The 72,089-nt window shown below is 43.4% G+C and overlaps 2 protein-coding genes across 4 annotated transcripts in view; one reads left to right on the top strand and one right to left on the bottom strand.

Moving 5' to 3' along the window:
* Nucleotides 1-13,330, top strand: part of LOC113405011 (calcium/calmodulin-dependent 3',5'-cyclic nucleotide phosphodiesterase 1C-like) — a 423,587-nt gene extending 410,257 nt beyond the window's left edge. Inside the window, exons 18-19 of one of the 3 annotated variants that reach the window (XM_026663542.1) lie at nucleotides 11,906-11,971; nucleotides 13,247-13,330. In XM_026663542.1, coding sequence (XP_026519327.1) covers nucleotides 11,906-11,971; nucleotides 13,247-13,260 — 80 coding nt within the window. In that variant the 3' untranslated portion in view covers nucleotides 13,261-13,330. Of the gene's footprint in view, nucleotides 1-1,847; nucleotides 2,138-11,905; nucleotides 12,027-13,246 lie in introns of those variants that run through there. The other 2 variants (XM_026663544.1, XM_026663543.1) reach the window with 2 other exon arrangements.
* A 26,679-nt stretch (nucleotides 13,331-40,009) lies between these two features.
* On the bottom strand, nucleotides 40,010-63,903 carry LOC113409520 (protein phosphatase 1 regulatory subunit 17-like). The gene is made up of 5 exons (XM_026663536.1): nucleotides 63,878-63,903; nucleotides 54,993-55,095; nucleotides 52,874-53,026; nucleotides 52,217-52,378; nucleotides 40,010-40,999 (listed from the first exon to the last, which is right to left on the bottom strand). Exons 2-5 carry the CDS (start codon nucleotides 55,072-55,074, stop codon nucleotides 40,920-40,922), a joined length of 477 nt encoding a protein of 158 aa, XP_026519321.1. The 5' UTR covers nucleotides 55,075-55,095; nucleotides 63,878-63,903; the 3' UTR covers nucleotides 40,010-40,919.
* Nucleotides 63,904-72,089: the final 8,186 nt, after the last annotated feature.

Here is a 72,089-nt window from a genome sequence, read left to right as displayed (position 1 = left end):
AATCTGTGGGCAGTCAGCAGTGATTGTACAGCATTGTGTTCTATGTATTCGGCAGATACAATATTATTCACCTTAGATGTAGTTAAGAAATCAGACCTATGCTGCAAACCCCACCCTCCTTGCCCAAATGAAAAACTATCTTCTTTATGGAGACAAACTGGACTGGCTTCAGAACATGGCAGAAAGAGATTTGTGACATAGAGTCGCTTCTGAGGCATGCAGAGAATTATAAATCAAATCAGCGCTACTTGAGATGGGTTTGGTTGGGTAGCATGAACTATCCAACCCCGCAGCAGCAACTAGTTGATATGAGTGGGTGCTAGAACATGGGTGGCTAAGCAGAGGTGCCAAAGATATTCATGGGAACCTAAATGTTTCAGAACCGGTTTGACCCCTTTCTAATCAAAGTACAATTTTCAAGTTTGATAACTTTTCAGGAGAACTGCTGGGGGGAGGAGGGGTTGTTTGCTCTGGATACAGTGTTTTCTTTTTCCTGGAAATAATGAAAAATGCTCCTTGATTTAGCAGAGCGTCTTCCTTGTGGAATTCTATTCAGGGTGAAGATTTGTCTGTGGATATTAGTGAAGTCAATGGAGTTACTGTGTCAGGGATGAATGTAGTCCAATATACTTTACTTTTGAATCTTGGAGATATTATTTGCCAAGCTAGCTATTCTGTCGCTTTTAACTGATCATCTGGGATCTCTGAGATAGCGAGAACAGACAAAGCCACAAATTTTACTATTGAAGACAAATATTAAATTCAAATTTTAAACGGATCTTTGCTTATAGCAAAATACCCTGGAGTACCAATGTATATTTTATCTTTGCCTTGAAAGAACAAGTCTTAAAGGACTTGTTCGTGTGTGTTTTACTTGCCATAAGTTCACAGCACAATAGGTACCACTGCTATTGTGTCATGAATAAAGTCAATGTTAACTAGATCCTGATACTGGAAGGTTTTATTTCTCTTCCATTTGCAAACTAGTGATTTCAGTAACATCTTCTTTGGATCTATCTTCATTTGGGCATAAATGTCATGCTGATAAACCCTGATTGACCCAGTTATAATGTGAGTAAGGACAAAACAAGCTTAACCACCCAGCTCTGACAACACCCCATAATCGTTATGTTCATTGCCTTTGCTTTTCGTGGTCTGTGTATCTTGACCAGAGACTGCAAATATACTGTACTATGTGGTGCTGTGAGCAAATATCTCCTAGAGATTTGAACGTGACCACCAAACTCACTCTCACTTGTGATCTGAGCTAATACTTTAAATCCACTATGTCAGACTGGCTTTCCATTTACTGTGAATTCACAAAGTACATGAACTTTATGTGGTTATGCACTGAGCTGCCTTACTACTTGTGACAGAGCCATTTAGAAGAGAGGATCTGTTTTTCGTTTGGAGAGTGTTCTTTTCTTTACCCAAAATACAAGTACAGTGTTGCCCATTTTAGTGTCAAAGAGATGCTGAAATGGCTGGGAAGCAAGGGTGGGTGGAGTGCCCTGTACCAAAAAGACTAATATGACCTACCTGTCAAAACACACTAAGCTCTTGAGCTGATCCCACTGAAACCAGTGTTTAAACTTCCATTGGTTAAGGCAGGAAGACAATTGGGTCTGCTTGTGTAGGAAAGGGTGTTACTTTCAAACCAAGTGCGCAAGAGGGTTTAGCTATTGTGCAGTTTATGGTCTTTGTGAGATTACACAAAGCCATGATATCTGGAAGGAATGAGCATGTCTAAACTGATACCTTTTTTCCCTCCTTTCCCAGCTTTACAATCCCTTGACATGGGGGGGAAAAGGCAGCATTGACACGTTTCTTTTTCTTTTTTTTTCCAGATACAGAAGAGTAAAAAAAAAAAAAATTAAAAAAAGAGACTGCAAATTTCTTTCATCATTTTAGCTGAGCTTCTTCATTCCTCTCCTCCTCCTCCTTCCGCAAAGACCAGTTTCTGGGGAAGGCGTTACACAGCTTTCAAAACAATCCTCCTCCCACTGGCTACTTCACAGTTAATGACTCTGGGGTTTGGGTGTTTTTTTCCTTCACTTTTTTCCCCGTGTGTGTGTGTGTGGTTTCTTTTTTAAAATTCTCTGGGGGTTTTTGTTAACAAAATAATTCCACTTTCTGGACAGGCAAAGCAAATAAACGAGGATCCTCCTCAGAAGCCATTGCTTCCCTATGTTAGAGCCCTAGCTTGTGAAAGAGACGCTAAGGTGGTGAATAAGAAAAATGGGAATGTGTGGAAAGGGGCTTGAAATTCCTGCATTTGCACTATTGTTTCCATCTGCTAGGCAGAGAATTTGATACCAGTTTTAGCATCAGTTCAGAGGATTTTGTTCATGAAGGTGGTGAATTGTTAAATTCATAAACTTCTCACTAGGACTTAGTACTGTTACACAGCTTTTCCAGCACTCTGATATTGATTTTTGGTTTTTTTTTATTTATCCTGTGGGCAAATTCAATTAATCTTTGTGCACTTTTCTTATTTTGTTTTAGTAATGACTCACAACTAGGCTGTTTGCTCAGGGCTGTTGCCCACTAAAGCTCCGAGGAATGTACTTTTTGTGTTGTCTTCCATAACTAGTAATTACAATTAATGATATATTTCTCACATCTGTTTCTTAGATACCTGTAACCACTCTTTACCTGACCTAGAAGTACTGAGAGAAGGCGGGCATTAGGAAGTCAGATGGATCAATTCCTCCTTTCATCTTAGTGTGACATTTCGTTTATCACTGATTGAATGGATGGGTCAAAGGAAAAGAAAAATATAAGTTTTTAATATAAATAAGTTGGAAAAATATAAGCAGACAAAGAAAGATTGGAAAAAAAACTATGATCTAGGTACACCACTGGAGTGAAGTAGGCCCATAAACTTTAAAGGTGAAATGTTCAAAACTAACTAACTCAGGCCCTGATTCAGGAAAGTGTTGCTGTTCATTAAACACGTGCTTAAATGCTGTCCTGGATTAGAGCCCCAAGATGGATCCAGTTCAATATAACTTGATTTCACCTGTTCATGTGAAATTCAACACACACACACTCACACAGTTGGTTTTTCATAGTTCGTTTTATCCAGTGTATAGTTTTGCCCTGTTGTTCACATATATAGTTTACTATGAGTTAGACTGCTTTCATGCTACTCTAGAGAATGTGGAAAACATTGGCCTCAGAAGGAAAATAAACTCCATCTGTATTCCATTTCTATGTTCAAAGCACAAAACTTTGTTCTACCACCAGCCTATATTAGATAGAAGACTCACAGCTTCTGTTCAAAATGCGTATGAACAGGGATGAGCATGTTTAAGATGGCAGTAGGAAATAGTGCCATACTTGTATTAGCCTCACCTAACACTAGCAGCAGTAGGGCTCGTCCAAGTTCAGATTTTGAACATGAACATCCCATAGCTCAGGAATGTTTGTATCCAGGATTTTGGTTCAACCCACTCAGATTCACATCTGAGTTTTTACTTCAGACACCAAAGTTTGAGTTTGTTCAGATACAGGGATTTAGTTGGGGTCCGTCTCATGCTTAGTAAAATATTTTCCCTTGGAAGAAATATAAAAATAACTGCTGTTAGCATACATATAGCATTCTCCAGCTGTCTTCTCTATATTGGTTCCTTTAAAGAAAGTAAAGGAACATACAATATTCTAATTCCTTAGAACTGCTTCTGTGACTGCGCCACACTCAGAACCCCCATCAGCTTCAATGGAAGTTCCACACACCTAGCAGCTATAGAATTTGGCCCATAGGCCCAGATCCACAAAGGTACTAAAGCTCCTACCTTTCATTAAAATCAATGGAAGCTAGCAGCCTAAATAGCTTTGTGGATCGGTGTCTTTGTCTTTATCAAATTCATTAAAGAGACATTGACAAGATATAAATAATACTGCATTGCTGACTCAGTCCTTACTCCTACTGGGGTTTAACTTGAATACAGTCTGAGCCAGCACATTTTTTTTTTTAGATGATCCCTACCTAGTTTACAGTGACTAAAAATTCCTTAGACTATTAAAACTGAAATAATTTTAAAAATCAAATTGATCTTCAGCTCTTTGTGATGTATTTTTGACAACACACTGCTTTGACAGTGAAACGAGACTACGGTGAGCCATTTCTTGGTTCTCATGCACTAGCACTTTGGTGCAACTTCAGGCTGGAGTGAACAGTGAGAGTGACAAACTACCCAGGGAAATGATAGATTCTCCATTTCTTGAGGTTTTGAGATGAAAACTGGATGCCTTTCTGAAAGATATGCTTTAGCCATACACAAGTTATTGGACTCAATGTACAGATAACTGAGTGAAACTGAATGGCCTGTGATAAACAGGAGGTCAGACTAGATGTTCTAATGGTCCCTTATGGCCTTATAATCTATGAATATACCGCAGTGGTATATTAACATTTAAAAATATTTTTGACATTTAAAAAAAAGTCGTGAAATCATTTCTAGAAGACTCTGTGGCCTTTCTAAAAACAAAAAAACTGAAATGTAGATGTTGAGAGACTGCAAAGAGAGTGGTGTAGATGGAAGAGTCTACCTCTGTGGTTCTCTTTGCAGGTTCAGGTCCTAAACTACTACACTTGATGGTATCTCTCAAATTAACCATCTCACTGAACTGCTCAATAGTATTGTGCTAGTGCTTTGAGAACCAAGAAATTATATCTCCCAGGTGAACTAGACAGCAGTCACGGTGTGCTTATATAACAAATTTGCAGTACTGTCTCTTATTTTATTTCACAAAACTTGTCTGTGAGTGCATGAAACTGAATGAATGGCTCTTTACACAATTCAGTTCAATTAAATACATTTCCTCAGTGTGTAAAACACAATGAAAAATATCTGTTCTTAATTCTTTACCTTCCATTCAGCTTCTCCCTTTGTGTGAGGGAAACAAAGCTGTAGATGCCTTACTATCTGCTTGTCTATTAGAAGAGACAAAGAGTAAGCTACACATACTAAAAATATGAGGCCCATGCTGCAGGCCTGATTCACTTCTGTGGGAGTCACATGCATGTAAGCACAACCATGGGTGATGGGGATTTTACAGATTGAGACCTGGATTTGGAAGTCAACCTGTGTACTAAAATGACACACTTCAGCCCTTAGGATGAGAGTGCTGGTCAAATCTCTCACAAAGTACCACCTTGCTGGATGACCAGACCAAAAACTGTCTCCTAATCTGTGAAAACGAATCCAGGCACCTTACATCCTATAAGTAGGGAGAGATTTCCTTGGTGCCCCGCTAACTTGTCCGTATTTAGACTTTTCAAAGTAACTGGTCTTCAGAGAACAGGCGTAGCTCCGTTAACATAAATAAATGGTGCCTGTGCTTCTATCTAACAAAGGCCCAAGCTGCCCTTAAGGAGTGTCAGCAGATTTTATTGTCAATTTACAATTTACTTACATTTTTTAAAGTTTAAATGTTCCCAATTCTGTACTCCGATAATGATTTAGTTGATGAGAAAACTGGACGTGTCTCTGACAACGTGCAAAGATAATTAGGAGTAGGCAGGGTCAGTTGTCAAAACAAAACGATTTTGATGCATCATTTAAAAGCACATGGTCGAAGGCTTATATCCACTACTTGACCAGCTTTAAACATGAACTGCACAGCTTCTCAACAAGGGCGTGAGCTCAGGTTTTCTGTTTTTCCTTATAAATAATGCCTTTTGGTATTAATGACATTATCCACAATCACAAGAGAAACATAGATACCTGACTCTAGGGCTTCTAAAAACTCTTGCAATTTCAGATTTAAAAATATTTTAGTCGTCACAATTTCAACACTCTCTCTTTAAATAAAGATGCATTGTTTTACATTGGCATTTTACATTTAGGCACTAGGGTTGTTCTGTACTATAGCAGGGGAAACCCAGAACCTTGAACTTAGGTCCTGGTAGGTAAATAAAGAAGACCTTTTTAATTGTTCTGTTTTCAATACCCATTGATTTGTAGCTGGGAGTGAATTTTCAAAGGGGCCTCATTACAGCCTCTTTTGTGCTTGTGAAAAAAACGGACATGCAATTTTTGAAAAAGGCCACCTGAACATACAAACACTAGAATTTAAACATGCAGAGCTGCTTTGTGCTCAGCTTGTGTGCAAATGAGGTTTGGAATGGGTAGATTTTATTATTTGTGCGTATAATTGATCATGCTCAAATTCTGTATGCAGAAACTTGCAAAGACTTTACATTTTAGCTCATGGAGTGTACACACAAAATCTATAACTGATTTTGGATCTGCTTTTTAATTAAAAAAAATCGGTATAACTTAAACATTGATAGAAACTGAATGAGAAAGTTCCTGCCCATCTAAGGGCCACAGCCTCAACTGGGGAATATCTGTGCATCTTCATGGACTGAGGAAATTTCCCTAAATAGCTAATTATTTGGCCCTGTTCTCATCACACTTGTACCAGTTTCATACTGGTATAACTCCTCTGACTTCAGTGGTGTTTCTCCTGATTATCACCAATGTATGAATGACAGGAGTGTGAAGTCCATTTATTTATTTATTTTATCCACCGCTTCATCATCAAATAAGCAAACACAAAACAATGGCCCTCTATTTTCCATCTGCGTACCCAATACCAGTCCCTTAGCTGTGCATGTGAGATTTCTGAATATTGAAGCTTAAATATGGTAAGAGACTTTACAAGCTGAAGATAGAAAACTGTGTTAATACCTGCAGCAGCGTGGAAGAGGGGGCCCAAATGAGAAAACTTGATAGGAAAAGCATACTTTACTTCCAGACTTCTCAGGCTCCAATCCTCCTCCCAGTGAAGTCAATGATACTTTGTCCATTTATTTCAATTAATATTCCTCATCATGGGCTCAGATCAAGTGCAGTGTCAATTTAATATCTGAAACATATTCTCTCAGGGGATGAGTATCCTGTTCTCGCAGGGAGATGGGTTTGGTGATCAGATAGGTCTTTTCCATCTCTGATCTCTGTGGTCCAAGCTAAAAGCAAATCGTTTGACCACCATTGATCACATTATTTGTCATTAAAACAGAAAAGCAGGCACTTTGTTTCAGGTTTCTCAGATTTTTTACTCTTCCTTCCCAGCATGTTGTTTTTTTCTTTTTCTGAGCAAATATAGTGTAAGATTTCTCACTGGCAACAAAGCAGAACTGTGACTCTCTCTTCATCCTCTGTCTCACACACAAGTACACAAAACCATGACCGTACACACGTACAGGCTCCACAATACACTATTGGCACTTTGTATTCCTTTTATTTCATTAGCGTGTGTGTATAAGGCCTGTTGTGTATTCATCTTTGCCCGGTTCTAGAAGCCATCCTGTGATAGGAGGATGTGTATATGTAATCTCATCATCTTTGCTGGATGATTGTAGGAGTGAGTATATAAAACAATCAATTATGGCCATAGGTGTTGTGTAGTGATAAATCCTAGTGGCAGAGTGAGCATTTTCCTTTTCTTCTGGCTTGGATGATATTTTTATACAATTTTATATACAATTTTTTTAAATATTTGCTATTTTTATTTGTAGGGTTCTGATTGGGTTTTACCAGAACTTCTGGTCGTCCGCAGGCCCAGATTCTCCCATTAAGATTTCTCTTCCCTTTCCCCCCCGTAGACAAAAGCCATTGCATTTGCAACATCAGCTTAGAGCAAAAAATAAAATAAAACAACACCTTGGGCCCAAACATGTCATCAGTTGCACAGAAACTGATGGAAGTTGCACACAAGCTCCGTTCAGTTCCACTAGCATCCCCATTGGGAACTGGAATCAAAGTGTAAATGAGAACATGTATACAGCATGCTAAATGCTGGGTGATTCAATCTGAAGCCCCCCTATATAATGGTAGTGGTGTCCTCCTTCAGTGTGGAGGGATTTGCTCCCTCCACAATGGATTTAAATAATACTGTAATCAGTCTTTGTTCCTATGATGCTACTTGTGAAGCAGCTTAGATCAGTAGGAAGTTACAGCAGAGGCACAAAGTAGTACACTGACTACCTTCGGCAGGAAGGAAGTCTGTAAATTACCAGTTTACCTGTAAGACTAGATTTCACTGCTCTCAAATTACATTTGTAGCAATGGGTCCTGATGAATCTAGAGAACGTTCAACTTGTTTTGAAGGGGGGGGAAAGGGGGAAATTAACCAAAATGCAAGGATTCAAGATTGTAAAATAATCTTTTCTCAGCTGACGTTGTGCAGGGAGTCCTATATATATAAAGCTGAACATACACTTTAGACTATCTTTATATTAGCAGAAATTATAATGGAGATGTCTTGTTGAACTGAAGTAATATAAGTAGTATACACCTGTAATCCAGAGCCTTTTTCAAGCAGGCAGGAGGCAGGTTGCTATATGTGTTTTGCATCAGGCAATTAGAAAACAAATCAAAATCCATTTTAAAGCAACAGTTAAACACAAGTTTGTTGGAGAAAAACCTCTTTGCTTTGTTCAGACTTTACAATAAATAAATATTGTTTTAAATTCTTCTCAGCAGAGTTGAGAACACTTGCCATTACATGGGCACAATTCCTTTCAGTTTTGCATTTTTTGTTAAGTTCCTTATTTGAAAGAAGAGGCTTGTAGTCTCTAAATGTATAAAACACTTTTCCAGCATTCCAGTTTTTCTGTAAATGAGTACATGTATGTCCATCCTATTACCAAATAAAGTCAATGAGGTCTCCACTCCATTTGAATTTGAATGGGGGAAGGGGTGGTTTGTTCAGTCACTTTTTATATCTGCCACAAACATGGAGCTCTGCACTGTCTCTTTGCAGAATAACAAAAATCAACATTGGTGTACTACTTTTCATGTTGAAAGCACTGTATGGACATTAACTACTTACTCATCAGAATCCCTATGAGAAAGATGGGTAGGTAGTACAGGCCCCATTTTACAGCTAGGGAAACAGACAGAATGTAGAGGTAACTTGCCCAAGGCCACATACATGAGTTGGTGTCAGATTTGGGATTAGAATTTAGGAGTTCTTGACAGCTAACCTGTCCCATTCCGCCAGGCAACACTGTCTTTCAGAAGTGTGTGTGGGTCTTTCTCTTTAAACAATATTTTGTGTCAAGGTCAGAACTATATATTTGTATGTGCATCTATATAGTGTGAGTTTATCTATTTTATATACACTATGTTAGAGATGGGCCTGAACTCTGGATTATTACAGATGACCCCCCCCCCCCAAATTTTTGAGACATTTGGATCCTATTCCAGAGTCAAATTTTATGATGGGGCTTAAACCAAAAAGCAGGCTCAGGGGCAATCCAGATTTAGATCCCAGGTTTCCCACACATCTACCTGCCAGTTTGTCTCTACTCATGTCTGCATTCCAATAACAAAACATTTTGTTTCAAATAACAATTCTGTTTACTGAGTAACATCCGAGTGCCGTCTTCATCCTTGATTATACGTAGGGTTGCCGGGTGTGTGGTTTTTGACCGGAACGCCCGGTCGAAAAGGGACACTTGCAGCTCTGGTAGCACTGCTGACTGGGTTGCTAAAAGTCCAGGCAGCAGCACAGCGGGGCTAAGGCAGGCTCCCTGCCTGCTCTGGCTCCGTGCGGCACCTGGAGGCAGCCGGCATGTCTGGCTCCTAGGCACAGGGGCAGCCACGGGGAGTCTGTGCGCTGTCCCAACCCCAAGTGCTGGCTCCGCAGCTCCCATTGGCTGGGAACCATGGGAGCTGCAGGGGTGGCATCTCCGGGCATGGGCAGCGCGCAGAGCTCCCTGGTCACCCGAGCTAGACATGCTGGCTGCTTCCAGGAGCCACCTGAGGTAAGTGCGGCCTATCTGGAGCCCACACCCTAGATGCCCTCCCATGCCCCTATCCCTGGCCCCAGGTCGGAACCCCCTCTTGCACCCTAAATCCCTTCTGGAGCCCGTATCTTGCACCCCAACCCCCTGCCCCAGCCCTGAGTCCCCTTCTGCACCCCAAACCCCTCATCCCCAGCTCCCACCCCAGAGCCCACACCTCCAGGCAGAGCCCTCACCGCCTCCTGAACCCCACATTTCTGGCCCCACCCCAGAGCATGCACTCCCAGCTGGAGCCCTCACCACATCCCGCATCCCCACCCCTTGCCCCAGCCCAGTGAGGGTGGGGGAGAGTGAGTGACGGAGGGAGGGGGGATGAAGTGAGTGGGGGGTGGGGCCTTGGAGAAGGGGCGAGCAGGGCAGCGGGAGGGGCAAGTGTGTTTGGTTTTGTGCAATTAGAATGTTGGCAACCCTAGTTACACGCGTTTTATGTTTAAATGGGAAAGTAAATGAATAGATTTCACAGTAATTCACTCTCCTCTCTGCAAGCAGATAAATCCCTTGTTCATGAGATTTATTGAAGATTAAGGGGAAACTTTTGAGAGATCCCCTTGTTACAATATTAGAGCGCATCATAGCATTACATATGCACTGTTTGTTTATTTAAGTTTGAACACATAAAACACCTATTGCAAGGGTTTAATCTGCTTTGACAGATTATTTAAATTACAGTCCATAAAGAAGCCTCAACCAGAAACAGCACAGCAGACTCCTCCAGAACCCACGAAAATGTCACACCCCACATAATGATCAACTACTCTCAAATGCCTGCTTAAAGAGAAAATTTTGAAATATAGCCTGAAAGTCATCAAAATTGGGCTATTTCAGACCAATGGAGTGTGAATTCCAAAATCAAGGGGCCCACACAGAGAAAGCCCTGCGAGTAGTTCACTGGCTACGAAAGGAATCAAGCTCAACTGTGTCTGTTGATATCAGTTGTGTCAGGTGCTGTACTGGGAAAGAAGTAATCGCTCAGCCTGGCAGGCCCCAAGCCCTTTGAAGCTTTTTAGCTTAAAACCATCCCCTTTCACTCCACCTGGAAATCCGGTGCCAATCTCTGAGCACTGGACTCCTCTGTTCATATAGTGCTTACACATCCATAAACTCCAGCTACGAATACAACTCCATTTACTCACGGTGGGCCAGGTTCTGATACCCTCACCAGGACTATTTGTGACATGAGTAAGGGGCAGAGTCTCAATCAGAGAATGTGGCTACTTTTTTTTTTTTCTTTCTTTTAGTCCCCATTCTGAAGATCTTGTCAGCCTTTCTCTTTTTAATAAAATGAGACTCATGATCATCAGTGTTGGAGAGAGACTTCAGCCATTTCTCCTTAATGGGGGATATATAGTTCATGACTGTCCACTAAGAGGTTGTGGGGCTTTTCGCTTCTTATTTTTAATAAGGTCAACATGTCTCTCAAGCACATGGTCATTCTTATTGATTTTCATAAGGGCACAATAGGTATCAATTGGTCTTCTTAAATTCTGGTAGTTCATTGCTTTTGTCAGCCTCTCAGCACTTTGCCTAAACTCCTTCAGGTAGAGAGGAAACCAGCCCACAAGTTTTGGTAGCTGTTGTGATCCAGGGCTTTGGCTGACCCATTATAGAGGCCAGCTGTGAACTTCAGATCCAAATACAAAGCTGCCAGGTGTTTAGATCTGGTGATTTGGGGGCTGATCTCCACTTGCAATATTTTAGATTCCCTTCTTTGGAATAAATGTATAATGGAATGAATATTCAAAAACTGGTCAAAATATGGAGGAAAATGCCACCAACAAAATCATTTATCACTCTCCCCATGTTCTGCCAAAAAAGTTGAATAGAAGCAAGTGAAGAGGTATTCGATGTTGGCTCCTCTAAAATCAAAAGGGCCAAAGAAGGCTGCTCAAACAGAGGAAAGTAGCCTGGTTTTGTAAGGAAGTTAGCTCCACCCACGTTACTAACGCTGCTAAGGACAAGTTGAGAAGACATGACAGAAAGGAGCTGACACTATCGAGTGGCAGTGATAGTATAAAAAGCATTTGCACAGAGGCAGGCCTGCAGCTCACCCGTCACTTCTGAGACAATTCTTTCTTTTTAAAGGTTCAAAGCGACATTCAAACGAGGCACCAGGCTCAGGTTCCACGACAAGCCGCCTTACGTTGCCAGGTCAGTAGGTACCTCCATGCCAGAATGTGTTTGTATCATGTACAGCCACACAAATAGGTAATCAGGAGGGTTTTTAATCTTTTCAAACAGTAATTCCACCAAGAATTAAGTCCTACCCACCAAGGTCACAGTTAACTCAAAAATTCACTCCTGTTTTGAGACTTCGATTGGATGGACCCTGTGTTAACTTAAAAAAAAAAAAAAAAGCTTACGTTTTGTGGACTGCTGAATGTGGTAAGAAAAACGGGCTTCGTTCTTGTCACCCACATAGAGGAGTAGAAGAGAAGTAATATGTTTGTTCGATGAATCACAGGGCAGCTGTTTTTCAGTTCTCTCTCCCCCCAAGTCCCTGCTCTCTTTGCTATGTCAGCGATACCATCCTCCAGAGGCCCTTTATCTCTTTATCTTTATCCCATTGTCTCACACAATTTCACTCAGAAGGAGGGAGGGCAATAAGGGAAAGCAGTATGAAATGGTGACTCAGAATGACTCAGCATGGAGGGGTAGTAAGGACATACACCTTTGGATGACATTGGATGAGAGCACAGGTAAGTCCATGTTGAATCACCTGGGGTGTGGCTAAAAAAAAAAAAAAGAGAACCCAAGGAAAGCAGTTCACTTCTGATTTGGAAAGGCATTGAAGAATTAGTGACTACATTCATTTTTTGAGGACTACCTGGGATATAAATGCAGGTATCCAAGGTACAATACAGCTCTGCATATGGACATCAATATGCAATAGCACATCACTGCGTGACTGACATCTTCTTGCTAGCCGTGGCATGAGATAATTTCACGTCAAAATAACAGCACAGTCAGCAAAATTTTCTTCAAGGTACAACCCAGTGTAAGCTGTACAGATCACTGGCTGTAACTCAGTAAAACAATGGAGAGATACTTGAAAATGTTAATTTTCTCAGATGAAGCAGCATACTCTTTGACGCCTCATGCACAACTGTGTCCTCTAATAAATATGGACCATCACTGAAAGTAAAACATAAGAAACTGGTCACATCACTTCTCTGAAGACCTTTGTTACGAACGTTGCCTGAAGCCATTCCTAAATAGAAGGTACAGTACAGTAAACACCATACAATCATTCTCTTAATGTATTGAATGCCTCGTTATTGGCTGAAGTAGTTAATAGGTATTGTAGCATTAGCTGTAGATTTTGCCTGCTCCCACTTCTTTCACACCCTTGCCCTGGGTGCTATAATTTTGTAACAATGTGTGTACGTTTATATTGACATTGTTATATGTGTGCTCCTGTTTCAGATGACTTTGGATAGGACTGCCTTGAAGATTACTATCATAATAAAAACCTACTAGCGCCGATATTTGGAGACATTTTCTGGAAAGGCATGTAATTTTTTTTTAAAGGGTGGTTAATGTATAAGTTAAACATTTATGGACAGCAGAGGAGGAATTTGTTCCTAGATTGCTTTTAATATGTTGTTTGCACTCTTGCACTATTCCCCTGATAATACACTTGTTTTAACAAGCAATGTTTACAGACTGCTTTTCGTCCATGTTGTCCATGACATTTTTGTTGCTGTAATAAGCTAGTGAGCACTTGCACATAATAGGTGTTGCCTGCCTACTTGCACATGATATTTGCTCTCAGAATGTAGGTAATTACAACAGGGTAGTTAAAAAAAGGAGGGAGTACAGTGCAGAGGATCAGGCACTGGAGAGTGTTACACAAGATATAAATTCTCTTCCCTTCTCTGCTATCAACTCTCTGGGTGACCTTGGGCAAGTCACTTCACTGCTCTGTGCCTCAGTTTCCCCCCTCCATACAATGGGGGATAATAATGCTTACTCAAGGTTAAGTGCTTTGAGAGCTATGAAAAGAGCTATATTAAACAGAAGTGGTAGAATTCAAATACATAAATGCTGAGGGAATATGTTAATATACCTCTAGTATAGCACATACTGCTGTATTTGTCTTGTACTGTTGATACATAAGGTTAGTATACATAGCAGCAAAAATGTGTGTATTGCAGCAGCTGTCCATTCCCCGCAGTGCTAACGGAGCAGATTTTCAGGCTGTTCCTTTGAGTGTACTGACCAATTAACATTTCCATTGTTTTTCCTATCGTTAGGTCACCTGACTTGAACACCAGCAATCCTGAACATCCCCCTTTAGGAGTGAGGGCACCGAGGGCTCTATCTATGTACCTTACAGCAGGAGAACACTTCAGACTGTCTTACTGTAGTTTAGCTGATCCATACAATGTAAACCTGGTGCCTATTCAGTCTTTGCTCTGTCACATTGTGTATTGTTAACCATCTCATAATGGACTGTACAAAGAAGGCTTCTGAGTGGTACTTAAATAAATAACTGGCTGTGTTTTCTCTCTCTTTATTAAGACTTTCCCACATCAGTGTATGTTTTGGCATTGACTTAATAGATTTTCTGAATGTGCATGTATCATAATGTACCATTGTATTTGTACACGCCATTGTAGAGTTCACATAGAAATGTTTATAGTTTGGTACAGGGCATGAATCAGTTATTCATACCCACAAACTTGTGATATATTGATGGGAAAAGTTAAGTGTAATATTTATGTAGCCCTGTGGGGTATATAGCTTTGTAACAATTCTGATTTGCTATTTATGTACTGCACTATTAAGTTTATAGGCATCTGCTCTTTGTTGGAGGCAGCTGTGCTCCATTAAGAAGCAGGAGGGGACACCCCCATCTCCACCTACATGCATCATGTTCTCTACTGGAGAACTTTAGTTTTGTTGTTTGTTCTATTTAACCAGGAAAGCCCCTCACTTTCTCAGAGCTATTTGTCATTATACAGTTCTCACCATGACTACTTTTCTTTATTTTTTTCCATACACAAAGAGCAACTGTCCAATTTCATTTCAAATGATTTTATTGCAGATTAAGGGAAAACAGCAAAGCAAGAAAGAACAAATGTAAAGTCTCCATGAGAGAGCACAGTATATGCATCGCCTCTGTGGCAGGATGCATGTGAATTGAACTTGAAGGGTGTGGTTGTGAGTAATGCTCAGAGCTGACCTATTTCTGTTCCCAGTGAAGTCAATGACAAATCTTTCATTGACTTCAGTAGGAGTAGAGTTTCACCCATGCACTAGCACCTCCTGCTGGGCATTTTGGGAATTAGCTCAGTCCCAGAGGGCGCGCCCTCAGGTGGTGGTAGCTCTCCCATCCTCTTCTCCACCTGCAGACCCATTTGAGCTCCTTTCTCTCGGCATCTGCTTCGTGGCACAGCCATCCGGGCGTGTCACAATCAGGTTTCTCCCCCTTCTGGGAGACTCCTCCAATAAGAGCCCAGACACTCCTCACAGTGGCTTGGCAGTCCACAGCCAGGCCACACCTTCAAAATCTGGTGGGGGGCAGGCCCAGGGACCCTGCAAACAGCAGCTTCCTGCTGCCTCTTCCTTCCAGCTGACTGTCTCTAGTCCCTGGGCCACTTCCCCACAGCCTCAGTGCCTTCTGCTCCTGCCTCTGGCTCCAGCTACTTTGCCCTCTCCCCAGGGCCTCGAGCCCATAAGTTCTGGCAGCCTGTCAGGAGCTCTCCCTAGCTCCCAGCTAGCACCTGCCCTTCCCCAGGTGCTGGTCTCGCTGTAGCCCTCTAGGAATCCAGTCTTCTCCCTAGGGCTCCCTGCAGCAGACCAAGTGGCTCGGGTCCAGCTTCCTTTTATAGGAGCAGGCGGGGCCCTAATTGGCTGTTTCCCCTGCAGCCACTGCTTTGGCTGCCTGATGCTCAGCCTCTCTATGCTGGTTTTAACCCTCTGAGGGCCAGTGTGGGGCAGGCGCCCCATCACAGCATCGGTGTGCACACATCTGTTCTATGCACAGAGAATGATATTGTTCATGCCCTAGGGAGCTTACAATTTAAATAGACAGGTAGCACAAGTCCACTGGTAGACCCCAAAGGTTGTATTTTCACTTCTATTGATGTGACTTAGTTTGTGAGTTTCCCAGGAGACATCAAGGATATCTAACCCTGCATACAGTGCTGTATATAGCAGCAGCATAATAATGGTAATAATTAGGCATCTATTATTTGAGTACAACATCCTTTTGCCAAAGGGACATTTCTTCTGCTTTGTGGCCAGAACTACAGGCTCTTTTGTGAAGCACACTGGGTACTGAATAGCCATTTTAAGATTGACTCTTTCCCCCTCCTCCCTACGATCCTTCCCAAACATACTTTCAGATATTTCACATCTTCTCCAGGACTGTAGATTTTAAAAATATCTTTGTTATGATAGAGGCAAAACCTAGACAGAAGAAAATCATTGTTAATTGACTCTTTGATGAATTCATGTTGCTATAGAAATGGAGAAAACTCCGTTAAGCATTTGATGTATTACAGAACTCACCTTCAGGGTAAAGGTAGGAGCACAGGTTGGTGATTATTCTGTGTAACTTTCCAGTAGGAAGAATGATTTAATGTTATTTTCCCCCCAGTTTTCCTGCACTGAAGAGGAAATGAAGTTTTGTGCTTTGGGGTTTTTTGATTTTGTAACTTAGCTATAACTTTTGGTGCTCAGGCCCAGATTTGTAAAGGTATTTAGGCTTAGGTCTTTTCAAAAAGAAATGTAGGTTCCTAAGTCAGTTGAGCATTGCAGCCACTAAATAATTGTAAAACTCTGGGCCTTCGTCCCATAGCTTATAGGAGTCTTAGAAATGGATGGCTGGATAGATAGGCACACAAGGGAAAGAAAGAGATATGGTTAATAAATTGCCAGTTATATTTCTTGGGTTCATTGCTGTTATACACTTTCAGAAGCTTGGAAACAAAACATGTTTTCCAACCAGTTTTGCCAATTTCCACTTTACAACTATTGGGCCAAATTGTGGCTACTGCTCTGAGGAGAGGAAAAGACTCAAGAACCATTCCCCACAAGCTCCTCTGCTCAGCTGGCAGCCACAACCCCTCTGTTGAATGCAGAAAGATGTGGTAGCAGCTAGTACTGCCCAGCACTTCAAATTGTATGTTTTGGGATATGGCCAAGGGTGTATATACCCTGTGTGGGGACATGTTGGTAGTAGGGGGAGTACATATGTGATGTCTACCATCCTGGCTGATGCACTGGTGGTTGAACTGGTGACCTCCAGAGCTGAAAGCCTCTGTCACCATAGCATGAGCTAAAGAGCCAGGCTCTCAAGCCGATAGCACATGATTGAGCATAGAGAGCAACATAACACATTAGCCAGTGAGCTGTATACTTTACCAGGACAGAGGACTCTCATGTCTAGCAACTGAGGCCTACAGCAGTTTGAATCCTGGATGAACTGGTGACCCCACAGCAGCGAAGTCCTCATGCTGTTTTGGAAGGTACTGTTTTTCTCTTTTCCCTCCTGTGAGTTTTTCTACTGAAGGAGACAACTGGGGCCACTGAGTTTTGTACAAACACATAGATGTTTTTAAAACTACTTGGAGACTAATTCCTCTCCCCTCCCCTAGCACAGAACATTTCTTGAGCGTTTCAATCTTGATTCTCCTCCTCCACTGTCCATGAGGTGCTACTCTTAATTACTGCATGTGACCCCTTCAGTGGCAAAAGAAGAGAAAGTAAGAGAAAAGCTGCTGAATGCTTCTCACTTCATTTAACAGCAAAATACCATCTTAGAAAATGACGGCATCTGTAACTTGCCCAAGTAGTCATCCATAAAAATGGGCTAATGAAGGATTTTCCTTATGGAACATAATCTGTGTTTAGTTCAAGAGTCGGCAACCTTTCAGAAGTGGTGTGCGGAGTCTTCATTTATTCACTCTAATTTAAGGTTTCGCGTGCCAATAATACATTTTAATGTTTTTTAGAAGGTCTCTCTCTGTCTATATTATATAACTAAACTATTGTCGTATGTAAAGTAAATAAGGTTTTCAAAATGTTTAAGAAGATTCATTTAAAATTAAATTAAAATGCTGATCTTACGCCGCAGGGAGTGGGATCGGCGGCCGGGACCCTGGCTGGCAAGGGGACGGCAGCCAGAACCCGGGGCTGGCAGCCAAAATCCGGGGCTGGCAGCAGGCTGAGCAGGGCCAGTGGCCGGGATCCCAGACCGGCAGTGGGCTCAGCATCTCAGCCCGCTACCACTCAGCCCGCTGCCGGTCTGGGGTCCCAGCCCTGCCCACATAGAGTGGGTACCTACCTTCTCCCTGGTTCGAGCCCGTTCTCTTCCTCTCTCTCTGCACTGAGCTGAGGGTGGGAGTGCATTGAGCACAGGGCTGGGAGTGAAGGACCAGGCTGGGGGTTGGGGTGTAGAATCTGGCCAGGAGCTAGAATGAAGGAGGGGGCTCAGGGTTGGGGCAGGAGGTTTGGGTGTGGAGCGCTTACCTGGGCAGCTCCCATTTGGTGCAAGGGGTGCAGGTGGGAATGTGGGTGTGTGTGTGCAGGAGCTCCCATTTGGTGCTCAGGGTGGGGGTGGGGATGTGGGGGGTGCAAGAGTCAGGGCATGGGGTGGGGGGGCTGGGTATGTGTGGGGGTGCTGGAGTCAGGGCTGGGGTCGTGTGGGGTGCAGGGGTCAGGGCAGAAGGCTAGGTGTGTGTGATGGGGGGGTCAGGGCAGAGGGCTGGGTGTGTGAGGGGGGTGCAGGGGTCAGGGCAGAGGGCTGGGGGATGTGGGGGGTGCAGGGATCAGGGCAGGGGCTTGGGGGAGTGTGGGGGGTAGGACGGGGAGCGGTGTGGGAGTTGGGACTCCTGGGCTCTGGGAAGGGGCTGGTGTCTGATGCTCGGGGGAGGAGTGCTGGGAGCGAGGACTCTGGATTCCTAGGTTTCTAGCTGTGCTCTAGTTGTTCGAGGGGTGGGGTGGGGAGCAGACGAGACTAGGGCTCTGGACTCCTGGGTTCTGCCCTCAATGCCGGAGGGGAGTGGGGTGGGGAAAGAGGTGCGACCCAGCTGTTCCCAGGGTCTAGCAAGCGGCGAGCCACAGCCCCCGGGCTCGGGTTCGGGCTATGGGACGCGGCCTGCCCCAGTACAGAGCCGAGCTCATCCCGGCACCGGGTCTCCAACCCCGGGGCAGCATGCCCGAGTCCAGGGAGTGGGGCTGGCCATGCTCGGGGCGGGCGCACAGCTCAGCTGGGACCCAGGACCCTTTCCCACTTACAGGCCTCGCGGGCGCTGCAACTCCTGTGGCGGGGGCCCTCTTCCTACCCCTGCTGGCAGGGCCGCTTCTGGGGCCGCTCAGACTCCGTGGACACGAGGTAGCAGTATGGACACGCTAACCCGGAAACACAACCTCCCGCCGGAAGTGACGGAGGTCAGGAAAGCATGTGCAAATGCCGGCGGGAGGGGCGGAGAAGAGCGGGCCGGGCCGGGAAGGATTTTTAATGGCACGCTGCTGCCTGCCGGGGTCCCGGCCGCTGGCCCCACTCAGCCCGCTGCCGGCGGCCGGGACCCTGGCAGGCAGCAGCGTGCCATTAAAAATCGGCGCACGTGCCGTCTTTGGCACGTGTGCCATAGGTTGCCGACCCCTGGTTTAGTTCATTTCATGTACCTTTGAAATTATATAACCTTATACTGCTCACAGACGGTGAGATTCTTGCAGTCTTCATAAAGCCCAGTTACTAGAGCTCTGTTTGCCTATTCTGCATAGCAGTTGAAGATGAAAGCCATCACATAAACATGGGGCCTGGCTGAAGTGCTTCTCCTCCATTGCGGGATTCCTGGACGCTGGAAGTGTATACCGTATATACTCGTTCATTAGCCCGTTCGTTTATAAGCTGACCCCCCAAAATGGATAGGTAAAAATAGCAAAAACTGTATGACCCTTTCATAAGCTGACCCTATATTTTAGGGGTTGCAAAACTTTGGCTCCTGGCCTGTCAGGATAAGCCGCTGGTGGGTTGGGACATTTTGTTTACTTGAAGTGTCTGCAGGCATGGAGCCCCTCAGCTCCCTGTGGCCACGGTTCGCCGTTCCCAGTCAATGGGAGCTGCGGGAAGTGCTATGTCAGCCCCAAGGCCCCCTGTGACACCAGTGTCCCCCATCGCAAGGTAAGGAGCCATGCAGCTTCAGGTTCTCACTCCTTCTCCAGCCCATGTGCCTCCTTTCCACTGTTGTGTATGGTGCCCTCCTGGAGCTGGGCATCTTATAATTCTAGTCTCACCCTGTCCCCAGAGGGGAACCACACTAGTTCCACTGCCAGGGAACCTCCATGTCAGCAGAGATGTTGGGCTGCATTTGCCTCATTATAAATAACAACAATAAAAAGAGAAAGTGCATCAGAATGGAAGTGTGATAACTCAGTGTCTTTCCATGTACTTTCCAAAGCTGAACTGTGTGGAGGATTCTGCCTGTGGGAGGATGCATGTCTTGCAAAAGAGGATTATTATTATAATTTTTTTTTACACTAAGTACATTAAAAGTCTGATTTTCAGGGATTCTGAACCACTAATTTCAATTTCAGATTTTTGAGCATCTCTGAAATTAGATCTTTAAGATCCTGCTCTATTTGTGTGGAAATCCAAACTGCCGTTACAACAGAAATTCCTGTAGTAAACGTGGGCTAGTGAGTCAGCTGCTGCAGCAGTGGCCTTATGTTCATTTAATCTTTTAAAATGAATACAACCTTTCAACACCCAGTTGATCAGTTACATTTGCTCCAAGTCATTGTAACAGTCCCACTGGAAGCTAAGATTTTTTTTCTTTATGGGACTGGATTACTCTGTAACACTAACAGCTCATTTTCAAACATTTTCAGGAGCTTTTGTTATTATAATAGTTAGTATTTTGAAGTATTATAAGTGACTACATCTAACTTTATTACAATGCCGTTAGTAATAGCGTCCTTTTCTTTGAAGCAAGCCAGATCCTAAGCTGGTGTAAATCAGTGTAGTTTCGTGGAGGTCAGTAGAGCTATGCAGATTTAGACCATCATGATGTACAACAATTCATCTTGGTATCAGTATTGCATTTCTAGATTTCAAGCTGAGATGCAGAATGTTCATCATGATCAATTATCTAGTAGTGAATTCTTTAATGAAACTCTTGTATTCTGTTATTATATCTGTTAGGCAAGAAGATTCTTTTTTCCAAGAATCAGGCAAGCACAGATAATACTGAAGGGGGCTTTATTTATGGTACTGAGAAGATTGACAAGCAGCTTCAAAAATATGATGCCACCATGGCCAGTTATATAAATTTTCTTATTAATTCACTTGCATTTATTTGTACATATAGAGACAGACATAGTTACAAGTCAAGAGAGAACCCTGAACAGAGATAAAAATAAGAACATTACGTACATATAGAGGTCATCCTAATTGCATCAAACATTTATGACTACCTTGTGGGGGAAAGAGGTGAGGTGAGGTGGGGTGGGGATGAGTGCTTACAGATATCCAGTGGGCTGTGAAGGGAAGGTTTATTTTGTTCTAAGAACTAAGTTACTGGGCGGGCATTGACCATATAAGCTTATCAATTGTTTACAATTGTCAGTGCCGTTTGTGCTACTGAAATATTCCTGCTTGCTTGTGTGGGCCCGATCCTGTTTTCCTCGCTGAACTGTTTCTTTCCATGGGCACAAGCTTTGTTCTTTCTTACTGAGAAGCTGAACTAAGTTATCATGTATTGACAGAAACTATGTCCTTGATTCTCAGCAGTTTCTGTCTTTTCTGCTGGCTGAATTTTAACTCCTTCCTGACATATCAAACCTAAAACACTGGCTCTGAGCACCTGGTGTTGACTATATTGTTTTCTATAAGGACTCATTTCCCAGGTCTATTGTGCTATTTTAAATCATCACTTTCGCTTCACACAATTACCATCAATGCATGATTGTTTTGTCTTGTTGAATGCCAATAAGAGTTACACACACGTACCGAGGAGAGAATCTAATCCTGTGTACTTGATCCTTGATCACATCAGGGCTTACAAAACATTCACTATCAAAACTGCACTTTATCAAACGGGCATGCAGAGTACTTAGGAATTCCTTCACTTTTAATTAGATGACACACAGGTGGGTAAAGCTCAACCAGGCGGGAGTGAAGTCATGTTTGTGGAAAAGGGGAAGTGTTCTGAAGAGCTTGTTGCCAGTTTGTGCATGACTGTTTAGTTAAGGAGTAGAAAATGCCATTAGAGCTTGTGGGGGGAAACCTTACCTGCTCTTTTTGCTTGGAGGCCCATGTCAGGAAAAGGATCAAGATGTGTGATTGCCCTCTCTGCCTTAGCTGGAGACTCTCCCTGTTTTGCTCACCATGGTCATCCATTATGCCTTATCCAGATAAAGCCACTGTTGTGTGCTTCTCATTAGGCCTCCTTTGAAGCTGATGCAAAGGCTCCAATGTGGAATGCAGCTTCTGCCTTGTTCTTTATAATAGGAGTTGGCTGGCTTACACACTTCCTTCTGCCATCTACACTGGCTGCCAGTACACCATGCAATACAATTTAAGGGCCTCCTTGTGCATGGTGGAAAGAGCCCTCAATTCAGTGGGATATGAAAGTGCTCAGTACATCACAGGATCAGGTGTTACTGTATAGATCCCTTTATAAACTGGGCCCTATGTACTTGAATGAATGCCTCTTCTTGTGTACCCTTGCTTGTTGGTTACTAACTGGTGTCAGAGCTGGGTTGCTCTGAGTATCTGATGCAATGGCCATTCAATTCAATGGGAAGACTCCACTGTCTTTAAGGGGCTTTGGATCTGGCCCTACGTTCCCCGATTCAATACGAAGCAGGCTGGGAGGAGAAGTCTTTCCCAGTCAAGAGTTTTTAGTTGTGGAAATCGCTTCAAGAGGCTCACCACTGGATTCTCTCACTGGCTGTCTTTAGGAAACTGGGCAATTCTTGTTTATTTCAGTAGGCCTAGTTTTGTCAACTTTTTGCCCTCAACATGATTTGTATCTGTTGACCTTCTACATTCTATTTAGAGTTGATTTCTCTGAGAACAGGGAGGTTTGCTTGATGGCTATTGGTTTTATTCTTGTGTCAGATTTTTTTTTTTTTTTTTTCTGTGTATTATTTTTGGCTGGTTCATTCTGTACTGTTTTATATCATTTATACCATGCATCTCAATAAACAGCCTACAAGGGGTTACATAAAATAAGTGTGTGAATCATGCACTTATCCTGGTTTGAATATCCAGTTCACATGATAATATGCTAATGTGGCAAGATGACATATCACAGTTGAGGTAAACCTTTTCAGTTCATGGCGAGTCAGATTTCCCTGCCCCTTTCCACCTCCCCCATGCTTATACATTACTCTGAATATCAGATTTTAAAATATAGGCATTCTCGTCACTTCCATAACATTTCAGCAAAGGTTTTACCATGTAGCATTCTGGGAAATATGCATATATATATATATATATATATATATATATAATATTGCTTTGATAGGAATTTCCCCAAAGTCAAATCTTCTAGCTGGGTAAGGAGGTGATCCTGCAAGAGGCACGTCGCTGAGAGTAATGGGTGCTCAGCACTTCTCAGGCTTAGGCCCAAAGTCTGCACTTGTGGCAGTAATAGACTCTCCTCAGTTTTGTTGATTCACTTATGAATTAAATAACTATGGCAAACTCCAGACTCAAGGTTTGTACATCACCCTTTTTGTATCTCTCATATATAGCACAGGGTTAGATATGATTAATACTCATAAGGAGTGGTTTTTATAAGTATCTTGTGATCTCTTCACTCTATCTTCTGCTAGAGTTTGGGTCTCAGTCTATTCATCTTTCCTAGAACTATCTGAAGTTGAGTGGGTTTGGCAGGAGGTAGCTTAGATGAACTACATTTTTTTTGTATTTTTTTTTCCCTTTATTTGATTCACATGAGTTTGCAATCATGTTTTTTCTGAATTCTGTATTTGTGTGATCCCATTTCACATGGGTTTCCAACCTAACCCTGGTTTACTATAAATTTGCCTGAGACACTGTCCAGGTATCCCTAAAGTCTGTACCCCAGGTTTGCTCAAAACTCAGTCACTCTTAGGCGAACCTAGCCCAAGTTTCAGGTTTGTACCAAAAACTTAGACGCAAGTAGGTGAAAAGTTGCACAATACACTACTCTTGACCGCTGGTTTGAGAACATAGATAAGCATCAGAACTCTTAGCCCTATTCCAACAGAAAACCAGGTAAAAGGCAGTGACTTATCTCAGTTCCTCTCTGTGATGCTGAAAATAAAACTTGCATATTAGATCTGGGCAAACTGGTCACAGCAAACAATTTGTTTGATACATTTAGTTCCTTTTTGTTTGGAATTATCTGCAAGCAGGCCCCCACAAAGTTGTTTTTCAAAATTATTCAAGAAATGGTTTGTGCAAAAACATCTCTGTTTAGAGATTGTTCACAAACTGTTTCCTGCAGCTATTGCTTTGAGTCATTGCTATTTGTGTTTGTACATGTGAGCTCTCAGCTAACAAGAGAGAGGAAGGTTGGCCTTATGGTTAAAGCAGTCAGCTGAGATGCTGCAGGTCTAAGTTTGATACCCAGCTCTGCTCATGACTTCTTGTGTGACCTTAATATCGCTGTGCCATCCTTCTTCTGTACTTTTTCAGCTTCATTGAATACCCGTTATGAGTTGTTACATGACCCTAGAGTAGCAATGCAAGGCTCAAAAACACACAATATTTTACAGGCTCAGGGAATGACGTTCTTGTTTTTTGTCTGTATCAGTAATGGGGAGAATTTATAATCAGAGTCAAGTTTTATTCACTAGGCCTCAGGATTTATTTTTATAAATATGGCCCCAGCATTGCTTTCATCTCAGTGGTGCATAGATTTGATATGTTCAGTTATTACAGTCATAGCCACAGGCATTAGCTGAGAACACAAGAAATCGTAACACTCTCTATTTCCATTGGCTCTTGGTCAACTGGAGTAATTTTTGTTTAGTCTTCCTCACTTCCTCTGCATTTGTTTTCACGTATTGCGATGGTGCACTCTCTGCAGATGTATATTAGGATTTCAATTCTCATCTGTGCCCATCATCCAGGCAATGCAGCTGAGGGTGAGGCAATCCATTTTCAACTCCTTGTTCCCTGGGCCATCCAGGGGCTAGTGTGACTATCAGCATACTTTAGAGCAGACATAGGGCTGCTCTACTCTATGCTCAGTTGACTATGGCCCTCACAGTGTATTCTGGCATATCCTCTCCCCAACATGGAAGTTTTGTCAGTGGCAGCTCTGCTTTCTGGACAGATGGAACACTACCCTGCTCAGAAAAATGACAAAGTAAAATCAGAATCAAATAAATTTTGTTTTCACCCTGATTCTTTTTACTATTCTTAGCTTTTTATTTAACACCATGACTTTTTTTTTTTGGTCAGATGAAGGTTCCATGTAGCACATTTTCTCCGCTCCACAGTGTATATGATGCACATGCATGCAGTCCAGCAGGGGGCTTCAAAACAGCAGCACTGGCTTTCACAAAGTCCCTTTCATTAATGATGAATGTGCATCCCAAACCAGAAACAATGTGCCATGTAATATTGTCTTAGAGATACTTCCTATATTCCCCCCAAAACTATAAGATCACGTCTCACAAGCATGAAGCCTAGACAACAATAATGCTACTCATATAGCATCATTCATCTAATCACTTTACAAACAATAATTAAGCCTCTCAAAAACTCTGAGTTAAGTAGTTATAATTATCCCTATTTTACAGATGGGGGAACTAAAGCACAGAAAGGGTAAGTGGTCCTAACTCCCAGTCTTCTGACATAACACCCCCCAACCCCCGCATACTCATAGTGGGAGTCAATAATGATTAAAGAAATTGAATGAATTGTGTTCCCTTTACTCAGCTATTGAATTAAGATGAAAAATGGCCTGTCAGTATTCTGGATATACCCCATATACTTATCAGCCAGCTCATCACCATTGGCAGTGACTCTGGTACATTTCCATTTAGCAATAAACTTTTCTCCATGCTGAGCAGTGGGAAATCCAACAACAGTTTGGCCGAGTCCATGCTGAGTAATGAAAACAGAATGAATATGAAGAGTGAATGCCTCGTGAAGAGCATTAAATTACCTAGTGGACACACTGCAGACTTTAATTCTACTTGCCTGAATGACAGGCAAGGAAAACAGGAAAGAATCAGAATATTTATTATTGGAGATGGGATAAAAGAAGTACTTTGTTTACTAGAAGATTTTATGGTACATTTTATTACTCCTGGGATTTATTAACATGAGAGAGCGAAGTGTGCATCAGAAATTAATGTTAAGTAGTTCACATTTGGGCATCTCTTTAGCTTCTTTGATGCTATAAGTAATACATTCTCCATAGAATATTCATCTGATGCTACTATTTCACTGATCACTTCATTTACATTTTATAACCAAACCCAAATCACACCCATTGCTGGTTATCTCATGCTTCATTCTTGGTGTTAGGTGTGTAAAAATGGACCCAAAGCATTCAAACACCTACAATTTAAAAGTTTAGAAGATTCAGAGCCAGGTATGGATCCATGCATGAATTTCACAGCTGACCACTATCTCATTAATGAGTCAGACCAACCATCCCTGAATTCTGGGTAAGTTTGGATTTGAATCCAAGCATAGAGCCTCAAACTCATCTTTGATTCAGTGATACAGTAATTATTATATATTTAGAAAGGAAACCTGGTGCTCAGATACCTATATAGGTAGGTAAATACAGACTTGAACTTTACATTTAGGCCCCCTTTCACTAATCTGACAATATGTTTTCTCTTTCTTCTATACAGACAGACATATTGGTTGGGGTGGACTGGGATACAACAAAATCCATGGATTGTTCTCCACCAATCTGATAGTAGCTTTATGAATGAGTGACCTTTTTTTTTTGTTTTATAACCTCTAGCTATCAAACCTCAACTGCGCCATTTCAAGAGACCCAGTTACCACTCAGGAACCCACTTCCCACCCTTTCACAAGAAATCCGAGGAACATCTGGTGAGATACAAGCTGCTCGACCAGAGGGGCAGGATGAAAAAGATTCAACATATTTCTCAGAACTGGAACAGGAAATAGAAGAAGAAAGGAAGTTCACACTGCTCTTTGCAAGCTAATGAAGGACATTGTGTAATAATCATGGATCATTTTAATTCTGCACCAAGTGGGGAGTAATCCAAGATGCAAGTATATGATTTAGCCAAATAATTCCATGGAATCTTCCAGTAGAACCATTCTCAATAGCGTTCCTTATTGCTGGAATATTCTCACATTTAGGGCTAAAATATTGGGCTGTTACTTTAAATTTTCAAAAGTAAATCTGCATACATAGAGTTACTATCAAATTAAGAATGGTATAGATTCTGAGATTTTAAGACCATCTAGTCTGATCTTCTGCATAACACAGGGCATATAGAACTTCCCCCAGTAATTTCTGCATTGAACCCAATATCATGTGTGAGGTCCTGCCTAGCCTAGCTTTAAACTGATCTTATTATGAATAAGACGCCTGACAATTATACTACAATAGGGATTGAGAAATAAGTACAAGGAATGGGAGATGAACACCTCCCTGCTAATTTCACAGATGAGGGGGAAAAAAGAAAGCATAACATCACATTAAAATGCATGAGGCTTATTTAGCTTTGTTCAGCTACTAATAGATGTTTCTGGCTTTTGGCCCATTGATCAATATGGAGAATGGAATCCAAGTCTATGAGGCCATACTCCTCCAAAGCTTTGTATGTAGGAAGGAACCCCTAGATTTAGAGAAGCTGGGTAGAACAAATACCTAATACAAAGTGGTAGGAATAGGAGAGGGTCGCAGTCTCATCACACATGTACTCAACTTCAGTCTCTCCGTAAAGAGCACTAAACAGGACCATATTCATCTTTAGTTCTTTAAGAGTTTTCATTCCCGGAAATGATGACTCTGAAAGGCATTGCTACAAATGATGTTAGATAGTGAAAACGAATTGGTTGGAGCTGTGACATTATCCCCACTGATTATCCCCATTTCAATAATACATGAAGTAGTGAAGTTTCAGGGTCAACATCACAAGGTGACACGTCTCTTTGGTCCCACAGGCACGCAGGTGTAATAGCAGAGTTACCCATCCCGCCTCTTGTCCCATTTGGCTATAGGCTACAGATGTGTAAGTCTGCCTGACATCAGAACGGCTACATTTGATGTGCATAACATTGTGGTGCCACATAGATAGTACAATAAGGGCTAAGTATTGTGGGGAAAATTGCTGGGGAATGTTATAGGCACTGCAATTCTTCATTAGAGATTACCTTGCCGTTCTTTGCGCACTAGCCTAGGTCCTGTAGCATTTCACAGATGGCTGCTGACAGTGAGCTCCACAAAATAGGTGACCTCAGCATATTGCTCCTACTTGCAATTACATTATTGTCTTCCTCTTAAGTAGCACATCAGCTGCACAACTGATGTCATTGCCTGTCAATTAACTCCATCCTATTGGCTGTCTTCTCTCTATGCATTTGGTTTCTATGTTCTGTTTTCCTCAAATACTATCAGAATTCTTATCACTATAGAGTCTTCAGTTACTGTGCTCCTCAGCCACGTAAATGCAGTGAAATGTGGTATATACTTTGAAGTCATCTGTTACTAAAATGCTGAAAACCTGATTTATATCTGGAAATTCTCGGCCTGATGAAGAGCAGATATTTTCACTATATATTGCTTGTAAAGTGCCCTGAAATGTTTTACCTGACTGGGCTGTATAGAAATGCAATATATTATTATTCCAAATGAGTTTTCTGTGTCTGTGTCATTTTCTTCGCTCAAACAGCCCTTGACTTACCACACTTTATCTTAGACCTTTTCCCCTACCTGTCTACACCCTTGGCATTCAGATGACACCAGTTTAGACTTACTGGGCCAGATACACTTTCCTGTTCCCCTGGGTTCAATTTAACATGCACTTCATGTTTATTATTTACATTGTGTCACTATAGAGTCTAAGCACGTCACAGACAAAATGGATATAGCCTCACAATGTATCCTCCTCCTGCAATGTAGAGAAGTATTGTCATCTCATTCTTATGGATGGGGAATTAGGCACAGGGAAACAAAATGATCTGCCTGAGGTCACACAGGAAGTATATGGGAAAACCAAGAATTGAATCTGGTTCTACCGAGTCCAAATCCACCATCCTATCACAAGACATTTCCTGCACCAGCCTGGCTCCTCCTGATGAAAGGGAATTTACCTGAAGAGAAAGCATATTGGACTGACGCTGCCTGACTTCCCTTGGCATTTATGGCAGATGGGGACTGCTTTAAAATCCATTGGGCGCTCTATAGGAGCCCAGCTTTTGTAGGCTGCTAAGGGGATGTGCTGAATTAGTGCATCATCTTCCACCTACCCAGGCCATTCCCCAGCGAGCACCATCCTCTTTTCAAGTTCTGCTGGCCTCCCTCTCTGGACCTGTGATGGGATGTGCTCCACCACACTGGTCCTGAGAGAGCTGAATTAGGCCAGGTGGGCCCAATCAGCCAATTAAGCTGCAAAGGGGGGAGATTTAGGCTGTGGGGAGGCTTCTAATTGAAATAAAGCTCACCTGTGAGGGAACAGGCAGGGCTTCTATAAAGCCAGGAGGCTGGCAACCACAGGAAGCCTGAGGTAAAGAAGAAGGAAGTGGGGCATTGGAATCCCCATGAGAAAGACCTAGGCGAGAGGGGACTGAAGGCTGGGGTTGGTAGGAAATAGTGCAGAGAGGAAAGCAGCAGGGTTGGTGAAGTCCCATACCTTAACTGCTCACTATAGGGCCCTGGACTGGAACCCAGAGTAGAGGGTGGGCCTGGGTTCCCCTACCATCATCCACTGCGGACTGGTATTGCTAGGGGCAGTGAGTGGGAAGATTGCCTGAGGCACTGCGGGACTGACATAGCCAGGGCAGTGGGCCTGAGGACTGCCTGACCACTGCTGGTGTGGAAGGATTTTGAAAGACTTCCCCCGGAGGGGGAGATCACAATGTGACTTGGCTGTTCGGAAGCCGCTGGACTGTGACTGAGTGTAATGAGAGTGCAATGGTAGAAGTGAAGAAAGAGGGTGCTGAACTGGGCAGAGTGATGGCCAGAAGGAGGTGCTACCCAGCAGTCAGTAGAACACACTATGGTATTCCCTCACACCTCTGAAAGACAGTCCAGTCTCCTGAGCTTTTTTCTGGGGATGGGGAAGTAGATGGGGCCAGCCTGAGGATGAGGTGGAGGCTGGGCTGGGAGTTATTTTGGGCTGAAAAGATGTAGGAGATTTTCTGCCTTTTTATAATCGGTGAGTGTGGGCCTGATTTAATGTTTTAACTGTATTTTTGAATAACACTTGTAATGTGTCTAGATTGTGTGTGTGTGGGGGGGGGGGAAATGCAGTAACCAAATCTGAATAAATAAAAATTGTCAGTTTATCTCCAAATATATATTTGATATTGCACTATTAGTGCAAAAAAAGGGCCAATGATTTGGCTTCTGTCCTATACCTAGGGCTACAGATTGTCAATACCCACTCTAGGTTCTTGGTTGAGAGCCCCTGCAAATTATTATAATAATTAGCTCTTTATTATTCATTTATAGGTCTTAAAGCATTTTACACTTGAGGTAAGTGTAATTATCCCTATTTTTACAGGGGGAGGAGGGAAACTGAGGCACGAAGAAGCAAAGTGACTTGCCCAGGGTTACCCAGCAGGGCAGGGAATAGATTCCACATCTCATGAGTCCCAGCCCAGTGTTGTATTCACTGGACTACACTGCTTTATCTAAGAGTGAGTGATGTCACCAAATACCCCATTTAACAATATGTTGCTTGCAGTGTTGTTGTAGATGTGCTGGTCCCGGGATATTAGAGACACAAGGTGGGTGAGGTCATATCTCTTATTGGACCAACTTCTGTTGGTCAGACAGACAAGCTTTCTAGAAGAGCTCCATGTAGCTTGAAAACCTGTCTTTTACCAAAACAAGATGGTCCAGTAAAAGACATTACCTCACCCACCTTGTCTCTTCATATAACAATATGTAACTTAGAAATGTAGAAGGGTCATCTTCTATTGTTGTGATTCTCTAACTTTATATAGTGATGTACTGCTAATATTAGCCTTCTAAAAGCTCTCGTGACTTGTGTGGACTATGTCATGTACATACTGGATTCTGGAGCAAATCATTCCTGGGAGAGAAAAACTACTAGAATTAAATCAAATAATTCAACTCAGTACAACTCCTCACGGCTGAACATATTGTCACCCTACCAGTACAACACTGCCATCTAGTGTACCTATTGAAGAAGTTTTCCAAGCAATGTGTTTAAGAATGACATACACTGTTTAAGGGAGACCTGGCATTGCAGTGAACTTTGGCATTTTGCTTAGATGCTGCAAGTATAGAAATGGTGACAGTCTGACTAAAATAGCTCACTCAGGGATTCTGAGTCAGGAAACTTGATGCCATTTAGAGCTGATTGAATTATTTGTCGCAACTTTTAATTGTAAATATAGCCTTTTTTCCGTTTGTGGTTCATTTGTGAACTCATCCATTGTTCTAACCACTAGAGACATTTCCTCTGGCAAGGCAATGGATTTTTTAAGCATCTATTTAAAATCTGAATTTTAAAATCTTACATTCATTATAACTTAATTATACAGTAGAGGGAGGGATTCTTTAGGGTTTATTCCATATATTGTGTATGCGTGTATCTATAGCTAAATAATTGTGTGTGTGTGTGTGTGTGTGTGTGTGTGTGTGTGTGTGTGTGTGGCTTCTGTATCCTCTAGGAAGCTGATTCAGCAGCAGCAGGGAGAGGAGCTAGTTGAACTAGGGGACAGCAGGGGACTTGGGGAGATGGAGAGAGCTGAGAGTCAGTTGGATGTGAGTATACAACAGGGCAAGGGAGTCAGGGGAGCAATGGGTTTGGTAAGGCAAGCTAGGCAGTGGAGCCTTGTTCCCAAATCCCTACACGACCTGTCTCTCCAGCTCCATTCCTTCCCCCTTCCCAAGATCTGCTGCTCAGCTGTGCAGACAGCTTGCCATTCTGCCTTCAGGCTGGTCCCATTGAATCTCAGCCAGCCTCTCCATCCATTGCCCTTCTTCTCCCAGCCTCCCACAGACCTGGTAAACTTCACCAGGGGGACAACAAATCTACTGTCCATAGGACCACAGCTGCTCTCTTGTAAATCTAGGAGAGTTGCCAGATGGAGAAGGTGTAAATCAGTGTTAGTACATTGCACTCAATGATATTATGCAGATTTACACCAGTTGAGGATCCAGCCCCAGCTCTCTCTGATATTTGGAGAAGCAGGCAACACCTTGAAGAAAAGTTCTGACCCCACCCTTCCATTTAAACTCATCCTAGTTAGTCTGTCTTTGTAAAATAAGATTTCCAGATAGGAAAAAGGTAAAAGAGGCTTTAGAGCGGCTGGCAATGTACAGTATTGCAGAGATGGTATTTGTTCCCAAATAAATAGAGAATTCCAATAGGAAACACAGGAAGAGGGGAGTAAAAACAAACAATTTTGAGAAGAATGCAATATTAAACAAATGGGCTGTCTTCCCTTTTAATATGTTAGGGGCCTGATCCAAAGCCCATTGCAGTCATTGGAAATCTTTCATAGAAGATTAGGGCTGGAAGAGACCTCAGGAGGTCATCTAGTTCAACCCCCTGCTCAAAGCAGGACCAACCCCAACTAAATCATCCCAGCCAGGGCTTTGTCAAGCCGGACTTTAAAAACCTCTAAAGATGGAGATTCTACCATCTCCCTAGGTAACCCGTTCCAGTGCTTCACCACCCTCCTAGTGAAATAGATTTTTCCCAGTATCCAACCTAGACCTTCCCCACTGCAACTTGAGACCATTGCTCCTTGTTCTGTCATCTGCCACCACTGAGAACAGCCTAGCTCCATCCTCTTTGGAACTCCCCTTCAGGTAGTTGAAGGCTGCTATCGAATCCCCCCTCACTCTTCTGCAGACTAAATAAGCCCAGTTCCCTCAGCCTCTCCTCGTAAGTCATGTGCCATGGTGGCCATAGAGTCTAGGACCAGAAGGGAACACCAGATTATCTAGTCTGACCTCCTGTGTACAGCAGTTAGTCAGCTTGTACCATTCTCTCGCTTATCACACCTAAAAGAAAAACATGGACAACGCTGCCCATTGCTGGGACATTTACATTCCCAGAGAATGTTTCCCAGATTTATCTTCTCTTTCCCCAGCTTCTGTCTCATTTTTGCCTTCTCAAGGCCTTTGTTTCAATCAAAAAGATGGGTGAAAGATCCCTTTCATGGCTTGCTGCACTGTCTTAGCTGAGCAGACTGACAGAGTGAATGCAGGACACCGATTTCCCTGCTGGAAAATTAAGATCAAGGGAACATTTACATGGAATGAAAACTGATTTTAACTTTCACTTCTTGCATTCATTTGACCAGAAGTATTACATTTCCAAAATCTCATTTCCATTTGTGCTGGTGGGTTTGACCTCATTTAAAACAATCCATGAGGTTTGGGGTTGTAAAGATCAGAATGAAAGGAGTCATGAATCTGGTTAAGTACACCTTGGCTGCAGTTAAATAAACCACATTTTTCTAAAGGGCCTCAGCATGATGTCTCTTTCTGATTTTCACTTGTATGTGCAATTTTTGTGCACTCTCATTTGCAGGTATAGCTGATAGAAGGCCACATTTTCAAAATATGACCTTTAGCATGTGACCACTTGCATGTGTACTTTTTGCATGTGTACTTTTTGCATGTTATCAGACAGACATAGGGAAAAATAACATAGGGCATTTGGGTGAGGGAAGATGACCAACTACTGGCATTTACGTGCTGCTTTAGATGGTTAAAGCACAATCCAAACATCAATTAACTATTAACTAACATAACTGTTAATTAATTTACTTAAACGATTGGACAAAGTTTCAGCCTATAGTGGTGCCTGAGTTCCTAAACTTGACACCTGCAAAGTCTGCTTTAATCTATGATAGTGTGTTAGCTGGGTGGGTAGAACAGAAGGAATCATAGCTTCTGGTTCAGTTTCTATCTCTACTACTGATTAGTTGTGTTAGCTTCAGTGGTGCAAGTAGAAATAATTTCTTCCCGGTATGCTGTACTCATGAGGCACACGGGAGGATGTGACCTCCCCATGTGACCACCCCCGCATGTGACTCCTCCCCTCCCTGCCCCCAGCCCAGTGCCCCCATGCTCTCCCTGACCCCTCCCCATGATCCACATCCATCCCACGTTACCTGGGAGGGGCTCTGTCCTCCTCCCGCCAGAGACTTCTGCTTTACAGACCCCAGGCAGGAGGACTCAGGAAATGTGACTGCGTGGGGGTGGGGCTGGGAACTGGCTCCTCCTGTGTCTTTCCAGTATGCTGTACCAGAGGTGAAAGTAAGCTGGTATGCCCTGGTACGGCGTACCGGCAAGAGTCGGTGCGCCGTATCCAGGCGGCCCGGCCTCCCCAGGCCGCAATTTAAAGGGCTGGGAGGCCCAGGCCCTTTAAATAGCCCCCGGAGCCCTGCTGCCAGAGCCCTGGGGTAGCAGCAGCAACCGGGGGCTCCGGCAGTGGTTTAAAGGGCCTGGGGCGGTAGTAGCGTCCAAACCCTGGGCCCTTTAAACTGCTGCCGGAGCCCCCGGCTGCTGCTGCTACCCCAGCGGGGGAGGGCACTTACCAATACAGGGTGGGCTGGGGCTGGCTCTGACCCCTCCCCATCCCTGCCCCTTCTGCCCGCGGCCCCGCCCCTTCTGGGGGCCAGAGCCAGCCCCAACCCAGCCCCGTACTGGTAAGTCCCTATTTCTACTTTCATCCCTGGCTGTACCAGCTATAAATATCTTACTGGTACGGCATACCGGACCATACCACCATACTTGCACCACTGGTTAGCTTAGGAAAATCACTTAACACTTTGGCCTCAATTTCTCCATCAGTAAAATAGGGCTAATAATAATTTACTTGTAGGTGTAATAGGCTTTTGTGATCCTGGGTTAAAAGTTGCTTGCTAAAGTACAATGTTGGAGGGATAGCTACCTCTCAGGTAGTTAGGTACAACCTCCCACCCCTTTCCTTTCCCCTTCCTACCTCCCCAAAACCTTCTTAAAGCTTTTGGGGAGGTAGGAATTCACCCAGAAATCACTCCAGCTCCTTTTGCAGTAAACAAACAACCCCCCTATAAGCAACACTTATCTTTATCAGCAAACAAATTGTCCCTCAGCCTCTCCACTATCAGTCTCTTAGTCGCCGATCAGAGCACCTCTTTCCCTTTGGGTTCTGACTGATTCTTGTGTGCAGTGAACGCAGGCCCATAGTGTCTATACAGACAGGCTGTTCCCTGGGCTCAAACTCCCAGCCTGCTGCATTCTTGCAGCAACACGTGCAGCTCACACAGTTCCTTCTCAAATGGCATCCCCCTTCTATTAGAGAAGGGCTGGAAGCAGGACATAGGGGCTGGATTTCCCTCCTGCTCCTGGGACTATTAGGACTTTGGGGTAGTGTCCCTTTCACACTGCTGATGTGTAGAATGGGAGCTCCACAACAGAAACATTATTTGTCCAGTTCCACAGAGGTATTTAGGTGCCTACCTCTGATTGAATGGAGAGGTGGGCTCTGAAATACCTTGTAGGGTTTGGGCCTTTGTGGCTGTCTCAGAACCTTGTGTGGTTGCTGCCCTGTGTGCCATGGCGACTTGGAACTTCACGGGGAGAATGGGGGGGGGGAGGGGAAGGGGGTAAAGCATGTCTGCTCAAAAAGGACAATTGGCTGCCACTTGAGTTAGAGAGCAACCCCTGCTGCTCTAGCAGCCTCTGGCTCTCTGTGGCAATGGAGAGGTTCAGATTCAGAGTCGTTCAGAAGGGGAAAGTGCTACATACATACACACACAGTTTGTAGCACTGTGACCTGCTTTTGCGAGTCCTAAAAGGTTTTAAAGATTTCTTTATGACCAGTTCCCATAGAAAGTAATATGGAAGTGACTTCTCTTCATGTAATGTAGCAGTTGAAAGCAGTGAGAAATTATACACGTAAGCAGGGTCTGAATGAGCTTTCCCCTGACATCTAATGATGAACTGGAGGGAAAGACTTCAGGAGCAGAAAGCATTCACATAGACACCCAGTCTTCCTAGATGTTCAGCAGACAGACCTGCTTTGCCAAAGTGATCAATTTTGGCTGGTTTTGGGTTACAATTCACTTTAGTATTGAACGCAGGGGTAATGAAATGTTATCCTTATTGTACGAGTAAACAGCAGCAGGACTGTACTTAGCACACCCTGATTGAGGGGGTCACCCTGATCTGAACCTCACTTGCTAAGCGGGGGGGCAGGGATGCCAACTCCCAGTGAAAGAGAGGGGGGATGGGGACAGGTATTCCTACCTGAGTGTGGGAACTCTGCTTTTAGAGTCTTTGATGCCATTTGACCCTCCCTTCTCAAGTGTTTAAAGACTGAGCTGATTAGACTTAATTGAAAGGCCTCGTTTCTGTTCAGTGGTTACCAGGGCTAAAATTACTGATGAACAGGTTTAGGGGCTACGCCTTGCGCCTGGTGCGGGGACAGTGTTGCAGGGAACACAGAGACTGCACAAGCAGTGAGGTTCCCCCACTACCCAGTGTAATTGCTAAGATCTGAAATCACTAAGACGTGGGCTAATTCACGGAACCTGAGAATGCAGCATCACAGAAGTGGCAGTGAGTGGCCAGTGATGGCAGAGAAAACAGCACACCCATGGCCAACAGAGGCAGTGGCAAGCGGGGGCAAAGATAACCGCAGCAGCTGAGGCACTGCTTGTCCCTCTCCCCCACCTTTTCAGGGGTGGGAGGTGAACCTACACGAATGCAGCTCTGAATTCTGAATCCCCAATTTAATGCTGGGCTCCCTTTCCCTTTTAATGAAAGTTTTCTTTTGGTATACACAGACTCAGTGTTTGCGAGAGAGAAGTATAGCCCCTTTGAGGAGCCCAGGCGTTGTGGTTAATTTCCCCAAATTATCGGGTGAGGGCTCGAGCCAGTTCTGTTTTGTATTGTTAAAAGGAACCCCTAGATATTTAACCCGGCCCTTGTTGCTGCTGACACCACCTGGCAAAGGGGTTACATACATATTGGCCCTGCCAGTGAACAGAGCAAAAGCCTACCGTTCACCAATTTCCCAAATGGAAATGACTTTCCAGTTGCTCAAATAGCTTTGTAGGTGGAAAATAGTAAATGGACATTTGACAACTTATGAATATGCATATTTTTTAAAATGAATTACACCTAGCGGTTTATTCAGTGGCTTTTTATTGCTGGCTTTTGCATTGGTCTATATGGGGATGGTACATTTAGATGTGAGGTGTCACTGGGGATGTAACTTCTGCTTAAAAAATGGACAGTGCTTAAAGTGTAAATGGCTTGTGTTGAACTAACAAACTAGGTTAACATTTCCGAGCTTTTGAAACAGACACCTTCAGAAAAATGAAGCCAGTTTCTCCCTATTTTCACCCCTGCCCTGTGGTGTTAAAGGCTTACCCATCTAAATGTCTACATCTTCCTCGTCGCCATGGCGGCTCCATGGGAGACCCACCCACAGACATCTGTCAGAGGCACGCTCCACACATCAGGAAAGACTGCATTATTGGATGAAAATGTTCCTTTTGAAGTCATGCGGAGGAGACACTGTTGAAGCACATTTATTTTCAGTTGGATGAGATGCCTTGGGATCCACACTGCTACCCCGAACTTGACCCAGCAGCCTGGCAACAACATATCTGGGTTTGGCAATGAGACTGGAACTTTCACTTTCCTGGAGACACAGGGCTCAGGTCTTCAGTGCTGCAGCTGAGGGTTGAGACAGCAGCTCTGAGTTACCCCTCGGCTGCTAAGCAGGGTAAGCAGGTCTTTTGACTCATGATGTAAATTGAGAGGAGCAAGTGCTGGAGGGTCAGCGCTGTACCCAGCAAGTGCTGGAGGGTCAGCGCTGTACCCAGCAATTGCCATGTGGCATTCAGCAGCTGGCTGGGAGAAATACTGTTTTCGGAGAATCCCCAGATGCTTTTCTGTGTGAGTGGCTGGCCTTTATGGCTGCTCTGGAGTGTATTCGGGTCAGGAAGTACTCCTGACTGGCAACAGGAGGAGCTGAAAAACGTTAGCAGTGCTATTACAGATGCCATTTGTATTCACATTATTGCACTTAAGTTCCTATGACCTGGCCACATACTGCCTCTACCTCTCAATACTCACTTTCCCCCCTACTCAGCAGTGCTCACATCAGTGTGGAAACAGAGCGACTTTGCATGAAGGCTGTTGCTCTCTGCACATCCTTAAGCAGTGCTCAACAGCCTGTAGGCTCCAAGATAATCAGCAGCCTACAGGACCGTTCACAATACAGCAATCTTAGCAGCTCTGCTGTATCTCTGATATCAACAGAGTTAAACCAGGAATGAGTTTAGTATGGAGACTATAAGCTTCTTGGAGGTAGGTAAATTCATGACACACACAACCCTTATACAGGCAAGAAAAGTGTGGAGAGTCCATACAGGTGTCTGGAGCTACTGCATGCTGCTGGGTTGTACTTCATAGGGCCTCCCTTTACTCCAAGGCTTTGGAAGAAGGGGTGGAGGAAGAGGAGAGGAAATGGCCTAGCTGATGGCTATCCATCCATCTTGATTCACCATGTGGATCCCACCATATGTAGGCCTGAACTGCCAGAGCTGGCCACGTAGTAGCTCTGCTTCCACTTCATGTCATGGGGAGAACGTCATCATCCTGCTGCTGCTAAAAATACCTAGCTCTTATTTCGTGCTTTTCATCAGTAGATCTCAAAGTGCTTTACAAAGGAGGTATTGCTATCCCCATTTTACAGATGGGAACTTGAGTCCCAGGGAGGTAAAGTGACTTGCCCAAGGGTCACCCAGCAGGATAGTAGCAGAGCCAGGACTAGAACACAGTCCCAGGCCAGTGCTCTATCCACTAGGCCATGCCACCTCATCCAGACACACTGCTCGGGCTACTTGAACGGTGATGTGCTAGGATCAAATATGCAATTTCCCCACTGATTGTGACAACTGGAGTAGGGTGTGGGAAATTCTTCCAGTGGAAAAGGCGTGTTACATTAAGAAAGAGGACAGGGGTACAGATATTGCTGTCCCTCATTGACTACTTAAAAGAAAACTGTGAATAAAGAACCACAACCATGACCTACATAATAATAGCTCAAAAACAATTAGTGCATTGGCACTGTAGGTAGACCATATGAGGAAATTAATTGTAACTTGAATTGCAAAGCATTACCTGTAACATACACTCACTGCTCACCATACATTAATATTGTTATTTGATATGTGGGTTTCTGTTAATATTTTAATCTACTCTATACATTAATATTCAGCAAAAAAATACGTGTCAAATAGCCAATTCATAATTTCTAGTCCACTGTACAAGTTTAGCTATGTAATTTTGATGGTATTGTCACTGATTTACCATACAAGGTATACATTGCCTCTAAATATTTATTAATGAATTGAATGCTCGTGAATGTTGCTGGATCAATAGCTTTGGAAACTGAAGTCTCAGGTACAGCAGAAGTAGCTATATTGTAAGATTCCTTACAACCAGTGTTCCTCAGCCCTCTTAATAGGGTGACCAGATGTCCCGATTTTATAGGGACAGTCCCGATTTTTGGGTCTTTTTCTTATATAGGCTCCTATTACACCCCACCGCCGTCCCAATTTTTCACATTTGCTGTCTGGTCACCCTACCTCTTAAAAAGGTAAGCATGTTGGACAGTAAAAGGATAATTGAATTCAGACTGCTAGGCTACACAGTCTTTGCCCTCTCTGCTGAGATTGTCAAGGACTCAATAAAGGACAGATTGATGTTAATAGGGTTGGAGCTTTGTACGGGTGGATACCTAGTAGGAACAACCATGAGAACATCCAGTTTTTACACACAGACCATCTGTTTTGTGTCACATTCTTTAGGTACCTAGTTCTATTTGTTTGAACTATATTGATTGTAATTGTCCGTGACTCACTGTGAGACATTTTGTATGAATTAACTTGTAAATTACTGTTACCACAAAATATTGTGAAAACATTGTGTATGATTATCTCTGAATTCTCCAGCAAGGATTTTTAATCTAACAGGCTAGGTTTCAATTAAAAGCACTTACCAAAAGAAAACATGAAGATTAAAAGATCAGCTACCCAACTAGTTCATATTCCACCAACTTTGGAAAAAAGAACTTTGACACTAAAAATTCAATAATACATACTAGTATAAATTACAAACGTTGCTCTTCTAGGAAGCTTCTTTTCTGATAGCAGTGTGCTTTGTAATATTTAAGGTTTCAAAGTTGATGGCTCTTATGAGGTACTAATTTTTGGTATTAGAGCAAACTCACAGGTTATAACAAAGGAGAAAATTACAAATATGGGTACTGAACTTATACTGTACATGCAAGAGACATTTGGATTCAATTTTAGGACCTGTGGACTTGATTGTTCACTTTTATGCTAGTGTAACTTCACCTCAGTCACTGATATTCCACCAGAGTAAAGCTGGTGTAATGAAACACAGAATCAGGACACAAACACACATTAAAAACTTTAGCCACATTTTCACAACCATGGGAAAAAGGGGTGGTGGTGTAGAAGCTGGCCTACTTCTGCCCGGTGCTGTCCTTTTGTGGGATAGACCTATAGCAGCTCTCTTCTCAAGAGAAGCCTGTCGTTAGTTAGTGGGTGTCCCACACTCACAGCTCCCACCCTGTTATGTGGTGCTAGCTATAATGGCTAGCTGGCATCCCTTGTGGCCACTGTTAGAGATGTCCAAAAAATTTTTTGTCTTCAGATGGGATCAGTGTAGAAAAATTCTGCATGATAGGGCTAGATAATACAAGATATTTCTTCCAACCCTAACCACAAGTCTATTTACTTTCATCTTTTCCAATGCTAGCCATTTACAGATAAGCATTTGGTACTAGCTTAAATGCAGTGCATGCTTTCAAAAATTATTTATAAAAACAAATGGGCTTTGTTATATGCTACCATTTTGAATGATCTGGAATTATTTACAATAGTTTTGGAGATATCACAATAATCTTAAATAAGGGTTTTTTCGCCATCCTTTTCATCATCTTCCACAATCACTGTCTGCTTTTCTTCTTTAAGCAGGTTAGTACCTTAAACAGGAAAAAAAAATTAAAACAAAGAAAAAAACTAGTCAGGTTAACATATTCATTGTTTACAAGGGCCTAATTTTCCTATCCTTTCCAATTGTTTGACACGCAGTGGAGTTGCTTCTGATTAAATTTGGATAATCAGGCCCCTAATATTTAGTAAACCTGAAACTCGTGTCTGTATTTGTACTTTGTAATTAAAATTATTGGACATTCTCACACACTGCTGATACCTGTTCAAATAACTAGCACCTTGTGGTTTATTCTCAGAAATCTTCTGGACCGTTTATTACTTAGATTTTGCAAATGCAGATTCCAGAATGGGCAAATGTTGAAAGACTTAACAGCCAGCTCCCACACATCCAGTATCATCCCCACTGAAATGAATCTAATGGCAATATGTTGCAAATGTAAATAAAAATATGAACTTGGATCAATGCTGAACAGGCTCCCATGCATTACCAAAGACATTGTACCAGTACAAGCAATACTGAGCGTTGTGAATTTGAACATGCATCAAAGAAGATCTGTCTGTAAATGAATACTAAGGATAATTAAGAAAACCACACACCCAGTGCCAAGGCACTGGAGAACTGTACAGCATAATATAGAGAGGAAGGATGATCTTGTGGTTAAAGCACAGGACTGGGATTCAAGAGATTTGGGTTCAATCAGCCACAGAACGCCTATGTGACCTATCATTTAATGTGTCTGTGTCTCTGCTTGTGAGCTCCCATCTTTTGTCTGTCTAGTGTATTTAGAATGTACAAACCTAGTGCCTAGAACAATGAGGCCCCACTACTGACTGGGGCCTCTATGCACTACAGTGATACAAATAAATAATAAAATATAATTAAAAAATGATGCCCCTAAAATGAAATGTTAAAATCAACCAATGGGATCCCACAGGCAAAGGTTCTACTCAATCCTTATTTTAGCTGAACTGGTTTGTTTTGCCCATTCCTATTTAAAAAAAACAATGAATAGCCTCCACAGTATGTTTTATTTCCACTGTCTTTAGAATGGTGGCTAAAATATTCCATAAACAGGGTGAGGGGAAATCTGGACTTGAAGCCAAGCAAATCGCTTTAAGTCAGTTGCCTACTGTTTGCTGTCAGAGCGCTCCAACCTGCCAAGTTGTTTTGTCAAACCAACCCATTTTCTTTCTTTCTGTGTTGAAAGCCCTCTCATAATGAAGCAGTTCATGAAGTCTGAAAATAGCGCAAAGGAAGCTATGCCACACAGGAAGGCTTTCTTCAATTCTGGACACTCTTCAAGAGGTGAGGAATTACGGACAGAGATGATTGACCTAAATTACTATTTTGAATTCAAGTCTGGTTTTGTTTGTATGGGGTTTTTACCAATTAGCTGATTTTATTGGGGGAGGGAAACCATTTCAAAGGGTTGGATGAAACTTCAGAGGTAAGTGTGAAATACAATGGTGTGTCCTTCAAACAGCCATTGAGTGACTGATACTGGAAACTGGTAACAGGGAAGCCATTTTAAGGTGATGGAGAAAAAGAGAAATGTTCCACACCCAGGTTTCAACTCAGCCCCTAGCAAAAAAATTTCCAAAAATACAGACATTTATTTTTATCCCGTTATTTCTGCATCTTTTCCAAAATGCTCCCTGCCTGCAATGGAAGCTTATAATGTATAGCAAACAAAACTAAAGTTTAGAGCTATGATCTATAATCCTATCTCCAGTGCTTCTTGGTTCTTATCTGAGTTACAAAACAATGAGGAAAAAGCAAATGGGCTCCTAGCCAGACTATAGGAGCATCAAAATTACCCCGTGCTTGAAGCAATTCCACCTACCACAGCTAATTTTAGCAGAAATTGTCTTCAAGGACCAGGGAGCTAGGCACAGCTGGAGGGCAGCAACAGGACTCAGCAGCCCAGCTATAAGGAGTTGTTGTCATTCAATAATCACATGCTCACCAAAATAGAGTGCAGTGGTGACTGAGACTGCTCCCAAAATATAATCCTGGCGGGATTCCTGTAGTTGGTACAGTGTGGTATGTAGATCAAAAGAACAAGATAGTGTGGTCTAGATTGAATGTGCAGAGTGGTGGGATTAGTAACACCTGTGTGCTAATCCTGGCTCTGCTTACTGATTTAGTGTCTGGGCAGGTCACTGAGCCTCTCTGCCTCAGCTTTCCCATCTGAAAAATGGGCATCATAACATTCAGCATAGCTTCATACAGATGTTTTAAGGAATAATAGATTAGCCAGCATCTCTGAAGTATAAAGCAGCGCATAAATAAATACAAAGTAGTGGTAGTAGTTTACAATAGAACCTAGTGCTGATGAGAAATCTGTAACCTAACACTAGGCTATCAGTGGCTTCAGACTCTAAGGTCCTTGCCAGAGCTGTGCTGAGTACAGTTTAGCAAGGGGAGGTAGAGGATCTGTTGCCAGTCTGGTCCCTGGTGCACCTTAGAGCTTCCTCAGGGTGTTTATATCTGACTGTCTATCAATCATAGGGCAATTCCTGTCAAACTGAGGCTAGTGAGGGGATGGTGTAGAGCTGCTTTGCTGGTGCTACAACATGCAGAGACTTCCTCTGTGTACCGCAGTGTTTCTCAAACTGGGGCCGCCGCTTGTGTAGGGAAAGCCCCTGGCGGGCTGGGCCGGTTTGTTTACCTGCCCCGTCCGCAGGTCCGGCCGACTGTGGCTCCCACTGGCCGCGGTTTGCTGCTCCAGGCCAATGGCAGCTGTTGGAAGCGACGCGGGCTGAGGGACATACTGGCCCCGCTTCCAGCAGCTCCCATTGGCCTGGAGCAGCGAACCGCGGCCACTGGGAGCCGCGATCAGCCGGGCCTGCGGACGGGGTAGGTAAACAAACCGGCCCGGCCCGCCAGAGGCTTTCCCTACACAAGCGGTGGCCCCAGTTTGAGAAACACTGACAAAGGAGAGGATGAGGGCTTGAGAGTGTGGTTTTATAATTATCTCAAATATCCATTTGTCAGGAACAGCTTTGCCATATTCACACAAATATTTACATTCTTGTCAAAACCTGCATTTGCAGAGGGCTCTTCAGAAACCCTTAAGTTAATTGAATATGCTGCTAAGTGAGGCTAGCAATAAAAAGTGTTTCAGATCTGATGCAGATCCTTTATGGTCATGGGGGGGAGCTACATTAGAATTGTGGTTACATTGGCCCAGATCCTTGAAGGTACTGAGGTGCCAAACTCACAACAATGGAGATCAGGGCCATTTTTCCTCCTTTATTCCATCAGAAGTCCAAGATGTGGGCTGATTTGATTTATTTGCTATTTAAATAGCTTTTGCTTTTCTAAAGTGATGCATGTCTATAGATGTTTTTGAAATGCAAGCATGTGACAACAACTAGTGGGGCAAGTTTTGTACCTGTTAATTATTTTTTAATGGTCACTTACTAATGATGAACTTACATTTATCCATAGCATACTGGGGAAAAGACAGATTTTAAATGAAAGCATTGCTCCAGTAAGATTTGCATCTTGAATGCCACAGTAATTTATCAAATGCTTTGGACTTATTGCAACACACATGATCCCCTACCCATGAGTAGATTGGATGCACATGTATCTCTAACTATAAGGTTAAGATAAAATGAGGAAGGAATAGCAAATTTACCAGAACTCAGAAGTCCTTTGAATGTATCACCTGTTCTGGAGAGGAAGGATGGTCTTATGCTTTAGGCATGAGACTGGGACTCAGGAGACCTGGGTTGAATTCCCAGCTCTGCCAGTGACTTCCTATGTGACCTCGGGCAAGTCAATTAATCTCTCTCTGACTCAGTTCTTCGTCTGTAACGTAGAGGTAATAATATTTCCTTTTCCCCTTCACGTTTATGTGTCTTGTTCACGTAGCTTGTAAACTCCTTGAGGCAGGGACTCTCTCTTAGGTGTAGGCACAGTACCCAGGACAATGGGTCCCTGATCTTCATTGGTATGTTTAGATGTATTAGAAGTAATAATTCTGGACATTATTGTGTTTTTGCATAGCTTGCTGGTATAGATCGTTGTGCTCTAGACTGAACATTGGAGAGAGAACCAGGAGTCCTATTCCCTCTTTGGGGACTCGCTGAAGCCTTGGCCAAGACATTTAACCTCTGTGTGCCTCAGTTTCCAATCTGTAAATACTTATGTATTTCATGGGGTGTTCTGAAGATTAGTCCATGTTGTTAAGTGTTTGGAAGATGTAAAGTAGTATGGACTTGATTCTGCCCCCCTCATTCTAGGAGCAGTCCTATTGAGAAGTGTGACAGAGACAGTCCCTAGAGAGCTCTAGCTACCCCAAAGTGGATAGGACTGATCTCAAGTGATCAAGGACAGCTCATCAAAAATGGAGGGAGGAGCCAAGGGGCATGATTTTCAGCTCTATCTATGGGAGAAACGTTTGTGAAGACAGCTTTTAAAATATTGGTTAAGTAAGCTAAAATAGGTAGTGTTGGTTTGTAGTTTTGGTAATGCTTGACGTGTTGGCGTTTAGTAGCAACTAGGGAGAAAAATAAAACCTAAAACTGGAACAACCTACAGTGCAAGTTATTGAGAGAGCACTGAGCACGGAGTGTGCTACTTAGGCCGCACATCCAGCAACAGCAATAATAGAGGGCTAGGGACAGAAAGGCCCTTTTATGTTTGTTTGGTGCGAATAACCCTGCTGGGGCATCTGGGGTTTGAGCCTATAACTGAGATTTTGTTTTGCACAGCTGTTCCACAAGACCTCATTTTATTTATTCTCTCCTTGCTGCCTTACTGGGTAACCCTAAAAGTAAATAAGTTGTAAATACTGGACTAGTCCGCAGCCACAGCAAGTCATTCTCTCACTGCAAGCCATGCACCACTGCAGCCTACATCTAAATATCAGCTTTTTGTACTCCAATATCCAACCTGAAAAGAAAATATGCTTCTTTGAAAGGGGAGACATTCAAACCTAGGCACACAAGCCACTCGAGTCATGTCACACACACAGAATATGCCACAGGGATTATTAGATGACAGATGAGTTCTGCAGGAGAATTGTACCCATAGAAAGGCAGCTGGGATGGGAATGCTGTATCTAGGCAGAGGTAGTAATGAGCAGGCTACTGGGATTGAATTCATAGGGGACTAAGGGGGCCTGCTCATTCACCACTTTCTTAGTTCAGTTTCATGAAATGAAAATCAGTTGAGTCATGCTGGCATAAAACTTCAGTAATGCAGTGATAAATCAAGCCTGAGGTGTTTCATTTTCTATCAGCAGCCACATTCCTCAGAAATTGGACACATGCACCGATTTTTGTTACAGACCTGAAAGCCACTGCATTTTTCTTGTTTTACTTTATTCCCTTTTGGTATTTCTTGGCTGGCAAATCCTCTGGGGATTATAACAAAGTGCCTCTACTACTATATAACTTTCATTAACTTCCTGTATCATTTTCAAATTCTATTGGAATGAAAAAAGTAGTCTTCTAGGGGCAGAAATGGTAAAGGTCTTTAAACAGCCCCTAGAGGCCCTATTTCTCACTTCAATGCTCACTAGAGATTGCTAATGCTAAAGAGGTAAATATTAAACTAAATGAATTTGGATGACTAATGTTGTTAGTCCTAGCTGCATCCTGCTATAGCAGATATCACACCTCTACCCCGATATAACACGAATTCGGATATAACGTGCTCCGGGGGGGGGGGGGGGGGGGACGCTGTGCAGTCCAGCGGATCAACGCAAGTTCGATATAATGTGGTTTCACCTATAACGCGGTAAGATTTTTTGGCTCCTGAGGATAGCATTATATCGGGGTAGAGGTGTATATTTACTATAATGCTCATAAAAAGAAGTACATTGCTGTTTACTAAAAACAAGAACAAAATATTTTCAGTTTCACTTTAACTCCTTCATCTCTGCCATGCTCTGTGGATAAAATAACAACACCAAATACCTGCCACTTAAATAGCAATTTATGGGGGGGAGATAGATAATGCTGCCCACTTCTTATTTACGTCACCTGAGAGTGAGAACAGACGTTCACATGGGACTTTTACAGCCGGCATTGCAAAGTATTTATGTGTCAGATATGCTAAATATTCGTATGCCCCTTCATACTTCGGCCACCATTCCAGAGGACATGCTTCCATGCTGATGATGCTCATTAAAAGAAATAATGCGTTAATTAAATTTGTGACTGAATTCCTTGGGGGGAGAATTGTATGCCTTCTGCTTTGTTTTATCCACATTCTGCCATATATTTTGTGTTATGGCAGTCTTGGATGATGACTGTGATAGACCCAGGCCAGTTGGGTACAGCAGAGCAGTAGAAGGCAGATATACTGGCCTCTGAATAAGCAGTTTTCTGTTCCCTAAGTGACCAGAGCAGGGGCTGCGCTAGAGCAATCAGGAACCTGCTAGAACCAATTAAGACAAGCAAGCTAATTAAGACACCTGGAGCCAATTAAGAACATACTAGAATCAATTATGGCAGGCAGACTAATCAGGACACCTGGTTTAAAAAGGACCTCCCATCAGTTAGTGGAGGGCGTGCAAGGAGCAGGGAGTGAGAAGGCATGGTACTGGAGGACTAAGGAGTACAAGCGTGATCAGGCTTCAGGAGGAAAGTCCTGTGGTGTGAGGATAAAGGTGCTGAGGGATCTGGCCTGTTCCCGACCTACTAGGTGGTACACAGAGACAGCGGAGATTGTTCTCCCTTTTCCCCCATGCTGGCCAGTGATGTGGTTAGCTGAGTGAATGGCAGGTTTGAGCCTCGAGCAGAAGCGGCCAAACTGAGGGCTGCCATGAACCTCTGAGGAGAGCTAATCCGCCAAAAAGCGCAGGAGCTACCAAGGCAGAAGAGGAACTTTGTCACATGACCCAGCACATGTTCGTTTCAAGAACACTTTCACTGCAGATTTGACAAAACACAAAGAAGGTACCAATGTGAGATTTCTAAAGATAGATACAGCACTCAGCCCAAGATTTAAGAATCTGAAATGGCTTCCAAAATCTGAGAAGGACAAGGTATGGCGCATGCTTTCAGAAGTCTTAAAAGAGCAACACTCAGATGCGGAAACTACAGAACCTGAACCACCAAAAAAGAAAATCAATCTTCTGCTGGTGGCATCTGACTCAGATGATGAAAATGAACATGCGTCGGTCCGCTCTGCTTTGGATTGTTATCAAGCAGAACCCATCATCAGCATGGACGCATGTATTCTGAAATGGTGGTTGAAGCATCAAGGGATACATGAATCTTTAGCACATCTGGCACATAAATATCTTGCGATGCCAGTGCCATGCAAATGCCTGTTCTCACTTTCAGGTGACATTGTAAACAAGAAGCAGGCAGCATTATCTCCTGCAAATGTAAACAAACTTGTTCGTCTGAGCAATTGTCTGAACATGAAGTAGGACTGAGTGGACATGTAGGCTCTAAAGTTTTACATTTTTATTTTTGAATGCAGTTTTTTTGTACATAATTCTACATTTATAAGTTCAACTTTCATGATAAAGAGATTGAACTACAGTACTTGTAATAAGGGAATTGAAAAATACTATTTCTTTTGCTTTTTTACAGTGCAAATATTTGTAATCAAAAATACATCTAAAGTACACTTTGTATTCTGTGTTGTAACTGAAATCAAACATCCAAAAATATTTAAATAAATGGTATTCTATTGTTTAACAGTGCAATAAATTTTTTAATCACATGATTAATCGTGATTACTTTTTTTAATTGCTTGACAGTCCTACTTGATATTTAACATTTGAAAATGAAGCAGCTGCAATTGGAAATATATCACCTAGGCCCAGATCCTCAAAGGTATTTAGGTGCCTCTAATGATTCCAATATTTACTTAAAATTGATTTCCCCATACCTCCCAGGCATGTTAACTAAAGTATTTGAATGAAAGGAAGACAAAAGTGCTTGCAAACGCAGTACAAGCAAATTTGTTTAAAAATTCAAATTTAAGCCTTGATCCTGCAAGTCAGTCAACACTAGATTGTAATGGGGTGGCACAGGTGCTAAGGTCTGATTGTGCAGAGCAATTTGTAGGATATTGGTGGATTCATTTTTTCCAGTACCTTGCCAAACTCTATGACCTAATCCTCCAAACAGTCTCAACCTTACTCACATGAGCAGATGCCCTGAATTACCAGGGACCCTTCGGAAGGGCCAGATTTACAAAGATATTTAAGCACCTAAAGAGGCAGATAGTTGCCTACTGGGATTTTCAAAAGCAACCTAAGCCCCATTGATTTGAATAGGAGTTTGTGACCCAAGACCCTCGAGATGGCAACTGGCAGAGGGTACAGGGTTATATAGGGGTATAGGGGTCCCCTGGGTTCACCAAAAGAATGCCATGTAAGTTTTCTAATGAAAGCCTGCGTCACACTGCTCACCATGACCATATATACGTACGGATGTTGAGTAAGGAGTTGTGTGTATATATACTGAAAATTATGTCGTTACGGACTGTAACTAGGGACTGGTCAGCAGAAAGGGAAAACCACATTTTCTTTCAGGCAAGAAATGGTTATCTGTCTTGTTTACATGTAAATTACGTATTTTATGGTTTACAATGGGCCTCCGCCTATAGTCTGAGCTGAATGCTAATGGAGGATTGAGAAATCTTCAAAGAGAAGAAATTTACAGAAAGAAGTGAACCAGTAGGGGAGAGCCCTGTTTAAAGTAAGGACAATTAACTTTCAGGTGTTTAAGGAGATGCACCCTCATTCCTTCAATCTGTGAGGACAATATGCCAGTGGGCTTGATCTGATGAGAAGTCTTAGACAAACTGGAGAAAACCCTGGGGAAAGAACTTGGGGTAAGCTATCTTTAGGAGATGGAGGAATACTTTGTTAGTTAAGTTTAGTCTCTAGAATGCATGTTATTATTTTGTTTTATCTGTAACCATTTGTTTCCCATATTCTCACTCTCTATCACTTGAATCTCTGTTCTTTGATAAGATTAGTGGGAACAAGAATAAATTATCTATCTATCTATCTAAATGCTATGTGTTAAGTAAAGCAGGGACTCTGAGCAGATGCTTATGAGATGGTGTGTGCTATTCCTTTGGGAACAGCAGATCTAGTTGTGTGTGTGTGTGTTCAAAGGAATAGGGCATGCTTGCAGTACTCGGGGATTGGTGTGTGCCTATCACTGCTTATACAGAAAGTGAGACCTGCGGAGGCCTGGAAAGAAGTGATTGTGCTGCCAGAGGCTGGTGGTTTCAGGGAGCTGACCCACAGCAGGTACAGACAAGACTTCCTCAGGCAAAGGGCTGGTGGTGGTAAGGTACCACCCAACCTTGGGTGCCCCTGGGAAGCATCACACATTTAGGTGCCTAACCTGTTTAGACAATTCTGTAAATTCCAGGTGATGCCTATCTGTAACTTTAGGTATTGAGATACCATTGGAAATCTGGCCCCAAAGGGCTTACATTTCCTCAGGTCTTTTTTTAGTTGTTTGGATTTTTTTCCCATCAGTCTGGTGGAAATATTTCTAAGGTGCCTCTTATCGTTGTCCCCCTCTATAATTTTCTTTCCTTTGTTTCTCTCTCTCTCTCTCTCTTTGTGCCAACTGTTTCTAAATGTAAGCATGCACTTAAATGCTTTTGCTGAATCAGGTCCTTAGGCCTTTTCTTTTCTAGTGCTCCTTACTATCTAGTAAGTGTCCCTCTCCAGTGGTATCTTACTTTATGAACCATTTAACACTAGATTTGGAGCTGTCCCTCCCTCCCCAGTGATTTGGAAACAGCTGAGACATTGCTTCTTCTGACTGGCAATAGCTCACTCCTCCCTGAACAGTAGTAATATTTGACGCTGATGTGGCACTTTACATCTTCAAAGCACTGTGCAAACATTAGCTAATTAAGGCTAACAACACATTTGTGGTGTAGGGAAAGTAAGGAGCAGTGTCTTTTTTGCAGATAGGAAAACTAAAAAACAAAGTAATTAAGGGCACAATGTTCAAATTTGGGTGGCTGAGTCCATATGGATGCCCAAGCTAGTTAGCTGCTCCATAGCCTCTCCGGTTGTACCACCGCCACAAAAAGGCCCTGAAGCCATTGTTGGCTGGATGGCCACCACTGCCGGATCACCTCAGTGTATATCATGATCTTCCAGTGAGATAGTCTCATATGCTCGTTATGCCCCTGCAGCTGGATTAGGGGGCATCGCTGGGGCCTTCTGACAGTCCCTCAATGCTGTTACGGATGCTTGGAATAGGGGCTGGCTATAATTTGAACCCCTTTTCTCCTCCCTCAATCCTGCAGCACGGCAGCAGAGGGGCCACAAGAGCCCTTCCTGAAATGTGCTTGGCCACAGTGAGGGATCAGGACCTAAAATTCACTCAGGACTAAAGGTGCTCAGCACAACCAATAATCATGCTATGCTTTAATTAGAAGCCTAGAGATGGATTCAAGTGCCTAATTTTAGGGTCTAATTTTAGGGTCCCAAATTTTGGTCTAAGTGACTTTCCCAAGGCCACACAGCAAGTCAATGGCAGAGCCAGGATAACAAGTTAGGTGTTCTTGCCTCTTAGTCCTGTGCTTTATCTATTAAACCATGCTGCCTCCTGCCTTCAGCTTTCACCATTCACTACATGGGTGAGAGGTGAGGAGAAGACTGATTGGATCCATTTAAACTGATAACAAAATTCTGGTCCCAACAAAAACTGGAGGATTCGTTTATTGATAGGTGACCCTCCAGGGGCTTGGATGAGTTCAAATACTCCCCTTTGCCATTAGTATGTATTATTTGTATTACGCCAGCATTAGGGGGCTCCAGCCACGGACCAGGACCCCGTCATGTTTAGAGCTATACAAACCCACAACCAAGAAACTGCTCCTGCCCCCAAAGAGCTTACAATCTAAGTGGTCAAATTGAAGTCAAATTGTGGGCAAAGATTTGGGTCCGTTCTTTTTTTAATTTGAACTCTGAACTCATTCTTATTTCTCAGCAAGGGTAAGTCAAAAGAGATCTCCCTTTCCCAATTTCTTTCAGATTGTAAGCTCTTCAGAACAGGGACTGAGTCCTATCTTTGTACAGAACCTAGCACATTTTGGTCACTACTGCAACACAAATAATAACAATAATTCCAATTGGGAATAAGAAAAATAAGTAGATCAAAGTAGGCATGATTAGATAAGTTAAGCAGAGTGGGCAGATAAATGGTGTCCCATACACTTCCAGAGGGTGTTCCTAAACTAACTGCCCTTTACTTTTTACCTTTGAAAACTGTGCTAATGCTCTTACCTGGTATAAGGGGTGGGATGTGTATTGCAGGTGTATCTTTTCTCCTGGGTTTTTTTTGTTCCTGATCAGTGAGCTGAGAGACTGAACTCACTTTACCCTTCTGTGGTTTTTCGGTGATGTCACACCTTTTAATTAAATGTTCTGAAAAGTCTGAGAGGATGCCTGCAGGGAACGACACACAATAAATATTACTTAAACCTCGTCTACATTGATAAAAATTGCACCCATCTAACTTAATATACTCAGGGTATGCTTACACTACAGTGGCACAACTATGGTGCTGGAGCTGGGCCACTGTAGTGCCGTAGTGTAGACACTTGCTACACTGAGGGAAGGGTATTTTCTATCAATGTAGTTAATCCATCTCCTCAAGGGGCGGTAGCTAGGTTGATGGAAGAATTCTTCTGTCAACCTAACTGTGTGTACACACCATGGGGCTTTAGTCGGATTAACGATGTGTCTCAGGGGTGTGAATTTTTCATACATTTCAACACCGAGTGCTTTTGAGAATCCTATTCTCCCTCCCTGCCATAAGTAGGCACACACAGATGTAGGAGAATTGAGGACAGTAATATTTTTATTCAATTCCTAGTGAATACAAGTAAACCAGGAAACATCAGGGGTTTGTCAGATTTCAATATTATTAAGTTGTGTTACCTGGTATAGGTGGTGGGGTGTGTAAGGCAGGTGTATCCTTTCTCCTTGGCTTTTTCTGTTCCAGCTCACTGTTCTGGGAAGCCTGGATATTTTTACCCTTTCTTGGTTTCTTTTTTAGGTCACAATTCTTAATGAACTGTTCTGAAAGGTCATCTGCGTGGAAAAAATAAAGAATACCTAGCTAATAGAAAATAATGAATCACAGAATTTAAAAAAGGGCTCACTTTAATAACAATACTTACACCATAGCTGGTTAAAACACAAAGTAAATTCACCTCTGCACAGAAGGCCATCACAAGCAGGCCCGGCTCTAGGGTTTTTGCCGCCCCAAGCGGCGGGGGGAAAAAAGAAAAAAGCCGCGATCGCAATCCGCTTTCTTCTTCGGCGGCAGGTCCTTCCCTCCGAGAGGGACCGAGGGACCCGCTGCCAAATTGCCGCCGAAGAGCCGGACGTGCTGCCCCTTCCCCTTGGCCACCCCAAGCACCTGCTTGCTGCGCTGGTGCCTGGAGCCGGCCCTGATCACAAGGGCCTTAATACCACTAAAAACGGGGAATAAGTGAGAATTAAGTACCTTATGCTGGCCTTAGAGAATTAAACCTCACAGTGAAGAAGGGAAGAATTATACCCATATTATAGATAGGGTGACACAGACGTTAAGGCTAATATTTTCAATCTTAGATGCCATATTTAGACACCTAAATAATAGGACTAATTTTAAGAGGTCCTCTCTACCCACAGCTCCTATTTACTTTGGTGGAGTTACTCTGGATTTGCACCAGTGTATATTGAAGCAGGACTTGACTCATCAGATAGTCTGGGTACATTCTAGACAATTACCCAAATTTCTGGATGCTTAGTCAAGCTGAACAAATTGAGTCTTTTGAGGTTGACCCATCACTAATAGCACACAAACCAGAGGTCTGGTTTTTAAATTTGGCTTTGGTTGGATTTGTCAGCTTTGCTTTTCAGTTAGAAACTTTGCTTAACAAAAGGGGCCTGATTCTGATTTCACATCCTAGATTTCACACCATCATACTTCCATGGACTAGTGAAAGTAAGGATGAATGACTTCACAATTAAGGCACTGCACTGGTACTCAGCAGTTTTGGATTTCAATGCTCAGCTGTGCCACAGACTTCCCATGTGATCTTGAGTAAAATCATTTATTCCTGTGTGCCTCGGTTCCACACCTGTAAAATGGGGATAATAGTTCTTCCTTTCTCACATCTTTTGTCTGTTTTGTCTATTTAGATGGTAAGTTCTTCAGAAGAGAGACATTTTTTATTTTGTTTCTATATAGCCCCTACCATAAAAGAGCCCTGATCTGTGCTTCCAGGGTGAAATCACACTCAGACATCTTGATTGTGTGTGAGTAAAGCAGGCTTGCAAAATTCTACTTGCTTGGGACAAATAAAATAGCATTTGTATTTCATTATTATCACCAGTGTACGGGTAGTCAAGTAGATTTTTGTGCCTGGGTTAGCAAATCTTCATGACAATTTTGGAAGGTTGGAATAAAGTAATGACATGTGAAGCAAAGGCGAATATGCAAAACGCAAAAATATGCAAAAGTCACATCTATCAAAGTCTTGAAAGCCTCATATTTAGAAGTGTGTATGAGCAGAGATGCCTCTGGTACTCCAAGTGCAAAAGTTATGTAAAAAGTCAGCTCCAGAAAGGAGACAGATTGACAATAAAGGGGAAAAAAATTTAAATTCTGTCCAAATATAGGCTAAAGGAATATTTGAAAACTTTTACTGAAATTGCACATAGAAAGTGGGTGTAGTGAAGGCTCAGATATATCTTAGCTTCCAGTTTATTATTGTATAATCGATAAAAGTGCTTCTCTTTCTCTGTTACGAAAAAGAAAATGACTCTTTCTCCTTTCCTCTCTTTAATTAATTTCCTTCTAGAGCTTCAGCTAATATTTATATGCAGGAAAGACACCCTTTGCCTGTCCATCTGGCAGCAGATGTGTTACCAGAAGGCATAGTCTATCGGGTTTCACGAGGGCTCAGTTATACCTCTTGGAAAGAAAAAGCCAATGGACAGTACTTAATGATGTAAAGAAGACACCTCTCTAATTACAAGTCACTGACATCACCATAATAACACTTACCTAAACGGTTGCAGTGTGAGTCTCGCTTGTCCAATCTGTCTTCTGGGATATCAAGTGGTTGCACATACTCTGTTGACATCATTGAAAAGGTTTTCTCTTGAAGCTACAACAACAAAAAGAAGCATACCATAAAACAGATATACACCTCTACCCCGATATAATGTGGCCCGATATAACATGAACTCGGATATAACGTGGTAAAGCAGTGCTCCGGGGGGGCGGGGCTACGCACTCCGGTGGATCAAAGCAAGTTTGATATAATGCGGTTTCACCTATAACGCGGTAAGATTTTTTTGACTCCCGAGGTTATATTCTGTGCCAATCAGCTCCTTCCATCCAGCCCTGGGAAGTTCCTATTTTCAAAGTGATTTTTGCCATACAGCCACTGCTGGCCTGGCTGATCTTGGAGCGCTTGTGAGCTGTATGGGCTTACTGCCTTCTGACCCCACCCCCCCACTCCCACTGATGAATGCAAAACTGCAGATTCTAAAGCAACATCTGCCAGCCTAAAAAAGAGCAGGCCAGATGGGAGGGGTTTTAACAATTAGTTTAGAAGGAATCTATTTAAAGGGACACAGTCAACTTGAAATCTAATTGTAACTTAAAAGCAGTTCCAGGTTCTATACCAGTCTCTGAGTCCCCCTGATATTTGTTGTCGGTGTTAGTGTTAATGCTATTTATTCATTTATTTATTTAGAGCAGTGGTTCTCAACCGGCGGTACATGTACCAGTGTTCCATCTAATTTTTCTCATCCATGTGTGGAATGAATTTTGTTATGTGCACCAATATAGAGGTTATGTGTGGTGGGGCTGGCGATGAGGGGTTCAGGGTGCAGGAGGGGGCTCAGGGCTGGGGCAAAGGGTTGGGGTGCAGGGGGGTGAGGGCTCTGGGGTGGGGCCGGGGAGAGGGTTTTGGGGTGCAGGCTGCCAGGGGCTGCGGTGGGAAGAGAGGATTCCCCCCAGTCCTCTCTCCCCGCAACAGCACCTGAGCTGGGGGAGAGGCATCTCTCTCTGCCGCAGCAGCCTTGGGGCGGGGACTAGGGGAGAGGGGCCTCTCCCTGGCCGCAGCAGCTCTGGGGCTGGGGGAAAGGCGTCTTGCCCCGCTGCAGCCCCAGGCTGGGGGGAGAGGCCTCTCTCCTCACTGTGCTGCAGCCCCGGGGCTGGGGGAATTGTCGCAGCCTTGCATGCCCCCAAGCTCCCACATCACCACCCCCCACCTCACCCCACGCCCGAGTACAGTGTGCACGCCTGCACGGCCCTTGGTGGCCTCCTGCGCAGCTGTGCAGGCACTCACCTTAGAGGGAACCAAGATGTGTACCACTGGGGGTACGCAGGGGTCTTCCAGGGGTACATCAACTCATCTAGATCTTTGCCTTGTTTTATAACAGGCTACATAAAAAGCACTAGTGAAGTCAGTAAAAACTAAAATGTCATACAGACAATGACTTGTTTATACTGCTCTATATACTATACACTGAAATGTAAGCACAATATTTATATTCCAGTTGATTTATTTTACAATTCTATGGTAAAAATGAGAACGTAAGGAATTTTTCAGCAATAGTGTGCTGTGATACTTTGTATTTTTATGTCTGATTTTGTAAGCAAGTAGTTTAAGTGAGGTGAAACTTGGGGGTATGGAAGACAAATCAGACTCCTGAAAGGGGTACAGTAGTCTGGAAAGGTTGAGAGCCACTAATTTAGAGCCCTCACTCAAGGACCAGAGGACCACTGTGGTAGGCACTGTAAATACATACTAATATTTTTTTTTGGGGGGTGGGGGGAGGAATGGTTTTACAACAACAGTTTCCTGTTTTTACAAATGATTTTTTCATTCATGTTGCTGCAACAGATCCACACTGACAGGGAAAACTGACTAACAAATGTGTAGTATCCAGGGGGAAACAGTGAAACTGACCATAGAGCAGGAAGTGCTGTCAAATGCACAAATTAAGCATGCTGGAAAAATAAAGGAAAAACTTTTTTTTTTTTTGGTTGCTTCTCTAATCCCTTTCAGCTATAGTCATTTTAGGTGGTGTTTGCAACAACAATAAAAATGTAGAAAGAAGTGTGACAGTTTCAAATTAATGGTGGGCCATTAACTTTTGGTAGGACAGAACTGGAAACCATACGTAATGATGAGTAAAATCTACGCGGAGTCCTTGTGGCACCTTAGAGACTAACAAATTTATTTGGGCATAAGCGTTCGTGGGCTAGAACCCACTTCATCAGATGCATGAAATGAAAAATACAGGAGCAGGTATAAATACATGAAAGGATGGGGGTTTCTTTACCAAGTGTGAGGTCAGTCTAACAAGATAAACTGGATTAATTTGCAAACTGGATACCATCAGATTAGGCCTGAATAAAGACTGGGAGTGGTTGGGTCATTACAAAACCTAAACTTAATTTCCCCAATACTAATTCTCCCTACGGTTACTCAGACCTTCTTGTCAACTGTAATGGGCCACTCTCTTACCACTTCAAAAGTTATTTTTCCTCTCTTGGTATCCTGCTGTAATTGATTTATCTCAGAGTCCTGTGGCATCTTATAGACTAACAGATGTATTGGAGCATGAGCTTTCGTGGGTGAATACCTGCTTCGTTGGATGTAAAGGGTTGTGTGGCTACTAGTGATGAGGTTGACCCTTCAAGCTTTTGAGGTTTGCCCACTGCTAGTCTCAGTTTTAGAAAGCTGCAAAACCTTCGCAGGCTGCTTTGAAGTGTAAATTTTTTCAAAGCATCTAGGTGCAATGGGACTTAGAACAGAAAGTCACGCACAGTTTATCTGCACATAACTGAAGAATTCTAAATGTGCTTTCACAAAGCAATAAAATAAAATCCTGACACCCAAGAAGTGAATTATTGAATAATGTTCAAAAATTCTAGAAGAGAAAAATGTGAAGATAATTAATACAAATCACTAATTTCCTCTTTGAAATGGAAGCACATATTTTCTTGAGCTCATATTTTAGCATCTTGAATGCAGCTCTTTTTCAGCTGGACTACATGCTAAGACATTCTGCATTCTCTGCTCGACATCAATCACCTTTTAAGGAAATTATTGTACATGATGGATTAAGATAGATACATATGTAGAGATAATAATTCATCCTTCGTGCAACTCCAGTGATTTCAGCAGAGTTATAGGAGGGATTCATTTGGCCCAGTGTGAGACTTTTTCTGTATGAATGCAGAGTTTTGCATCAGAATTAGGACTGTGCAAGAATTTAGACTGACTTTTGGGCTGGAAGGGTTACCTAGATTCTCATTCCTTGGGTTAGCAAAGGCTGAGACCGGGTGGGGCAGGGGGTGGGGAGTGTTCACAAGTGCTCTCTTTTAGCTATTAATGAGTTCAAGTTTTGGAGCAGGTTGACTATGTGTTGCTAATTGTGAAAGCACATGGCATAAAATTTTAATGACCGTCCTTATGGATGGGGAGGATTGGGGAATGGCCGGATAGACTGAAAAAAACAGTGACTCTGGGTAGATTACTAAAAGCCATCCAGTTCCTCTTGGGATTAGCTCACTTGCTGAGTCATGGCCATATGATAGTTAGAATCCTTTGGGCCGTCATATGTTCAGGGGATGGAAAGGCAGATGAAGAATACCTGGAACATCTCACCCGCTAACACCTCCTTTGATGTCAGTAAATTGCTAAATGGTCCAAGGCGAACACAGCAAAAATGAGGCAATCCTTTTGACCAGGAATTTTACTCACTGGACGACTTTATTAAAACACCTTAAAGTACATATACAGATGTTCCAGGTGCATTCTTTTACCACAAAGAAAACATCTACACTTTCTACAAAAAAACCTACCTTCCTGGCAGTAAGTGATTACTTTAATTGCCAAAATTGAAAGGTTTTAATGCTAGACAGTAACTCCTCACTTAAAGTCGTCCTGGTTAACGTTGTTTCATTGCTGAACAATTAGAGAACATGCTTGTTTAAAGTTGCGCAATGCTCCATTATAACGTCGTTTGGCAGCCGCCTGCTTTCTCCACTTCTTGCAGGAAGAGCAGCCCATTGGAACTAGCTGGTGGGGACTTGGAACCAGGGTGGGCCGGCAGCCCCCCTATCAGCTCCTCTAAGTTCCCTGTCTGGCAGCCGCCCAGCAGGCTATCAATTGCTGGGCAGTTCAGCTGTCCCTCCCTCCACTGCCATGTGCTGCTCCTGCCCTCTGCCTTGGAGCTGCTGCCGGGAACCTCCTGCTTGCTGTGCATTGCTGTGCTAATGTCAGGGTGTTTCCCTGCCCCCCCCCACTTCTGCCCCCCCCGCTCCTTTACCCCATCTCCATAGAGCTGGGGGAGGGGGGAATATGACAGGGCTCAGGATGGAGGGAGCTTGCTGGAAGCAGCTGCTGTCTCAACTTGCTGATCTACTTAAAAAGGCAATGTACTTAGAGTGGTGTCAGCGTACTTAAAGGGGCAATGTGCGTCGCTCACACACATGGTATGTGTCTCTGTCTCTCTCTGCCATGCTGTCTCCCCACCCTCAATTCGTGCTGCCTTGTAGCATGTGAGGCTACATTAACAACAATGTGTTAACCCTTGAGGGCTCAGCCAAGTGCCAGTTTGTGATTTAGCAGTAAGGCATTCCCTGGGAAATATCCCACCCTCTGACTTCACCACCTCAACCAAGCTTCACAATCATCATTGCTGTGTACAGTACTAAATTGTTTGTTTAAGACTTATACTGTGTATATGTGTGTGTGTGTATATATATATAAAATATAGTCTTTTGTCTGGCAAAAAAAATTTCCCTGGAGCCTAACCCCACCTCCCCCCCACACTCACTTACATTATTCTTATGGGGAAATTAGATTCACTTAACATCATTTCGCTTAAAGTAGCATTTTTCAGGAACATAACTACAATGTTAAGTGAGGAGTTCCTGTATTGAAAATCACCTTCCACTGAAGTTTAATCCAGTTTTCAATTAGATAAGAGTATTTTACATAGACGGGGCAAAGCAAGCAGTTTTTTAAATCTAAATTTGGTTTAGCTCAGGTTTTAACTTTAGGTCATAGAAAGGCTAGGGTTTAGGGTTAGATTCAAGAGTGCTGTTCTCACAGATTTCTGCCCAAATTGATGGAAATCTTGTGAAATCAACTGCTCCTGTGAAATGTTAACACTCCTGGACTGAAATCTCATGAGAAAAACCTGTCTGTGTGAGATTTTCATCACATTTGAAACAAAATAAAAACAAAATAGGCCTTGGTCACATTTTGATTCTGACGTGGGACTAAAACTGTAGGGCTAGCTTTGGATTCATGGAGGGGATGATGGGGTGTGTGTCAAATATGAATGGCTCTTATAATGGAATTTGAAGGTTTGGGGATTTGAGGTTTTATTACTAGCCTATCGCTGCTTTTATTAACGGTATAAGTGTCACCGCACAAAGAAACCTAAAAGTGCACCTGTACCTCTCAATCAACAACAGACAAATGTGCTGCAACAGCAGTTACCTTGCAAAATAAGTATAACTAGGTCATTTGGGGCCTGGCTTTTAAAGACAGCCATGCATGATTGCATGTGCCCAGTTGCCTTGCCCATCTGCCTGACTGTACAAACAAAGTACTGTTTGTGCACAGAGGTGTCCATCTAAGTGGACAACGTGCATGCTGAATTCTGCTATTTTTATCTTTCAGTGCACAGCCCATCGTTGAAAATCATGCCCTTCAGTTCCATCCAAATGACATCTGCTTAAAACTGGCTGAGACTTTCTTTTACTATAACTACATGAAGATTAAAAAGTTGCATAAGTAATAAATGACTGTTTAGATGTCAGATGATACACCAGCAGGGCTATTCTTAGCTTCTGTTAACATTAACAGCAATTGCAACCATAGTCACAAAGCGAACTCCTGCTGAAATTGTAGATGACAATAGACCTTAATGTTTCACATTAAGGGGGGTGATTTATTACAAATTTCTATTGCAAGTTTTCCATGTATAGTGTAGATTTATAAAATGTATGTTGAACCCTTGCAAGCTTTACCCAAGGTGCGCCTTCTAATGGCTCAGTAGTGCACACATCTCTCATGCTAGCCCCTGGATGTTCTATTCACCCAGAGGGTCATCTGAGCCCATAAGCAATGTGGTCACCAAGAAAAATAAGAGCAACCCCCCAGCATGTAATCTATGAGTCATCGTTGAAGAGACCTTTGAAACGTTGGCATGGATGGTGCATTAATAACAGCTGTTGAGAAGACTCTTTTGTGGTAAGTAATGCAGGTTTAATATGAATATTTATTCTGCTAGTTAATAAAAATGTTACCATAGAAACAGTTATAATGCAAGGTACTTACACTTCCCCTGGACCCAGTGCACTTAATTAAAAATATACACTTGCCAATAATTAACGTGAACTTTTGTATAGTGTTTGAAAAGGAAAATGCTATTGACTAATAACCCAAAATATTTTTCTTCCAGTTTTAATTATAATGTTCTGAGACAAGGACAGGGACTGCTTGTTGAAAGGGCTGTGTGCCGATTATTTTCTTGTTTGTTTTTTCCCTTCTTAGCAATCAAATTTCGATGAAAAGAAAAACAGGGTATGAGAGATTAAAGGCCTGGCCCCCTCCTTTGAGCCCAATCCTGCTTCCACTGAAGCCAATGGAAAAATCTTCACTGACTTTAATGGGAGCAGAATCCGATCCTCTTATTTTGATAGGACTGTTTTGTGTGAGTAAGGGCTGCCAGCTAGGGCCTTAAATTTGGAGGTGGGATTGCGAATGTGTTTGTGTGCATGTAAGTGAGCAATGCTTTTCTAGCTGCTATTGATGTACTATAGAGCTGCAAGTGGTAACTATGAATATTTGATAGGGTGTTGCCCAATGGACATATAAGCGAAGGGCTGCACTGTCCCAGTGGCAGGACATGAATCAGACTGTGGGCAGGTCTGCACTTAACAGGCTGCATCGGCGCAGCTGCGCTGTGCTGCTTAAGTGAAGATGCTCCTAGCTTCTCCTGTTGGCATACTTAGGGCTAGTCTACAGTAGAATCACTACAGTGGCACAGCTGTACCAATGTAGCTGTAGTGCTGCTAGTGCAGACGCTCTATCCTGATGGAGAGAACTCTCCCATCGGCAAAATTACTCTGCCTCCCCAAGCGGCGGTAGCTATGTCAGTGAGAGAGCTTCTCCCACCGACCTAGCGCTGTCCACACTAGCACTTACTTCGGTGTAACTTACGTCACTCAGGAAGGTGGCTAGTCTGTGCAAGCCCTATTCCACCTCCCTGAGAAGTGGTAGCTATGTCAACGGGAGAAGCCTTCCCACCGTCGCTCGGGGTGTGTGGATTTTTCTGTAGCGTAGACCTGGCCTGTGACTTCAAGAATCACAAGCTGGTGCTTTTTCACACCAAGGGGGAAATAAGCTGTGCCAGCCTTTTTGCTAGTGCTTCCCCTCTGTCGACTCAGAGGTGCTGGCATCTGCATGAAGGGGTGGTGTAGGCAGGCTTCCAACCCCTGCCTGCCTGTTGGCAGCTTCTCTCCCCTGCCCCCAATCCTTTGGAGGCTCTTACAATGTGGATAGCACATACGGGAGAGTGGGGAATCACCTTAGTCCCCTCTATGGGAAAGCAAGAGACCTTATGATTGAGCCCTAAAAAAGAGCCAGAGGCTCAGTTCATTCCTGTTTTGCACCTAGTGCAGCCATTTACATCTGTGCAAAGTGGGTGTAAAATGCTACCATTCCAGTACAATAGTGTTTTACGCCTACTACGCACTCACTTCGCACAGCTGAAAATGACTATTCCAGGAGCAAGGCAGTGGAGAATGGTCCATTCTCCTCTGATCAGAAGTGAAGATTTGATTTTGTTACTAGAGAGTGTGCTCTTTCTTCTATACCCCGATTATATTCTGCCACCCGCACAAGTAAGTCCTCTGGTAGGTTTTTGAATTAAGCACATTAAGATTAGAAAATGTATGTCATACACAAGGAGACTGACTATTTTTTTCAAGAGGTCTCTAAATGAAATTCTTCACTGGCAGTTTGATCACTGTGGTTTTATACCACCTCATCAGAGTAACTTGCCTCGACTTGAGCCCTGATAACATTATACAAAGTTTCTACTCCAGGGTTAAAAGTTTCATTTGACACTAGGTTGTTGTTTCCAAAAACTCTCACCAACGTGGTCTGAATTTGTTTTTATAAAGCAGCCTTAAAATGTACCATCTCTACGATACATAATACTGCATGTGTTTAAAATCCGGACTGTGCATTCTTTGTCCACCCAAACCTCTGACAAATAACTCAGTGTGTTGCACCTAGCCCACAAAATTGATTTTGAACAGTCTGCCAAGTCCATGGAGAGAGACTCTCACAGGGATTTGGATCAGGCCCTGTAGTAGCAGCAGCTAAACTTGAATAATGGATCAAAAGCAGAATAAAATGTCTGAGTTTCTGACAAAAAAAGTTGCTGTACTTGGAGATGATTAAATATGCAAAACCTTGCCTAATTAATTCCTCTAGGAGCAAAACATACCCTACACATGTCATTTCTTTTTAGTTGGATAAAATCCTAAGAATCTTTCATATTCTGTCAATTTGCACAATTTGTCCATGAAATAACACTGCAATTAAAATAAATTGACACATTTGTCTTTATAGCACTTCATCCGCCATCCCAGCGTTCCCATTCACAGCTCAGTCCACCTCCAACTTTCACCATATGGTATCATATGTTTACTTCTTCCAAATCTATCCTGTGGAGTCCTTGGAGTCCTGAACTTTACTGCAAGCTCAGCATTGGTATAGATAATAGTCTACAGAAGTGCAACTAGAAAATATCAAATGACTGTAACTAACTTGGTCCTGGTGACTGCAAAAAAATTGTTACTCAAGCAAAGGTAAAGTGCCTGTGTGCAGACGTACTTACCGACCGGTGAAAGGCTCTGGGATGGGTGTGATACAGAGTCAGCACTCACTGAAGCAGGAACGTTCTTCACTGCTGCTGCTGTGTGCTCCTGCACTCCTTATCTAGGGAGCAGCAGTGGCTGTTGCTATGGTAATGCTTTGTTTCAAGAGTACACTGGGGAGGGAAAAAAAGAATAACCCTTAGCCTGTGCACTTAACAGATTTTTGATGATGTGATGGTTGCTGCTTTTTTTTTTTTTTTTTAATTAAAAAGAAGAAAAAAAAAAAAATTTAAAAAAAATTAAAAAAAAAAAAAAACTTTTAAGGTTAAACAACCTTTTATACCAGAGATCAAAGAAAATGATCCAAACATTCTGATGGAGGAATGAAAGGAATTAAACAGGGGATGGTAAATCTTAAAGTGTACCGACTGGAGATAAAATCAGCTATGGCAATTAGGACGCAGACAAGAGAGCGCTGGACTGTTTCTTGCTGTCTACAGAGCTGTGCAGTGGATGAAAAAGGTGCGAGGAGGCAGGCCCATAAACATTCAGGTTTAGCTGAGGACTGCGGTGTTTGTGTGTGTATATGGCCTTGACTCATTACACAAGTTTGGCACACTGATGTCATTTAGGGGGTCAGGCAGGGAATCTTCTGTGGCTGCTGTATACTTGCCGGCAGTGCCCAGTCTCTGCTATTTTAGCCCATTGCTTTAGATGGGACTGTTGTTTGGAAGGAGGAAAAATATATAAACATGTCTGATCTTTGCAAAATCAAGACAAAGCACTCTGCTCAGTTGACGGTATTATGAATCGCACCCTTTTTAGCATTCATCCCCATATGAAAAAGTCTTCTCCCAGCGCCTTTCATTAAAACATTCTATAAAACTGTGACTGCTGACAGCTGGTTTGTCACACTTGGACTGCCATTCCCATGCTGTCACTATGGCATTGCAACATATGGTTTAAATTAGTCTTGTTTTCTTTCATACAATAGAAGGAGAGTGCGCCAAGGGACCAAACATGTTCGGTGCTAGCTCCCAGTCCTGGGATTTGCTGAGCGCCCTCGTCGTCTGTGAAATTCAAGTCCAGTCCCGCAAGGGATGAGATTTCCTAGTGACTTCACTGGCTGAGATGGGCATTTATCCCAGGATGACGCAGGGTGAAAATTTTCAAAAGTGCCTAAGTGACTTAGGATCCCAAGTCCCATTTTTCAGAAGTGGGTTAGGCACTCAGGATCTTAAGTCTCACTGAAAGTTAATGGGACTTAAATGCCCAAGTCACTTCTGAAAATGGGACTTAAATTCTGAAGTAGAGTTTGTTGGGGATTTCTCAACTAAACATTTTTTGTCGAAAAATGCCAATTGGTCCAATCCAAAACTGTGTGCAGAAAGGGGTCCGTTTTGATGTATTTCCCATTTCAAATAAAAAAAAAAAGTTTCAAAATTTTTGAAACATCCTATTTGGACCTTTTCTGAATGAAAACAATTTCTATTTTTCATGTCAGAATGACATCATTTAAGTAAATGTATAGTTAAGTGTGTTTTAAAGGGCATAGTTAAAATGAAACATTTTAATTGACCTGAACTGACATTTTTATGGATTTTAGATTTTTTTCAAGATTTCAACTTTTTGTCTCAGTTCAGGACAGGAAAATATTTGGAAAATCACAGCAATTCTTCCTGCTCAGGTCTATGCCTAATTCATTTACATGCTTTTGAAAATGTTATCCAAAGCCCTTAACCAAGAGTTGTGGGTGCAAGAGTGGGAAAAGCCTATCAGCTTACTCACATTTGGTTAGAGCCTCAACTGGTGTAAATTGGCAGAGATGACATTACACCTGCTGAGAATCTGGCCTATTGTCTACCATAGAACTTTTACATGAGCAGGGTGTGATGGTTGATATTATGCGGTTATGATGAAAGTATTATGAAACTGTTGTACCATGAATGCCCCTTTGCATGTGTAGCCACCCTGAACAGACATGACTTGTGACACATCTCTGCCAGATCAAGTCAATTGTGAAGGACTATCAGCACATGAGTAAGTCTTACCTGGGGAGAATAAACGAGTAACTGCATCTTAGGGGAAACTAGTTTTACTTGACCTCTCTGAGGAGAGGGGGAAAGCAGAGAGCAGAAATTTACCAGGAACAGAACAAAAGATGCTAGGTGACAAATTATGGGTTTAAATAAGGATTCATAGGGCGGAAGAAGAGAGATATTCAGAGAAAGTGCGGGAAGGAAGAAGGAAGGGCATAGATCAACCAAGAAGAACAGGGGAGGTGAGCTGGGGGAGGAGACTGTAGGTTTTGGAACTCAAGGCAAGCTCTGCAGCAGAAAGACCTGGATGGCCCCAGAGGACACCTACCCCTGCCCAAAGAATGCCCTGCAGCAGTGAGGAAATGAAGATGGGGAAATGTGTGTAGAGTTTATTTTTTTTTTTATAGATCATGTGATTAAGTAAAGAGCAACAGCATGGTAGAATTCTATGCAGAGTGTCTGTGTGTGGTATATGCTACACCTACCATGTCACCCCTTGAAGAGGAAAACCAGAAAGCTCATACCTTTGGTGGGATTCTCAGAGAGGATGCATTCAAGCTAACAGGGAGTCTTGGTTCCAGGGCTTGGGCAGGGGAACATGAGATTTCAGCTCTCAGGAGGGAGTGTTAGACAATGGATCAAGGATGTGCCTAGGGACCCCAAGACTGGGACAATGCCTGTACAGACTCTGGAGGCTTCAGATATTCAGGGATCCAGAGGCTGCGGATACCACTTCAGCAATCTGGTGGGCTGCCCGCATGGGGATCTTGACCAGATCAGTGGCACAGTGGGAGCAGGATTTGGCACCCCCCAGATGCTACTCTCCTCAGTGCCTCCATGTTTCTTGTTACCCGCTGTGGAGAGCCATAAAGAGATTGAGACTCCTTCCAGGTCTGGAGAACTGTCTGTTTGATTATTCTACAGGGAAAGATGGCCTGATAAATTTGCTGAATAAATGGTAAATCTGACCCTCCCCTTAATTAGCATGTGGACACTCCCATTGACGTCTGTGGAACTACTCACGGGCTTAAAGTTAAGCGTGTGCTTAACTATTTGCAATCATGAGGCCTAAAAAGACAAGCACCTATGAGGGAAAAGGGAGTATGTAATAAACATTTATAAGATATTTGCTATTTGGTTTTGGCTTGACTTGTAATTAAGGGGGAGATTTTCTAAGGCATAAAGGGTCGTTAGGATTCTCACTCCCATTTACTTTCAAAGGGGATTGAGCACCTACCTGCTCTTTGTCCTTTTAAAATCTCCTCCTTTACAAAAAAATATTGACTACCTGCAACTGCCCCCAAAGCCAAACAATAATACATTGGCTGATTTATTGAAGGCATCCTGGTGCCAATGGAAGTGCTTGTCTTCTTCATAGTAGATATATACTCTGGTTTTGTAATGTAAATTCACCTATCCATTGAAAGTGCTGTCATATGTAAGGAATGGCATGTTAATATATTGCCATTGACAGCCATTTGTAAAAACTTTCCTGAATATAACTTTGTTTGCAGTGAACTCATTTTGGTAATTTTGAATCTGCTCCAGCTCAGGGCCAGATTCTGATCTCATTTACACCTGTGTTAATCCAGCGTAACTCCTCTGAAGCCACTGGAGATATACTGGTGGAACAAGAAGCCACTTCTTAAAGACTTGTAGGCTCATGTTTGCTAAAGAGAGACTGGGAATAAAGAAACCAGGAGAATGTGGAGAAGAAAGAATACTTATCATGAAAAAAATAGAGAAGTGATCCAAAATATGCAATCATACTTGATTTAAACAGGCTTGTGCTGGTGCGAATGATAGCAGAATTTGGGCCAGCGGATACATGTGTAGGGTGACCAGACAGCAAATGTGAAAAATCAGGATGTGGGGGGGGGGTAAATAGGAGCCTATATAAGAAAAAGACCCCAAAATCATGATTGTCCCTATAAAATCGGGACATCAGGTCACCCTATACATGTGATATATATGGCATCCACTGGAGCCAGTGTATCTTATATATGGTAGAATATATATAGGAAGGAGTGCATGGGGGGAAAAGTATGCTTGTTTTTGGCTAGAATCACCCTTACATTAAATTGAATTACCTTTGACGGGGAAAAATGCTTCAGATTAACAAGTAAATGAGATTCATCAACTCAGCCTAGAGATGTGAGCCCTGCAAATGCAAGAAATAGCTTGTGAGGGCAGCAAAACCTCAGATCCAGGAGACCTTGTAAAATGTGGTGGTCTGTGTTTTCTTATTCTCCACCCTTCTCCCCACACCATAGGTCACAAATTAATTACTGAAATAGTTTTACTGAGGCCAGATTGCTGTGCTAGTTCATTTTAAAATATGACATCTCTTTTATAGACGTTGTGGTCTGGAAAGAATGTCATGAATGCAGACATGGCTATGGGGCTTGCTCATGAGGAATGGACAGTGAACATGAGCATAGGTGAGAGGACAGTATGCATGGGAAACATGAGGAGCAGTCTGTTGTGGAGAAGAAGCAGACGGTATGCGTGGGGATGAGGGGACAAGACATTATGGAGAGTTAAAGAGAAGTTTCATACCATGGTGTATCTATCCATAGAAATCATAACTGTGGAACGCCCTCTCCAACGAGATGAGGATAACTGAGAACATCATTGCCGTGATGCACAAAATAAGACCTATTTTTTAAATAATGGTATAACAGTTACTCCATAATTCCTCAAATCTACTGCAGAAGATTATGAAGGGGATTTAAAAAAAAAAAAAGAGCAGTTTAAATTACGTTGCAGAAAGAAGGAAGAAAAATGTTTCAATATGTCTGGGCCTATAATTAGTTTCCTGATTTGAATATGTGCTAAGATATTATCGGGAGAGGGGGGTGGTACTTGTGATGCTGGCAGGCCAAATGCCAGCTCTTGCCCAGGCTGCAGGCATTAGCTAAGAACTAACAAACTCCTAGCTCAAGACCAGACCCGTTCACCTTTGTTAGTTTTGATCAGAATAGGTCAGGGGTCGGCAACCTATGGCACGCGTGCCAAAGACGGCACACGAGCTGATTTTTAATGGCAATCCAGGTCACCAGAAGTGGACTGAGTGGGGCCGGCGGCCGGGACCCCGGCAGGCAGCAGCGTGCCATTAAAAATCCTGCCCGGCCCAGCCCGGCCCGCTCTTCTCCGCCCCTCCCGCCGGCATTTGCACATGCTTTCCTGACCTCTGTCACTTCCGGCAGGAGGTTGTGTTTCCGGGTTAGCGTGTCCATACAGCTACCTGATGTCCGTGGAGTCTGAGTGGCCCCGCCTGCGGGGGCAGGAAGAGGGACCCGGCCCCACAGGAGTTGCAGCGCCCGCGAGGCCGTAAGTGGGGAAGGGTCCTGTGTCCCAGCTGTGCCGTGCACCCGCCCCGAGCACGGCCGACCCCGCTCCCTGGACTCAGGCATGCTGCCCCGGGGTTGGAGCCCCGGTGCCGGAATGAGCTTGGCTCTGTACTGGGGCACGCCGCATCCCACAGACTGAACCCGAGCCTGGGGGCTGCAACTCACCGCCTGCTGGACCCTGGGAACAGCTGGGTCGCGCCTCTTTTCCCGGGCCGCCCAGAGGATTCAGGGGGCCTGGGGCAAAGCAATTTCGGGGGCCCCTTCCATAAAAAAAAGTTGCAATTCTATAGTAACATGCATTTGGAAATGTAAAAAATAACCAGTGAAATACATTCAAAAATTATTTTTTAATAATTTGAAAATACATGAAATACATTATTTAAAAACATTAAATGCTTTAATGGTATGTATACATTTGCAATTACATAATGGGCGGTTGCTGGGTGATGGTTGGTGCCAATGGGCTGTTGCTGCCTGGGGGTGGTGCTACTGTTGCCCAGGGCTGGGTGTGGAGCTGGGCTCTGGGTCGGGGGGTGCCCAGCTCAGATGGGCTGGGCTTAGAGCTAGGGGTCAGGGCTGCAGGGGGGAGGGGGGAGAGGGGTGCCCGGCTCAGAGGGGCTGGGGTCAGAGCTGGGGGTCAGGGCTGGGGGGGGGATGGGGTCAGGGGGTGCCCAGCTCAGAGGGGCTGGGCTTGGAGCTGGGGGTCAGGGCTGGGGGGGGCATGGGGTCGGGGGGTGCCCGGCTCAGAGGGGCTTACCATGCCACTTACCCCCTCTCCCAGAGCCTCAGCGAGCCATGTCCAGGAGCTCCTGCCACTCGGCTCACCGGAGCTCGCAGCCCCGCCCCCTTACCACGCGGCTCTGAGCGGGAGGATCTCAGGCCCCGCCTGAGCCATGCCGCTGCAGCACTGTCCAGGGCCGCTCCTGGACACAGCGCGCTGAGGCGCTGGGGGATGGGGAAAGGCAGAGGCGGGGGGAGCCTCCAACATTCTTGTGGGGGTCCCTGCGGGGCCTGGGGCAAATTGCCCCACTTACCCCCCCTCTGGGTGTCCCTGCTCTTTTCCCACCCCAGGTCACTGGACCCCGCTCCCCTCTGGCATTGAGGGCAGAACCCAGGAGTCCAGAGCCCTAGTCTCCATCTGCCCCCCACCCCCTCGAACAAGTAGAGCCCAGCTGGAAACCTAGGAATCCAGAGTCCTGGCTCCCAGCACTCCCCCCCGAGCGTCAGACACCAGCCCCTTCCCAGAGCCCAGGAGTCCCAACTCCCACCCCACTCCCCACCTTGCCCCCCCCAAACCCCTGCCCTGACCCCTGCACCCCCTCACACACACCCAGCCCTCTGCCCTGACCCCTGCACGCCCCCATGACCCCAGCCCTCTGCCCTGACCCTTGCAGCCCCCATGACCCCAGCCCTGACTCCAGCACCCCTACACATACCCAGCCCCCACACACCCCATGCCCTGACTCTTGCACCCCCCACCCCCCCCCACATTCCCACCTGCACCCCTTGCACCAAATGGGAGCTGCCCAGGTAAGCACTCCACACCCAAACCTTCTGCCCCAACCCTGAGCCCCCTCCCTCATTCTAGCTCCTGGCCAGACCCTACACCCCAACCCCCAGCCTGCTCCTTCACCCCCAACCCTGTGCTCAGTGCACTCCTACCCTCAGCTCAGTGCAGAGAGAGAGGAAGAGAATGGGCTCGAACCAGGGAGAAGGTACGTACCCACTCTATGTGGGCAGGGCCGGGACCCCAGACCAGCAGCGGACTGAGCGGCAGTGGGCTGAGCGGCTCAGCCCACTGCCGGTCTGGAGTCCCGGCCGCCGGTCCCACTCAGCCTGCTGCTGGCTTAGATGAACGGAACTCCAGACCGGCAGCGGACTGAGCGGGCCGGCAGCGTAAGATCAGCATTTTAATTTAATTTTAAATGAAGCTTCTTAAACATTTTGAAAACCTTGTTTACTTTACATAAGACAATAGTTTAGTTATATAATATAGACAGAGAGAGACCTTCTAAAAAACGTTGAAATGTATGACTGGCATGCGAAACCTTAAATTAGAGTGAATAAATGAAGACTCGGCACACCACTTCTGAAAGGTTGCCGACCCCTGGAATAGGTATTAGTCTGATAAGAATGTATTTAGTGTTTAGACTCTATGGAATGCTTGTAAATTGCTGCATGCATGAATCTCACTTGTAACATCAGTATTCTCTGCTATAAGAAAATCTGTACATTTTACTTTATAACTTTGAAAATGTTAGCTCTGAACTTGTGAAACCAGGCACTAGAATCTCTTCCCCGCTCCCTGGCATAGGTGCTGGAACTAGAGGTGCGGGAGGTGTTGCCGCACCCCCTGTCTTGAAGTGGTTTCCATCATATGCAGGGTTTACAGTTTGGGTCAATGGTTTTCAGCACCCCCATTATAAAAATTGTTCCAGCACCTCTGCTCCCTGACCCATCAAAATCAGATGAGCCATCAAGGAATATAGCAATACAAAAGATTGGTTAATGACCCTATCACACCTGGGAAATGCTACGTGCAAGGAAACTCATCCTGTGGACTTGGAAGCTGAATGAAGGAAATAAAACAAAGCCACAGGAAAATTTTCCATCTCTCTCTGCTGTTTGAACTCTGACCAGAGATTCCAATGGGTCTGCCCTGAAGGACACTTTGAACTGACAGATCACACAACTCTGTTACTGTTAGGATTTAGATGATAACTAATTTATGTGCATATGTTTGTTTGCTTTAACTTGTAAATAACTCATTTATTTTTCTTAGTTAATAAACCTTCAGATAGTTTCTTACAGGATTGGCTAAAGGGGTTGTCTTTGGTGTA

Source organism: Terrapene carolina, unplaced genomic scaffold, assembly GCF_002925995.2.
Source record: "Terrapene carolina triunguis isolate 2854851 unplaced genomic scaffold, T_m_triunguis-2.0 Scaffold33723, whole genome shotgun sequence".
NCBI lineage: Eukaryota > Metazoa > Chordata > Testudines > Emydidae > Terrapene > Terrapene triunguis.
This window is presented reverse-complemented; position numbering and strand designations above follow the sequence as displayed.

What these genes read in the sequence shown, in the direction of transcription:
- LOC113409520 (XM_026663536.1), bottom strand. Translation starts at nt 55,074, where the DNA reads ATGATGTCAACAGAGTATGTGCAACCACTTGATATCCCAGAAGACAGA. An exon ending in CTCACACTGCAACCGTTTAG is followed by an intron (nt 53,027 to 54,992) that starts GTAAGTGTTATT and finishes TTTTCCACGCAG; the next exon opens with ATGACCTTTCAGAACAGTTC. An exon ending in CATCCCACCCCTTATACCAG is followed by an intron (nt 41,000 to 52,216) that starts GTAAGAGCATTA and finishes TTCCTGTTTAAG; the next exon opens with GTACTAACCTGCTTAAAGAA.